The 72,089-nt window shown below is 31.9% G+C and overlaps 2 protein-coding genes and 1 long non-coding RNA gene across 3 annotated transcripts; all 3 read right to left on the bottom strand.

Annotated features, from left to right (window-relative positions):
- Positions 1 to 27,736: 27,736 nt before the first annotated feature.
- On the bottom strand, positions 27,737 to 33,519 carry LOC114170328 (the record flags this gene model as incomplete). The annotated part of the gene is given in 8 exon segments (XM_028055807.1): positions 27,737 to 28,314; positions 28,402 to 29,124; positions 29,127 to 29,261; positions 30,503 to 30,721; positions 30,813 to 31,773; positions 31,839 to 32,032; positions 32,116 to 33,016; positions 33,076 to 33,519. Coding segments are annotated over 8 exon segments (4,155 nt in total), but the record flags the coding sequence as incomplete, so codon positions are not given.
- Positions 33,520 to 58,839: 25,320 nt separating this feature from the next.
- On the bottom strand, positions 58,840 to 59,592 carry LOC114169947. Its single transcript, XR_003601025.1, has 3 exons — positions 59,280 to 59,592; positions 59,072 to 59,187; positions 58,840 to 58,892 (listed from the first exon to the last, which is right to left on the bottom strand). It is a non-coding gene; the product is annotated as an uncharacterized LOC114169947 (long non-coding RNA).
- Positions 59,593 to 62,600: 3,008 nt separating this feature from the next.
- LOC114169946 (probable O-methyltransferase 3) lies at positions 62,601 to 63,964 on the bottom strand. Its single transcript, XM_028055355.1, has 2 exons — positions 63,096 to 63,964; positions 62,601 to 63,026 (listed from the first exon to the last, which is right to left on the bottom strand). Exons 1-2 carry the CDS (start codon positions 63,864 to 63,866, stop codon positions 62,739 to 62,741), a joined length of 1,059 nt encoding a protein of 352 aa, XP_027911156.1. The 5' UTR covers positions 63,867 to 63,964; the 3' UTR covers positions 62,601 to 62,738.
- Between the last annotated feature and the right edge of the window lie 8,125 nt (positions 63,965 to 72,089).

Here is a 72,089-nt window from a genome sequence, read left to right as displayed (position 1 = left end):
AAATAAATATTACAAGTAATTGAGATATGATCTCGTAGAAAATAAATGTAAGATGTGTGTCTAACTATTATAATAATAATAATAATAATAATAATAATAATATTAATATTAATATTAATAATAACAATAATAATAATAATAATAATTAATAATAATAATAATAATAAAATAATATCGCGTAATGATAAAAATAAAAATAATAATAATAACACTAAAAGAATATCGCATAGTGATAAAAATAAATAATAATAATAATAATAATTACAACTACATATATAAAGAGATAAATATCTCTGGTGTCCTTTTTTGTATTTTTTTTAATTTTATCCTCTTAGTTATTATATTTTATATTTAAATAATTATTTATAAACAAATTATTTTTCAGTTTTATTATTTTACTAATTTTAGTAACTGTTATTTTGAATTGAAATAATTGTTCAAATTTAAAATAAATGAACAACGAAACAAATAAAAAAGGCAAGAAATTGAAATATGATAAGTAAAAGTAAAATTTGTATCTAACCATAATAATAAAAACAACAACAACAACAATAATAATAATAATAATAATAGTTAATAATAATGAAAATAATACTTATAGTTGTTAGTAATAATGATCATAATAATTATAGTTGATAATAATAATGATAATAATAATTATAGTTAATAATAATTATTATTATTATAATTATAGGTAGAGATGATGATGATGATAATGATAATATTAATAAATATCATAAAAATTAGGTTATATTGTTGTAAATGTTATTATTAAAGGAAAAAAGTTGTAAATGCAATTTCAAATATAATAAATAAAATTGATATCACAATATGGTGCAGTTAATTAATTTTATGAAATAATTATAATAATTTATGACCCTTGTGTGTACGCATGGTTTTTTTACTTTTATTTTTATTCCAAATCTTTTTAGAATAATAATATTGTAACATCCCATTTAATAGTTTTTCACACTATCAAACAAAACATTATATCATGATCAAACATCGCAGATAGTCGGGATAACAGTCATATACACATAGTATATGAACCTAGTACAGTCCTCCGAACTATTACTTCTACATATATATATATATATATATATATAGATATAGATATAGATATATACAAAGTAAGAGAAGGTGAAAAGGATGCTAAACTACACCACTCCAAAACATACAGCCAAAATTAATTACCACGGACACTCCCTGCCATGCTCCAACTCCTACTCAGGAGGGGTATCTCCACCTGGTTTCTGCTCTGCTCCCACCAAACACAGGTGATCATAGCAAAAGGATAATATGCAAAAGCAGACACAAACAAGAAGGGTAAGCTAACTGAAAGAAACAACATAAATACACTTCGCAATTAGAGATATCATTCATAGCATATAATTCAATCATAATTTTATCAACTCGATATTCGGATTGTGTAAGGGACGTTGGAGCTCTTGGTGGCTTGCACCTGTAACGGTTCCCAGACTTTGCAGAGTCTGGACACATGGAGTATTCACCCGACCGTTCCTAGGGTAAGTCCCTTCCACGTCTAAGACTTGATCAAGTCCGACGACGAGGACCTCTTGCTACTCCTCACGACATAATCCATTCTACTCTATCTGAGCTTGAATGATTATTGGAGTTTCAGGATACCAACCATTATAGATTCCTCACATCCTTACACACACTACAATTCCACTTGGATTTCCCTTGAAATTCCATTTTAACCTCATCTTCTCATAACTTATATTCATCCAATTAAATCATACAATACATCAATGGTAGCATTCCAATCATACAGGGCCTAAGTTGCACAAAGATGCATTAAAACATATATTTTTACCAAAGAAAATATATTTGAAGCACTACCACTGCAGTAGCTCTCGCTCAGGCTAAAAAGTCTAGCCTAGGTGAGAGGTTATCTCGCTCAGGTGAGCTAGTCTCGCCTAGGCGAGACACTAACAGTGGCAAAAGAGAAAACCTGGGCGAACTCTCGCTCAGGCTAGGTTGGTTCGCCCAGACGAGATTGTTATCTCGCTCAGGCGACTTCAGCTCGCCTAGGCGAGACTTTGCGCAGGAACAGAAGTGCGTTTCCTGATGCTTTCGCTCAGGCGAGAGTAACTCGCCTAGGCGAAAATACCAGGTCACAAACCTATTCCCACATGCAGCAGACCAGTTTCTATCAATCACCAAGTAATTTTCACCAATTCACGCAATACAAACACGAATTCATCACTCAATTACATAATTCAAGCTCATCCATGGATTTCCTATTCAAATTTGAGAAGAGGAGTTAGCTTCCCTTACCTCTATATATCTTTCTAATTAACTAGGATCCTCCCACTCAAGAGTTTCAGCTGTACCACTTAGTGAACTGGAATTACAGGTTCAAATATGAGAAGGGTTCCCAACAGCAGAAAGAGGTTCTACAAATTTTCGAATTAAAGAGGAATGTAAGGGTTGGGAGTGACTTACATGGAGGAAAAGGAGGAGTTGAAGCTAAAAGGAGAGATTCTGAATTGGTCCCGGGTTTGGATTCTGCAACAGAGGAAGAGTGATTCAGAATTCTCTTTTGGTAGAGAGAAGGCAGAGGAAAAGAAGAGGGAGAAGGGGTGCTGTGAAGTGCAAAGTGTTTCAGTGGTGTGGGTGGCAGAGAGAAGAGAGATCAGGGGCTGAAATTTGGGTCTTCACAAATATAATTGTTACTATATTTATTTTAACCATTAAAAATAGTTGAATTTTTTAGAATAATTATAGTTGATAATAATAATTATACTTAATAATAATAATAATAATTATAATTATAGTTAGAGATGATGATGGTGATAATATTAATAAATATTATGAAAATTAGGTTATATTGTTGTAAATGTTCTTATTAAAGTAACGAAGTTGTAAATTCAGTTTCAAATATAATAAAAAAAATTGATATCACAAAATGATGTAATTAATTGATTTTATGAAATAATTATAATAGTTTATGACCCGCGTGTGTATGGACGATTTCTTTACTTTTATTTTTATTTCAAATCTTTTTAGAATAATAATATAATTGTTATTATATATTTAACCATTACAAATAATAATAATATTAATATAAATTATCAATCGTAAAATTTTTAAAAAATTAAAAATCTATTTAGCAAAAAGTATTTAGTATAATAACGTTTTTTATAACTTAAAAAAAACAATTATAATAATAAAACCACTATGAATCATAATCATAATAATAAAAATAATAATAATACCAATAATAAAAAGCTAATGATAATAATAATAGTGTTTATACTATAAATATCAATGCCATTATTAATATTAAGACTAATGTTAACGATAATAATAATCTAAAATTATATCTAAAGATATACAGTAACTAAAACAAAACAAATTAGAATATTTCTAAATTTATGTCAATATAATCAATAATTTCAGATATTTAAATATTATTTATTTTTTTAACGTAAATGCTGCGAAAGTTCTCTTAAAAGTTAAAAAAAGAAAACTCAATGAATATGTAAATTCATATTTTAATTGCTTTTCTATTTTTGGTAAAACTTTTATATGTTTAACATTTTATTAGTGAATATATTAGGTTGCTTACATTTTTTTTTCGTGTATTGTTTCTTTTGTTAATTTAATATTTTTTTCTTTAATTATACTTTGACTTTTAGCAACAAAATAAAATCAAAGAGAAATGGTTAAGAAAAATTTAACAATACAACGTTAAAAATATTTTATTATTTTTGTAAAACAAATATGTTATCAATTAGAATTGTATAACACTTCCAATTTCAATTATCTAAATAAAGTAAAATTATATTATAGGTCAAAATTTATTTATGGTAACATTTAATTATAAACTTTTGTAAACTTCGATGCATATTAATTATTCTTAATAAACGTTTTAGAGTACCGATTATTTGGACCTTAAAAAAAATAACTGTAAAAAAAATTCAAATTAAAATAAAACCGTGAAATGCTAATAATTTAATTAAAAAATTACATAATTTAAGATTAAATTATTTATTATATATATATATATATTCAATAACATATTTTAACCATAAATTTAAATAAAATACAATAAAACATTCATAAATTTCAAGTAAAGTCCAAATAATCTATTTAAATAATGTTTAATGATAGTTTACAATGAAAATTTTTTAAAACCAATTGATAAAATATAATTCATTCAAAATCAATGTCTAAATGTTTTTATCATATTTTATTAATTTTTTTTTAATTCAGATTAGAGTATTGTGGATACGGGTATCCACGAGTACGAATACTATGATATTCGTACCCACTCTGTTAATATACGGATATAAAAAATATTTGTACTCGTTATTTGTGAATATCCATTTACCGTATTTATTTTCTATCCGTTACGAGTTTTATACGCAGATTTTTTAAGATTAATAGATGATATCATAATTAACCTATAACATATACTCAACTAACATATGAACGCATACTTTTTAAAATTAAGAAACCAAAATATTATAATTTAAAGAAAACTCAGAACACATTAGGGATTGAAAGAAAGGAAAAGTGTGCAACTAGTTCTAGAAGTTAACAATTAAAAAGCACGAATCGTATCTCTCTATTTTATTGATAATAATGACGATAGGAAAGGCACAAACACTGAGTTCTAAATATCATTATGCATACATAAACTAGTGTTTAGCTCATTCTTAGTGATTAGGGTTCCAATGGTAGCAATTAGTTTTCCTAGATAAAGTTAAGCATGGTCCATCTTTTTTTACTATCCAACGACACGTTGTACAGTAGTCCGCATCCCTCTTTGCATCGAATATAACAAACTTGTGTGAGACATCTTCCCATTGAAAGGAACAATGGAACAACGTTGTTCCAAAGAAGTTAATTGCAAAACTCCACGAATAAGAAGCATTTGAACGAAGATCTTGCACGCCAAGATCATTGTCTGCAGATTTACAGTGAAGGAAGAGGTCAGGTCCTCCTTCTAAATTATTTATGACAATTACAGTTGTTTCTGGTCCCAAAGCATTGCAGGTTGATAAAAGCATAAACCAGAAAAGTAAGAACACACTTCTAGTACCTACAAACATTGCACCTTTTCCAATTATCATATCCTAGTAGAAGCATGTACCACATTTAAAGGGAGGTTTTAGGTAAAAATGAATACTCAAAACCTATTAGACCAAGATAACAGTACAAAAAAAATTCTTCCTTTATTGACGACAAAAAATTATTATTTATTACAGTGACAAATGTACATATCAATGAATAAAATAAAATTATTAGATACTAAAATAGTCACTATTATGAATAAAACATTATAATTGATTTATAAATTGTCTTTAAAATTTAGTTTTTAAGATTTTGGTTATCAAAGAAATTAGTTTATAAATTAGTCATTAAACATTAACTAATGAAGTTTTGATTATCAAAAAAAGTAGTTTTTAAATTAACCTTAATTAAATAGTGACCAATTATAATTTTTTATTTATAATAATGACTATTTTAATAATATTTTTTTATTTTGTAAATTGATATATAAATTGGTTTCTATAATTACTAACAACTTTTCATAGTTAAGATGGGTTATTATTTTTCTTTTCGTAGTGTAAAGTGTAAGATAAAAGCATCTTTTGGAAGAAATAATGGAATTGATTACTAGTTAAAAATAATTAATAAATATTAAATTTTAAAAAAGTTTATAATTCATTAATTTTGACCTAAATAATTAATAATAACCATTAATACAGTTTTACTTTATTTAAAGGATAAATATGCATGTTTTATTGATGTAAATATAATTGTTTTATCTAACATCTGGTGAACTTTTTTAGAAGAATAATGATATTTTAACTACTAAATTTTAACAACTTTCTCTTACAATATGAGATGTCATTTTTTAAATGGTTTTGGAATATTGAGTATAAAAAATGGAAAACTAGTGAACCACTTAAAAAATGTCATCTAAGGTTATAAGAGTAAGTTGTCAAAATTTAATAGTCAAAAAATCATTTTTCTTTTTAAAATTCATGTTAACTTAATAAACTCCTTCGATGAAGAAATAAATAATATTTTAATACTTGAAATTATTAATTATAAAATTATAAAGTTAACCATATAAAAAATTTAATTTAATAGATAAATGATTAATTTATAACAATGGTTATATAAATTTATATTATTTTAATTAATAAAATTAATTATTCTAAATTAATAAAATTAAAGATCATTAATTATATCCTAATTAGTTATTTTAGGACATTAGTTAGCTTTTTTATTAATTATAAAATTACTTACAAATTATAAAATTACTTACAAAATAAATACAAATTATTTATAATAAATTTATGAAAATAATTTATATTTAATTTTATAATTATAATAATAATAATACTAATTTTACTATATTTATTATCAATAAAGAAGGGAACTGTAACGCATGTATGATAAAATCCATTAATTAAATAAATTTAACAATGATCTAATATTTTCATACATCTAATCTAATATACAAATGAGAACCTAACCATCGGAAGATTTTGAATATTTTATTATTTTGTCAACCAAAGTATTCAAAAAATTTTAACCACAAATAGAAAAACGCGTATGCAACATTTGTTTTCAGCTAAAACAAAGCTAGTCTCACCTCTCTCTCTCTTTCTCTCAGCCTTCTCTCTTCATCTCATTCTCTTATTCTTCTCTCTTACTCCATAAATCTCTCTCTTCTTCTCTCTTCTTCTCCATTGCATGGATTTTTCACTAACACAAAAAGGTCTTCTACGTTTGGTGTTTTTTGCTTTTCTCGTCTGCTTTAGGTCAGACGTAGTAACGATAGTCGTAAATTTACGTCTAACTATGCATTAACAAACGTAAATTTACGTCTGGTACATAGTTTCAGACATAAATATTTATGTATGATTTTTTGACAAATTATCATGAATTTGCATCGTTAGCCCACCACGTGAAACGTAAAAACAACTACAGCCCATTCACATGCCAGATCTCCACAAAGTCATCACGCAACCACGACGCAGTCATCGGAGCACCACCACCTCCATAGGAGCAGATGGCGCTTCACCACGCAAATCAACCACCAACCACAACGAGCACTTGTTGAAGTCGATCCACTTCCTACAACACTTCATCTTATCGAAAATGAAGATGCCAACCACACCGTAGATCCATCTCCAAATAGCTGTTGAAAAAGCACATGAGAGCCACTGCACCATAAGCAAACACCCTCTGCGACGTTGCCAACCACAGTCCTCTGCCCTTGCACTTCGACCAAATTGCCACTAATGTGTCTGCAAAAAATTGGGGGTTTCAACGTAAATGGAGGTGCACCAAAACGAAATCAAAAGAGAAACAAACCCCTCAACAATCTATCACACGATGAAACACTAGTGCAGTCGCAAAACCACAAATTCGCTTTCTCGCGCAGTCGCGGCGCTGTGGGGAAGAAGATTAGGGATTTATGTGTTTTAACATTTACGTCTGATGCATTATAGTCAAACATAAATTTACATTTGGCTAGGACAAATCAGACGTAAATTTACGTCTGATGGGACAAATCAAACGTAAATTAACGTTTGACTCTAACGCGTCAGACGTAAATTTACATGCGGCGTGTGCAATCAAACGTAAAAAATGAGATTTACATTTGACCCTAGGGTGCCAAATGTAAGCAATTGATAACTTATTTACAAGTTTGCCATCAATCATTTTTTATGTATGATTCTAGTGGGTCAAATGTAAAATTGCAGACATAAAATGTCTATTTTGTGTTAGTGTTTTACTCTCAAATTCATGACCACCGTGACCAACAACAAAAAGGTAACAACTTTTCTGCGTTTTTCTTTCTTCTACCATATCTAACTACTTTTTTTGTGTGTTCTCTATTGGATGAGTGTTTTGCTCTCAGATTTACTTTTCATTGTATACTGTTCGATGAATATTTTCTTCTCAGATCAAATTATTTTTGTATATTTTTTCTGTGTTGCTATGATATTTTGCTCTCAGATATACTTTTCTTTGGGTTGATGTTTTTTTCCTAAGATTCATGAGCACCTTGACGAATACAAAAAAGGTAACAACTGCTTTTCTATTTTTTTTCGTTCTTCTACCATATCTAACTACCTTTTTTGTTGTATTTCTTTGTTGGATGAATATTTTGCTCTCATATATACTTTTCTTTGTATATTTTTTCTGTGTTTGTATGATGTTTTGCTTTTAGATGTACTTTTCTTTGTGTTGATGTTTTGCTTTGAGATTCATGAGCACTGTGAAGAACACCAAAAAGGTAACAACAAAACATTCTTGAGCACTCTATTTGATGAATTTTTTCTTCTGAAATCTACTTTTTTTTTTGTATTATTTTTGTGTTTGATGGATGTTTTTCTCTCAGATCTACTTTTTTTGTTCTATTTTTTTGTTGGATGGATGTTTTGCTTTCAGATCTACTTTTCTTTGTTGACAAGATGTGTTGGATCAATTTTTTTGTGTTTGATCTACTTTTCTTTGTTGTATTTCTCTATTTGATGGGTGTTTTGTTCTCAGATTTACTTTGTTGTGCGTTTTTTCGTTCTTCTACCATATGCAACTACTTTTTTTGGTTTGGGTGTTTTGGTCTCATATCTATTTTTCTTTATTGAAATTCTCTGTTGGGTCGATGTCAAAAAGGTAATAGCTTCTTTTGTTATGTTTCATTTTTGTTCTTATTTTCCTTTATTTTGTTTACTTCTACCATATTTAGCTACTCTTCTTTGTTGTATTTATCCGTTGGATGGTATTTTGCTCTCAGATTAATCAATATGGTTTAGAACACTAGAGAGGTAAGAACTTCTCTTATTCTACCATATTTGACGTGATATGTAATTATTTTTGTTTGTATTATTCTTCTGTTGGATCGATAGTTTTCGTTGAGATTCATTATTTGATTTAAGAATGCCAAAAGAGTTCAATGCTTTTCTTCTCCTGTCTGATTTTGTCTTCTTCATGTGATTTCTTTGTATGATTTAGTTGTTGGATAAACTTTCTTTTAGATTCATTATCTGATTGAGGCAGGGACATCCATGAAGATTTTATGCAAAATGGTTCAATGAACTCATTGAAAAACAACAAAAAGGTGAAATTTGTTCAGTCAATAGTTATCTGCGAAATGGTTTACATTTTTTAAATGATTTAGTTGTTGGAGCAATTTTGTATTGAGATTCATTATCTGATTGAGGTAGGGACATCCATGAAGATTTTATACAAAATGGTTCAATGAACTCATTGAAGAACAATAAAAAGGTGAGATCTCTTCATGCAATAGTTATCTGCAAAATGGTTTACATTTTTTAAAACTTTATTCATTTTTGTTAATTAACAAAGTTCATTAACATGATTCACTCTTCAAAGTTTTATTTTTCAATATTATCAATACTTTATTTTTTTAATGACTTTTCAATATTTTTCAACATTATTTTATATATAATACTGAATTTAATTATTTACTTGGCAAGTACATGCAATTAATTTGAACCATCATGATCTACAGGTCTGACTTTTGGCATAGCTATACCTATCGTTATATATATTGTTTTTATATTTATCAATATATATAATTGTAATATTTAATTATTTTCTTATATCATTTTTTATATAATATTAAATGAAATTATTTAGTTCCCAATGACATGCATTAAATTTGAACCATCATGAGAAGCATTTCTAACAGTTGGAATACCTATCTTTATCGTTCTGTCTTTGTATTATATATACTACTAATGTTTATCAATTTTGTACTTCTTCATATCAATTTTGTACTTCTTCATTATCGATCTTCTTTTGTTTGCCTATAATCTCCTTCTATCTTACCAATCTTATTCTATTACAAATCTTCTTCTCTAACCAATATTCTTCTGTTACCAAACATTTGTAACACTCTATTCCACATGGAACCAATCCAATCTCCACAATCCATACGTTATGCTGAAGTTATTGCAAGATTCATTACGATGTTTATCCAAGGCCAGATGCTTATCTTTTTTAATTACATTATTATATTTTACCATCGATATGCTTTTGAATAGTTTTGAATATTTTTCTTTTACAAGGCATTTGAACACATTGATTGAATGTTCCTAATATGTATTTGGAATGAGATCGGTTCATAGTAGACCATTGTTGATGACGACCTTAATGTTCACCAAGTTCCATACAACATGGATATTCATAATCCAATGATTACCCAAGGTTGGGAATCTTTAAGATCTTGCTATGGTAGTAAGTCGGACAAAATATTTGTGTTATTCTATGTTGGAAATTGTTTTTTTTAGAATCTACTTCTCTAGACGTTCTGTAGACTCCCAAATCCAATCCAACTCCCTGAATGATATTGTCATCTGTTGTCTGTTGACTATGTCAAGTTTAATTCACTTCAAAGTTAAACTCACCCAATATTATTGTGAAGCCAACCACCTGGTAAGATCTTTATTTTTTTTTATCTTTGTATCCATTCTTTCAAAGTTTACTTTCATTATTAATAAGTATTATGTTTTGTTGTCTTTATGCAGTATTTGAAAAAAAAAACTTTGTGAATTATTATCGCAATAGTGGACTTTCAAGTATTGTGCTCCATGGACCGTTAGGAGAAATCCAATGTAAGTTGCTCATAACACCAACATCTGTCAAGATAGGAGCTGGGTGGAAGAATTTTTGTGCACTTCATCATCTATCAGTGGAGTTCAGCTTTGATTTGTTCTTCGAAGTTAAAATTGAAAGACCTAGCACTCATGTCAAAGTCCTATATAATTTAGATATATTTTAATATATATACTTTTTAAATCGAACTTCTAATGTATGGACTTTATTCTCATGTATATTTTAATATATTTTGTTTTTTTTATGTCATATAAATCTCGTACAATACATGATTTAAATTGTCAAGTTATTTAATTTAATCAAATTAATTAAAATGTAAAGTATTTGATAGTTATAAAAAAAGTTAAAAAAACATTTAAATATCTTATAATCATTATACAGTCTGGGTTAAGATTTTGTTGTATTCCTATAAAAATTTGATGGTTTTCGATTCCCAAGAGTGACTACATAATTGATCGTGCAACGGAGCATATTATATTTATTTGAATAAATAAATTTTATAAAATATTCTTTACTAATTGCTAATATATTAATAAACAGACTCTGAACAAAGAGTCATGATTTTAATGCTTCACCATTCCAACATGAAATCATCATTGACTGTTCTCGCATTCGAAAACCATTTTATTTGAAATTGACACTGAAACGTCATATTCCTGAAATTCCTACATTATGTACGAAAATAAAATTATTTAAACATATTATTACATGTTTTATTTTAATATTTTCTTTTAATATTTTATATTTTATTTCTATTTAATTAAGCTGTTAACAAAATTATTAATTTTTTTTACCAAAAATGTAATATCACGTACGTGGCATTTGTTCTCAGCCTTTTCAAAACCAAACCAAGTCTCACCTCTTTATCTTCCTCTCAACCTCATTTCTTCCTCTCAAACTTTTATTCTTCTCCCTTCCGCCATCAATGTCCGTCCTCCATCTCTCATACCGATTTTTTTCTTCTCAAAGTGGTAACAACTTTTCTTCATTTTTTTGTTATTCTACCATATTTCTCTGTTGGATGTATGTTTGACTCTCATATTCATGGGCACCGTGAATAACACCCAAAAGTTACCAATTTTCTGCGATTTTTTGTTCTTCTTTCTATCCTATTTAACTACTTTTCTTTATTGTATTTCTCTTTTTGATTGATTTTCTTTTATCTCTGATTTACTTTCCTTTGTTTTATTTTTGTGTTTGATTGATTTTTTGCTCTTAGTTTCATGAGCATAGTGAAGAACATGAAAAATGTAATAATTTTTTTTTTGTTTTTTCATTCTATTACCATATTTAACTACTTCTCTTTGTTGTATTTATTTGTTTAATTGATTGATTTTTTGCTCTCAGATATACTTATTTTCTTTTGTGTTGGATTGATGTTTTACTCTTAGATTCATGAGCACAGTGAAGATCACAAAAAATGTAATAAATTTTCTGTGTTTTGTCATTATTCTACCATATTTATGTACTTTTATTTGTTTTATTTCTGTGTTGGATGTATGTTTTGCTCTAACATTCATGATGACCGTGAAGAAGACCAAAAAGGTAACAAAATTTTTTGTTGTCTTTCATTTTTGTTCTTCTTCTCTTCGATTTTGTTTACTTCTACAATATCTAACTAATTTACTTTGTTGTATTTCTCTATTGGATTGTACTTTGCTCTCAAATTAATGAATACTTTATCGAATACTACAAAGGTAAGAAATTCTCTTCTTTAACGATATTTAATTACTTTTGTGGGTTGTATTTCTATGTTTTATTGATGTTTTGCTCTCGTATTGATGAATATTGTGTAAAACACCAGAAATGTATGAGCTTTCCTTTTTCTCTTTGATTTTTTGTTCTTCTATTATATGCAAATGCAAGATTCATCAAAAGGGTCAGAGTTTTATGCAAAATGTTCCAATGAACTTACACTAGTGCAAAATGTCCATTTTACCTCGCCTTATATGCTTCGGTTGGCCAGGAACCGAAGCATATAATGGCGCGGTGACATTTTTGCAATTAGAGCCAAGTTTTAGGCCTCGGTTCTCCAAATACCCGAAGCCAAAGAGGGTATAGGCCCCGGTTCGCTCAAAACCGGTGCCAAAGAGGGGTATAGGCCTCGGTCCAGTAGGACCCGAAGCCAAAAAGTGGCTGGAAGTCAGGGTATAGGCCTCGGTCCAAGAAGACCCGATGCCAAAAGGGGGTCAATGGCTTCGGTTCCTCTAACAACCGAAGCCATAGGGTTTATTTAGGGTTCGAAATTCGCGAACCCTTCTTCCTCCCTGCGCCAGCGCCTCTGTTCAAGTCCCCGCGCCAGCAGCGCCTCTGTTCGAAATTCCGCCCCTTCGTCCTCCTCAGCAAGTCAGGCGCCACCGAGGAGCTCCTCCACCTGGTGCCTTGCGCGAGCGATGTTGCGGACACGGGGTCGACGACGACACTAACTCGAGGGGAGCATCACTTTCTTACATCAAAAGCGCAACCCACAGCGTCCGTGCCAAACCCTCGTCAGTCTAGGTTACCTCCCGCCGCCGCGGCCACCACCATGCACTCCAGCGTCCACGCCAAACCTCGTCGAATAGGGGTTTTGATTTGCCCCTGAGCTGCCGCACTTTTCTATCACCGGCAAGCTGCGCTCGTTGCCATTCACAGCCTCTGGCATCCACCACCACTCCTCACCGAACTGGTTCGGCAGCGTGAGCACTGGACATCCTGCCTCTGCCATTTTTGGTGAACCTCCACCTGAACCCTAGCTTCTGATAGGTACTGTTGGTATTGTTTGGGCAGGTTCATCTGCATTTTTTTGAATAATGAGATGGGAAGTGAATGCCCTGTTGTATGATTTTGAATGTGTTTTTTATTGGTTTTTGGTTTCTGGGAGGTATCTTCGTTTAAGCATTTAATTTTTTGTGTTTGCTTTGAATTCATAGATGTGTATTTTTGTTTTTTCTGGTGTGCGAGAAGACCTCAGTGTTGAAATTGAATGAGAACAATGGCAGATGAACTCCTTCAGAACTTCCAATTTGTAGAGAATCAGATTTGATTATGGACCAGCTTGTGGAACTGACGAGTAAAGGAATATGCCTCGGTTCTTACCAAAACCGAGGCAAAAAACTGGGTCTATGGCTTCGGGTGATAACCGAGGCCAAAAGATGTACCTTTTGGCCTCGCCCCAATATGCCTCGGTTCCAGACCCGAGGCAAAATGTGGAAAATAACCGGGGCGGAAAGCCCTTTCTGCACTGGTGTTATAAAGAACAAATAAAAAGGTCAAACCTATTGAATCAATCCTTATCTGTGAAATGGTTTACATTTTTTAAACTTGTATCCAATAGTTATGTTTCAAAAATCTTTTATTTTTTTATTACCAAAGTTGATAACAATCTTTCATTTTTACTACTTTTTTCATTTAAATTATTTATCAGCGTTCATAAGCATTCTCCACTCTTTAAAGGATCTCAACGAAAGATTGTTGAAAGGATCTCTTTTTTTTTTTATTTGTTAGTTCCCAATGAAATTCAATAAATTTGAACCATCATGAGAAACTATTGTGATTGTTGGAATACATATCATTATCATATTGTCTTTCTATTATATATATATATATATATATATATATATATATATATATATATATATATATATATATACTCCTAATAGAAACTAAATTTTCTACTTCATTATCAATCTTCTTTTGTGTGCTTAATCTTTTTCTCTCTTACCAATCTTCTTCTATTCTAAATCTTCTTCTCTTACCAATATTTTATTCACCATGGAATCCATGCGAACTCCACAATCCATACGTTATGGTGAAGTTATTGCAGGATTCATTATGATGTTTTTCAAAGACCAAGTGCTTGCTTATCTTTAATTACATTATCATATTTGACCATCAATTTGCCTATTATTTGTTTCTGAATTCTTTTCTTTGGAAGGCCTTTGGACATGTCGATCAAATGTTCCTATTACGAATTGGGAACGAAATTGGTTCACAGTGGACCATTGTTGATGACGACCTTAATGTTCATCAGGTTACATACAATATGAATATTCATAATCCAATGATTACCCAAGGCTGAGAACATTTAAGATCTTTCTATAGTAGTAAGTCAGACAAAATATTTTTGTTATACTATGTTGGAAATTGTTGTTTCAAAATCCACTCTCTAGACGTGATGTAGACTCCCAGATCCAATCCAACTTCCTCAGGAATATTGGCATCCGTCGTCCGCTAACTATGTCAAGTTTAATTCATTTCAAAGTAAAATTGACCACATATTACTATCAAGCCAGCCACTTGGTTAACTATTTTATTCTATTATCTTTGTATCCATTATTTCTAAATCAACTTTCATTATTAATAAGTAATATTTATTTTTCATCTTTATGCAGTATTTGAGAAAAGACTTTGCCAGTTATTATCGCAATAGTGGACTTTCAAGAATTGTGCTCCATGGACCGGTAGGAGAAGTTAAATGTAAGTTGCTAATAACACCAACATTTGTTAAGATAGGAGGTGGCTGGAAGAAGTTTTTTTCCCTTCATCATCTATGTACAAATAACCTCGGTGAAATATTTTTCAAAGTTCAAACTAAAAGAGCTAATCGTGATGTCAAAGTGCTATATAATTTTTTTTAATATATGTAATTTGTAAGTTTGAAGTCTTAATATATGTACTTGATTATTACATATATTTTTAGTGTTTTTTTTATATTTAATTTCATCTAATTTTTGTTCAGTCCATTATTTAAATTGTTAACTTATTTCATGAAATAAATGAAAAACATAAGTATTGAATGAAATGAACAAAACCTTTTAATCTCTTTTAATAATTATAAGATTTGGGTTAAGATTTGTTCATATTCCTATAAAAATAAGTCAGTTTTTGCTTCCCGTGAGTGACTGCAAAATTTATAATGCAATGCAATTGATATTATATTTATTTCGATAAATAAATTTAATGACTTATTTATTACTATTTGGTAATTGCATTCCTCCCCCATTCTAACACAAAATCATTATTTTAGGTTCTCTAGTTCCCAAAGCATTTTATTTCAACTTCCTAAACCAAAATCAATTTATGTTTATACTCCAACACCTTTTTTGTTTCTATTAGACTTTCAACTAAATAATCATCATTGAACTGCTGCACATTTTCAACACAAAATCATCATTACATTTCTTGCATTCCCAAACTTTTTTAATTCAACTTCAGACTGAAACGTCTGATTCATTAAATACTTATATTATGAAGGAAAATCACATTATCTCGCCTTCGCTAGTCCCATTACATTCTTGGGAAGCATACTTTGTTTGAATATTGCATTATCAGACACTTTCTTCTTCTTTTTCTTCAATCATCACCAAGACAACATATATGGAATAACAAAGGTAAAATTTTATTTTCCTTATCGATTTTTTTTGCGCTTCTACCACATTTAACTTCTCATGTTGTTATTTTTTCTGTGATGAATTGATGCATGAGATGGATGATCTTATTCAACGAACGTAAGACCTTTTCTTCAACTGTACAATCTTTTCTCCTATTCGATCTTGCTTTGACCATATTTTTCATAATTTGATTAAAAGAAGAAAGTTGAAGGCTTTTCTTCTTCTTTTTGATGTTGCTTCTTAACTCTATATTTGTTTTTTAAAAAATATTTTTATATATAATATTATTATTAAAATTAATATTTATGAATCATTGTAATTTTTTTATTTTGACTCTTCGAATAACTATCATCGTCTGTATATAAACTCCAACTACACATTGTTCTTCTTCATTAGCAATCTTTAAGTACATTTGTCAAAATTAGTCTCTATTTGAATTTCATTTAATGAAAAAATTAAAGTATTCTTCAAATATTCTTCAATTTCAATTTGTTTATCTTTTAAAAATGTTTAATATTTTTTTAAAAATAATTTCGACCTTATTATACTTTTCCAAATATTATTAAAAAGGTATTTCACTTAATACCACCATTTTTATCTTTTTCATTAATGATTTTTAAATTGTTATCAGATTCAAAGTTTGTATTTGATTGCAATTGTTGATATGACCGCTGTGCTTCTCCATAGTCACTATTCATATTGTTTCTTTCCGACTCATTATAACAAATTTATTGTGTATTAAAAGAGTCTTTAAAACTCATATACACGATTGCAGTTTATTTGAAACATATTTTTGTACGTATTTTTCATTCCCAACGCTATTTCATGATTGTCCTTGATGTTCTCCAATAGGTACAGATGTATACATCACATGAATAGTTTATACTCTCTCACCAAATTCAATTTAACTTTTTTGTTGAACTCTTTCTTTGCTGAAATTTGCATACTGCATTTTCATATTATATTTCATTGGCATTAAATGTCTGACTTCTTCTTCTTCAACTATCATCTGCAGAAAGTTATGAGCACAAGTTATATACCATAAAGATCTATTCTCTTCTCATCTCTTTTCTTCTTAAATCATTATGGTTTTCATTTTTCATTTTAGTTTGAACTACCATTTTTTTTCATGAATCAAATGATGGATGAAATTTTCTTTGTAGAGTTTCAGAGGAGAGAGAAAAGAAAAGCATTTATTATGATTATGAAAGATTAAATTCAAGGGGAATGCATGCAAGATTATATAGAGACCTCTAGAGGCACAAAAGAAGGAAAACAAATTAACTAAAACATAGTAGTTAGAATAACCACTAACTATGCTAACTAACAGAACCTAACTATGCTAACACGCCCATCTTAAACTGAGGGTGGAGAGCGTAACGAGAGAACCCGAAGTTTACTACGAAACAGGGAGAAAGAAGACCCGGGGGAGAAAGAAGACCCGGAAACAGGTTTGGTGAAAACATCAGCTATTTGAAATCTTGCTGGTATGTGATTGACTATCAGTTGGCGTTTTTGAACCAGATCTTGGACAAAGTGAACATCCATGGCAAAGTGCTTAGTTTTGGAATGCATAATTGGATTAGCAGTAAGAAGAACAGATCCAAGATTATCGGAAATAGACTACTGGAGTTGAATGTGAGAGTTTTAGCTCACGAAGAAGGGTATTCAGCCAAAAGATTTTTGTGGTGATAGAGGCAATACTACGTGATTCAGCTTCAATGTTGCTCCTAGAGACTGTTTTCTACTTTTTGGAGGACCACGAAACTATGTTGTCCCCAAGATAGACACAACCTGTTGTGGATTTCCTATCATCTATGTCAGCCCCCCAATCAGCATCGGCGAAACCATGAATGGATTGGTTGGTGGAGGAAGTAAAGCGAATACCAAAAGCACGTGTGCCTGCAACGTACCAAAGAAGCCTTTTTACTACTTTCCAGTGGTGGATTTGAGGATTATGCATGTATTGAGAAACTTTGTTGACAGCGTACGTAATGTCTGGACGGGTGAAAGTTAAATATTGGAGAGCACCAATAGTTTGACGATACAAGGTTGGGTCGTGAAAGACTGTAGAACCATCTACGGTGAGTTTAAGAGACGTCACTATGGGAGTGGGTTGTGGTTTGGCTTCTGTCATGTTGGCTTTGTGTAACAATTGTTGAGCATATTTGTCTTGATGGAGAATAAGCGACCCATCTGAGTTCCACTGCGTTTCAATACCAAGAAAGTAGTGTAGTTTCCCAAGATCTTTCAAGGCGAAGGTATGACTAAGAGTGGAGATCAAAGACCTAATAGCAGTAGAAGAAGACCCTGTAATTAAGATATCATTAACATATATAAGAATAATGATAGAGGTAGTATGAGTGGCATGAACGAAGAGAGAGGGATCAGAAATAGTAGCTTTAAAACCAAGGTTAACAAGTGTGCTACTTAGCTTATGGTGCCAAGCACGTGGTGCTTGTTTTAAGCCATAAATGGCTTTGTTGAGACGACAAACTTTCGTAGATGAGGTAGTGAAACCGTACGGCAGCTGCATATAGACCAGCTCTTGAAGATCACCGTTTAAAAAGGCATTATTTACATCAAGTTGGTGCACTGGCCACTTATGAGAAATAGCAAGGGCTAAGACGGTTCGAATAGTAACTGGACGAACCACGGGGCTAAACGTATCAAAGTAGTCTACGCCTTCTATTTGATCAAATCCACGAGCTACAAGACAAGCTTTTCGTCGTTGCAGGGAGCCATCGAGATTGTACTTGTTTTTGAATATCCACTTGCAAGTGATGATGTGAGCATCAGTAAGGTGGATCTACGAGAGTCCAGGTGTTGTTTTTAATGAGTGCATCATATTCAACATCCATAACTTTCTTCCATTCAGGATCGTCAATGACGATTTTGGGATTGACAGGAACGAAATCACTAACAGTGGTTGTCCAAACTTTGGGTTTGAAGACACCAGACTTGGCTCTTGTTTGCATGGGGTGCATGTTGATGGTTGACGCTGAAGCTGCATTAGAAATATTAAGAGAGGAAATGGTAGGGGAAGATGACATCATAGATTTAGAGGAAGATGCAGTATTGTGTGTAGCAGGGGGTGTGACAGTAGGTGATTGAGGTGCATGTGTGATCGTGGGTGAATGAGGTTCAGAAAGTAAAAATAAAGGTTGTGATGATATAGAAGCAGGTATGGAGGAACCATTAGGTTCAAACAAGTTGGATTTTGTTTTATAAGGAAACTCATCTTCTTTAAACAAGACATTACGTGAGACATATATTTTTCCATTAGGATGAAGACAAAGGTAACTTTTTTATTTACAGCATAACCAAGAAAAAGACATATGTGAGATTTAAAGTCAAACTTGTATTCATTATAAGGTCTAAGCTAAGGAAAACATGCGCAACCAAAAACACGAAGTAAATTGTATGTTGAAGGATTGTTATAAACTCACGAGCATTATCACTTTGTATGTTTTTGATTTTATGTCCTAATTGGTTTTCAACAAGAAGTTTAAATTTGAGAAAGATATCTAACGCTTGAGACTTAGCATGCATAAGATAGAGCCACATAAATTTTGAACATGCATCAACAAATGAAATATAATATCAATGACCATCTATAGAGTATTTATGGGCAGGGCCCCAGATATCAATAAAAATCATTTCAAGAGGTTTCATATATTGAGTATTAGACACATGATATGGTAGTTGATGTATCTTGGCAATAACACATGAGTCACAAAAAAAGGAATTCATTTTTACACCAATATTAGAAGCATAAAGGGCACGTTTTACAGTGTTGAGAGCTGCATGTCCCATTCTGAGAAACACTAATAAGATTCTTGGTTATGTGAGGAACATGTAGAAGTTTATTCAAAACAAAAGAAGACGAATTTGAAAGAGACGAAAGAGATGTAGAACCAATGTGGGTTATGGATAAACCTGTTCCATTTCCTAATTTGACTTGTTCAACACCATTATAGTTTGATTTAGAGGTATAATTTGTAGAATCATTCGTAACATGGTGAGAAGCACCACTGTCTGGGTACCATAATGAATCAGGCATGGATGAAATGGTGGAAAATTGATCAGAGATATCAGTATTGGAAGATAAAACCTGGGTGTTGTTGGTTTGTACGGATGATTGTATTTCTTGATTGAATATATGCCAACAATCCATAGCAGTATGTCCACCCTTGAAACATATTTGGCATTGAGGCCGATTGTTGGACAACTGTTGATACTGAGAGGGAATCGAGTTCGATCTAGACGATTGTCGACCAAAGGGAGGACGTCCACCGCGATTTGAATTTGATCTTGAACGCTCACGACCACGATCATAGGACCTGCCACGATTTGAAGAATTCCATGAAATGGTGGTGGAATGCAACTGCGGTGATGAGTCGACTTGTCAATGCCTTTCCAACCTTTCTTCTTGATCAAGAAGTAAAGCCTCGATCTCTTCGACGGTATAAGGTTCATGGCGCGAGAGAATAGTGGTGACAAAGGGATCATATTCTTCAGACAATCCATCAAGGATATGTTCAATGTGTTCTTCCTCTGCAACAGAGACACCTGTAGCACAGAGAGAGTCAACAATTTTCTTTATCTCGAGAATGTAGACGGAGATGGAGCATTCTTTCTTGGCGCTCTTGAGTTGAGTTCTGAGCTTTTTAATTTTTGCTCGTGATTGGCTAGCATAGTAGATCTTGAGTTTCTGCCATACTTCCTAGGATGTGTTTAATCCAACCATTTTCGTGAGTAATGGGGAAGACATTGACGAGAGTAGCCATGCAACAATTAGGCGATCTTGCTGGTGATAATGCACGTATTGAGGATTTATGATATCACTGGCTCGTGACTCTTCGTTGAGATACTTGGGTGGGGCTTCTTTGCCTTCGAGATATTTGAGGAATCTAAGACCATTAATGGTGGCCATAACCTGATGCTGCCAAACCATGAAATTGTGTTCATCGAGTTTGACGCTGACGAGAGTGGTGAACAAATGCGGAGTAGGCGTATGAATTGTGGAGGAAGAGGACTGGGAATTCCTTTTTCTAATTCCAGTAGGCGAAGAAGACATTGCGGAAGCGAAAAAAAAATTATGCTCTAGATACCATGTAGAGTTTCAGAGGAGAGAGAAAAGAAAAACATTTATTATGATTATAGAAGATTACATTCAAGGGGAATGCATGCAAGGTTATATAGAGACCTACAGAGGCACAACAGAAGGGAAACAGATTAACTAAAACATAGTAGTTAGAATAACCACTAACTATGCTAACTAACAGAACCTAACTATGCTAACATTCTCTAATTGTTTTATAGCATTAGGGTTTCTGTAAACCCCTTTTTTTCGTTTATAATTCATTGGGCCTGGCCTTTTCGTAGGCCCAAGGCCAGCCCTACAGTAGGACCCCAATACTCCACTCAGCTTTCTCATTGTCTCTTGTCCCCTTTTCAGAAACAGCTCTCTCTTCTCTCCTTCTCATATCTTCAGCAAGGTGCTCTGCTAGGGCACACCATTCTTACGTCTCCAAGCTAGCGAAACCCTGTTCGTCTCCAAGTAAGTTGAGCCTTAGGGTTTTGGATCTGCTTTTCCCCCCTTTATACACTGTTTGAGCATGTTGGTCAGTTAGGGTTCCATTTATTTACCTCGTTTTGTCCTGGTTTTCACGTTTCAGCTCACTACTCGAGTTCCTGGAGCTGTGGTATCCCCTTAGTTAGGGTCTGTTTGCTTTTGGTACTCAAAACAGAGGTAAGGGAAACTAGTATTTTAACTGTTTCGAATATTTCTCCTGGTTTTTGGTTTGTTGAATGCTTTTGGAATGCTGAATGAGGTTTTTGGTGGTATGAGAATTGTCTTGTTTGTATCTGGTATGTTCCCTTGTGTGTGTGTTCCTACTGCATGTGTGAACAGTGGTGAGTACTGTCATTCTCGCCTAAGCGAGCTCGTCTCGCCTAGGCGAGACTGTCTGAGACTCGCCCAGGTTCTGCTCGAGTGTCTCGCTCAGGCGGAGGGCTCCTGCTTTTAGCGACGCATGGTCTTGCTCAGGCGAGAGTGACTCGCCCAAGCGAGTTCTCGAGAAAAACCTGATGTACTATGCTCGCGTTCTCGTCCAGGTGAGAGATCTGTGTTTTGGGCGAAGGACAGTCTCGCCCAGGCGAGATGGGTCCGCTTAGGCGAGGATTCGCAGAGGGCTCACAGTGCTTCTGTTTCAAGTCTCGCCCAGGCGAGAATGCCTAGCTTAGGCAAGATCATTGAGGTCGCCTAGGCGAAGGTGCTTAGCCTAAGCGAGAACAGTGCGAAATTTCACTCTTGTTCCCTGCTACTGTTGTGATTGAATGTTGTTATGATTATGTATGTGTTATTAAAGTTGTGAGAAAGGAAAATGGCATGAATGGATTAAGGTGTAGCTTGAAATTGTTGGCTGGTGGAAATATGGCATGAGAATTTGATGTATGAAATAAGAGTGGTGGTTATGGTATAAGAGACATGAAATTTGTATGTGATAGGCGTAATTTCATGAGTCTCGTGGGGAGATTTCATGGTGGCATGTAGTGTATATATTAAGATATGGATTCAAGTAAGGATCACATTCCGAAACTCTAAAGGGTCAGTGAGTCTCAGGTAGAGCAAACTGACCCAAGTGGTGAGAGTGGCGGGAGGCCTTAGTCTTTGGCAGGATAATGGCCTTAGATGCTTGAAGGCTAACCTTGTGTGTGGTAGGGTGAAACCCATTAGCAATGGCTCTGCAGAGTAGTAGAGGCCACCACGAGTGCAAGCGTCCAGTGAATCCGATCTTAGTATATGTATCCAGATAATTGAGTCATAGTGTCCTGTGTGTTTGCTATAATTTAATTCTCTGTGCCTACTGTGCTGCATGATTGAACTGTTTAAATACTTGTCTGCTATACCCTGATAAAATTTATATTGCACTAGCTTACCCTTGCATTTTTGTTTATGTTCCTGTTATGTTTTCTCTTTTGCGATGATCACCCTTGGTGGGACCAGATGGAGGAAATTCTGGGAGTAGGCCTGGTGGTAGCAGTGGTGCAGCTTAGGGAATCTATTTGTGTGACTCTCAGGAGCAACCTATGGCCCTAAGTGTTTTTCATTTTAGTAATTTCATGCTCTAGAGGAGCATCGTCTTTTGTAAAACTGTTAATTTTCCCTTGCGTTGTTTATGGCATGGTGGTATGCCCAAGTTTGTTTTCATAGTACACTCTTGGATGACTGTAATGGTTACCTTTCTTATATCCTATGTTCATCTGATTGCTTCTCATTATTATGATCATGTGATATATTATTAAGTAGATTATTCTATTTAAATGGGATATCACAGTTTCTGCATGTTTTTAATAAATATAAAATTATTATTGTTTTATAGTTTTGATTCAATATAATATTTTTTCAATGATTTTCACTTATCATTTATTAACGATTTATGTTATTGTTATTTCCTTAATGGCTGGAAAATTTGTTTCATATTTATTAAGAAGTTTTTTTCTTTTTTTATATAGTAATCATAGACATGACGATTGATATTTATTAATGGCTGGAAAATTTGTTTCTATTTATTCTTGAATGGTTTGAATTTGCTAGCTGAGCAAATAATTGTTGATGATTGATAAGTTTGTTAACAACAATGGCTTCCAGCTACAATTAAGGTACCTTAAGGATTAATTTTTTTAAAACACTGTTGGTTGATATCTTTGTTTATGTTAGGGTTTAGTACTTTAATTGTACTTTATATACATTTGAACATGTTTCCATACTCTATATATTTTAAGCTCAACAATAATGTTTTATTTTTATTTTAACTACATATGGATTGAATTCATTTCTGACCATAAGCTGTTAAAATTGAATCTGTATTTAGTTCTTACGTCATATATTTCAATGAATCTGTATTTTTAATATAATTTTGAAATAATAACTTATTATTAATTATTAATTACGAAAACCAAAAGTGTATTAATATGAAAGAAATTTTTGTAACTTTCCGACAGGTACCAAAAGCTTTTTTACCAAAATTCCACCATTTTTGTTTGGCTTCATTAACAAGCTTTCATGACTTTTAGCCATTTTTTTACCAATACTTTTGAGTAGATGTACTTTTCTGAAGATATGCACTACATGTATTGTTGTTTTAGAACTAGGGTTTCTGACTTTCTTTCATCTGTTCACAAATGGCTTTCATTTGTTCAGAATTATTTTTTACTAGAAAGTATTGCTTTTTCCATGTTAGAGTGCTCTTTCTTGACAATGATATCTCTTTCAATTTTTTTCAATATAGTGTTTCGAGATGCTCAGTTTTTCCAGAATAGTATTTCAATGACCACTTTAATGAGTTTTATGAAATGTCTTTCTGCATATTTATAAAGATTTTTGTTTTCGTCTATTTGTATAAAACATGAGATACATTTTGACATCTATAGTTTTCATAGAACCATGATACTATCTATTTTACGGCTTTAGGTCAAAACTAATAATTTTTATAAGGTTTAATTATGCCTTTGGTCCCCATTTTGGAGTCAAAATCTCAAAATGGTACCTAAATTTTTAAAAGTCTCAAAATGGTCCCCTTTTTTGTTGAAACGTCTCACGTTTGCCCTTCCCGTTAAGTCAAGGTTGACGCTGTTAGAGGGAGTGTCACGTGTCAGTTCCTCAATTTTTTGAATTTTTTTATTAATTTTTTTTGAATTTTTTTTTATTTTTATTTTTTTGAAATTTTTTAAAAAAATCAAAAAATTGCCATGTGTCAAGCTGTCATCGTGCCATGTGGCAATGACAGTGACACGTGTCAATATTACGCCACGTGTCATTTTGTTAGTCTCAATTTGGTCCCTTTATTTTAATTTGTCTCAATTTAGTCTCAATTTTTTGTAAAAAGGAACAATTTTGTCCCCCTTCAAATTGAAACAAAATTTAATTTTATATAAATATTATACCAATATTTTTATTAAATTTGATATTTTTATTCAAATGTGTTAGAATATTAACATTAAATGATAATATTTAGACATAAAGAATAATAATTCTGTTATAAAACGAATAAGTAGTAATATTTAATTAATAAAAATAAATAATAATAATTAGTAAAGTATAATGAAAGTAAATATTACTAATGTGTGTATTTCAACTTATCATATATTTTGCATTTTGCCTATTTTTTAAAATTATATTAAGGAACCTAATATAATTATGGATGATAAATTTCAACTTCATATCATAATTTTGCATTAATCAGTATTAAAAATAAATAAAAGTTTTTTGTTTTTGTTTTAAATAATATAATGCTAATTTAAGGAGGTGATTAATTATATCAGATGTTTCCGGAACCGTATATTTTATTCAGTTTTTTGAAGGAACAACATTGGACTTTTCGTTTGCTTTCATTCTCAGTTCAGTGACAGTTCTTGGCTTCTCTGGTCTGCTGTGTGGGTGTGGGAGAAGATGTCTTTTTCGGGTAAATACAACTTCAAAAATCTATTCCAAAACTCCATCTGCTTGTTGTATCCAGGTGATGTAAGTAGTATTTTACTTTTGTAGTTGATTTTGCGTTATTATAGTTATATAGCTTTTTTGCGAGCTTTTATTTTGTGATCGCTACTTGTATTTTGTTTGTATTGATGTTTGAAATATTATTGATACATTATTTGTTAATTTGTCTTACATGCATGTCTTATATTGTCATTTCCTCGCATATATTATGTTGCAGGGGTTTGGGGATTTTGAAGATGGTTTTATGCTGGAATGGGGAAACAAACTAACTCTTGGGACCAATTATTTTACTGACCCAATGGGCAATGCTATGAACTTAGAGTTTGAGGAAGATCTGATAAGAAAGGGAATTTTTCGAATACCACCTTATTTCGGGGAATTTTATGAATTGAGAGACTTGCATTATGTATGTACTGTATTTTGTGGTGATAGATATTTTCGTCTGAGGATTTTCGACCTACAATGGACTGAAATAGAATATCGAGGTCTAGCTGATAGTTACATTGCAGAAGAAGATTTGATGTGGTCTAGGTTCTTGTCTTCTTTCAGGATTCTCTTAACTCCCAAAGAGGTAAATCTGTAGCATTTATCATTCTTGTTTTGTGTAAAAATAAGTATTTCATATTTTAGTCTAATATTGTTTGATTTTTGGAATGCAGTCTACAATTAGCTTGGATCCTTACTTCCACCTATTCTGGGAGAAGAAAACAGTTTTTGACCAGGAGATGGAGTTTGTTGATCCAAATTCTAAAACTTTCAAGTTTAAGTTTCATGTGACCCCAAATGCAACAACTATTTTTCGTGGTCCGATTCGAAAAATGTTCAAATACTATAATCTGAAGGATGAAGTGTACTTGCATATGAGTTATGTATCACTCAATGTTTTCTTGTATAAGTTATTTTCAGTGGAAGGAATCGAGATTGCCTATACTACAAATGCTGCATCTTGTTCTGGTACTGCAAATAATGTTGAAGATGTTGCAGAAGAAGAAAGTGACAATTGCTTAATAAAATGTTTGACTGCTTATGATGTTGGTGCATCGTGCTGGTATGACTTAGTTTTATTTATTACAGTAAAGTTATTTCATCTTCTATTATACTTTGTAGTTACTTATAATCTTTTTAATTCCTATTTCAGTATCTGAATGCTTCTTTCGTTGCCAATGCATTTTCGACATTTAAAAAGGAATGCCTATTATCAAATGGTAATGGAATGTACTGGCAGTGTTCAATTAGATGGGCTCAAAGGGCGCGCATTGAATGCTATCTGTGGTGTGGATGGAGGAAATTTGTCACGGAAAATAAGTTATGCGCTGGTGATAGGATAAAATTGGAAGTTATGAAAAACGAAGACAATTTAATCGTAGTTCAGAAAATTTAGTGTGTTGCTGGAATATTTAACTGGAATGTTTAACTTATGTATGTTGTGGTAATATTTTGGTGCTCTTTACGCACAAGGACATATTTTTTTGGTTGGCACTTGTATTTTGGTATGTATGCCAACGTTTTATTTAAATGGATGAAGTATGAGTTTCTATATTAAACAATTTTGTTAATTCAGCTAACGACTAATGGAATCAATTTACATAATGGTAAACCTTCATTTTCGATCACGGCTTGTTAAAACAAAAAATGTTTTGTATTGAAAAGTAAATTAATTTCCAATAAATAGGATGAATTCGAGTGATTAAATCGATTTAGAAAACAAAATGGAACATTACTTAATAACCTATATTTTAATAGTTGATAAAATCTGAAAAAAGAAATACTGGGTTTCTACAACGTAAATACGTTTCACGCTCATTAATTCGTGTTTATGGTTATGTTTAATTGAATTTATTACTGTGTTGGTGAAAGAAATCATTAAATAGAGGTGGCGGTGGTGTAAAAAGAAAAAGAGTTCAGGACATAAATGCATTCTTTATTGAATATGACTACGTGTCTACGATGGTTGGTCTTGTAATAAATGAGGACACAGTTTTTAGTTGGAATAACTATGTCATCCATTTCTGAGACAATTAACTCATGCAACAATTCATACAATGCTGAAGTTGTTCCTTTTATCAGGTATCATCCTTTTTTTTTGTATCTGAAACTGTATAACTTCAAAGTCATTAGATAATGGACATGGAATTTCACATTAGTTCTGATATATGGTCTGTCTACACAAAATACATAACCCACACAGTTATCAAAATGAAGTTAATATGGTCTGAATTTTCTATACATTTTGAAAGACTTCTTTAAATACAACATTTGTCGTTGAAGACAATGGTTTTTTGTCAGAATCATGGATTAAAATTTTTAATCCCGATTTGCTCTGAACCCTAGAAACTGCGACATATAATTGACCATGGCTAAAGACTGGTTTTGGCAAATATAATCCAACCGAACACAAAGATTGCCCCTGTGATTTGTTAATTGTCATTGCATAAGATAACATTATAGGAAATTGCCTTCTGATTAGTTTAAATGGCCAAGGAGATTGAGATGGAGACATAGACATACGTGGAATGTAAACTTCGTTACCCTTTCTGTTTCCACTTAGAATCCTTGCTGCTATTACATGTTTTTGCAACCTTGTAATAATTAATCTGCTTTCGTTGCACAGTCCCTCTGATTGATCCAAGTTTCTTAGCAACATTATAGGAGCTCCGATTTTGAGGGTTATTTGATGACTTGGTAAGCCTGATGTAGTTAATGAATTGAGGAATTCTGGAGTAATAACATCATATTCATCGTTTATTGGATTATATGTCTTATCAATTGTATCTGCACTTAGGTATTCTTGTTCTTGTCCTGCAAAATAGTCATTGTATTAGTTACTACATATATAATTCATATTCAATATGTAACATATGTGACTAACAATATCCTAATAATTACCTGGAATTAAAGATAATATGTATTTGTTGATTTCTTCTACTGTTTCTATTCTACTAGCCAGTATAGCTATGCTCTGCAGGAAATTATCATTTGTATAGTTGTCCAATAGATTAGGATATGTGCTTAACACAATAGCTTCAATTGGATCGTTAAAATCAGAGATCAAAAATTCTGGTGGTATTTCGATATCCACAACACCATCATTGGGTTCACACAACATACCATCACCTAGTTTTACAATCCAATCAGAGAATTGCTGAATTTCGGATGTTGAAGTGCTTTGTAAACCTGGTTGTAGAAGTCTCATGTTCTTTGTCAATGTCAAAACTTGACAATGCTGCCATAGGTATGAAGCATTGATTGTTGCATGTACAATGTCTGATCTAGTACCTCTAGGAATGACAAGTAATATCTGTCTGAAATCACCTCCAAAAACTATCACCTTTCCTCCAAATACTAAATTTGGTTTCATTTTGTCTTTCATTATGTCAATTAAGGTTCTGTCTAGAGTTTCGAAACAGAATTTGTGTGCCATTGGTGCTTCATCCCAAATAATAAGGTTAGCTAATTTTAGTAGCTCTGCAGCTTCAGAACCCTGCTCTATGTTACAAATTGAGTTTTCCATGGTTGCAATTGGAATTCTGAACTTTGAATGTGCTGTCCTTCCTCCTGGTAACAATAAAGATGCTATACCACTTGATGCAACAGTTAATACAATTTTCTCTTAGATCTCAATGCTGAAGAAAGAGTTCTCCACATGAAAGTCTTTCCTGTACCCCCATAGCCATATAGAAAGAACATTCCTCCCACATTTTTAATAACAACTTCAGTAACTTTTTGAAATATGTCATTTTGTTCCCCTACAATTGTAATTCAGATATTAATTATTGGTTTAATTATGCCTTTGGTCCCCATTTTGGAGTCAAAATCTCAAAATGGTATCCAAATTCTTAAAAGTCTCAAAATGGTCCCCTTTTTTGTTGAAACGTCTCACGTTTGCCCTTGCCATTAAGTCAACGTTGACGCCGTTAGAGGGAGTGCCACGTGTCAGTTCCTCGATTTTTTGAATTTTTTATTAATTTTTTATTAATTTTTTTAAAAAAATTAAAAAAATTGCCACGTGTCAAGTTGTCATCGTGCCACGTAGCAGTGACAGTGACACGTGTCAGTATTACACCACATGTCATTTTCTTAATCTCAATTTGGTCCCTTTATTTTAATTTGTCTCAATTTAGTCCCAATTTTTGTAAAAATTAGCAATTTTGTCCCTCTCCAAATTGAAATCAAATTTAATTTCTATATAAATGTACACAAATATTTCCATCAAAATTGATATTTCAAGTAAATATTTTTAAACAAATTAAGTTCATTTAATTAATATTTTACATTGAACTTTATTTAAAATGGTTTAAAAGTTGTTAATAGAAAATAATGTTAATAGAAAAAAATTCATAAATTACCTAGTTCATGTTACAATAAAACACATATAAATTTAAAATTTTAAAACAATTTTAAGTAAAGTTGAATGTGAAATATAATTTTAACTAAACTTAGCTATGTTAAAAATATATAATAAAAATATCAATTTGAATACAAATATCAAATTTAATAAAAATATTTGTATAACATTTATATAAAATTAAATTTTGTTTCAATTTGAAGGGGGACAAAATTGCTACTTTTTACAAAAACTGTGACTAAATTGAGACAAATTAAAATAAAGGGACCAAATTGAGACTAACAAAATGACACGTGGCGTAATACTGACACGTGTCACTGTCACTGCCACGTGGCACGATGACAACTTGACACGTGGCAATTTTTTTTATTTTTTTAAAAAAATTCAAAAAAAAATTCAAAATAAAAAAAAATTCAAAAAATCGAGGAACTGACACGTGGCACTCCCTCTAACGGCGTCAACCTTGACTTAACGGGAAGGGCAAACGTGAGACGTTTCAACAAAAAATGGGACCATTTTGAGACTTTTAAAAATTTGGGTACCATTTTGAGATTTTGACTCCAAAACGGGGACCAAAGACATAATTAAACCTTAATTATTCAAAACAAAAAATGTACTCAGGAATTTTTAATTAGGTTATACCTGTCATGCGATCATAATTTTGCTGAAATACATTTGCTTCAGTGAGAAGATTGTAGTCAAGTTCTGAGTACACCAATCTGTTCCCACATTGAGCTATAATAAAACCATCTGGATATGGCATTGTTGGGAATTGTTTTAGGCTTCTTCTATTAGTTTGTAGGATCTCTTCAATATGGAATAATGTCAAGTTTCGCAATATATCAACTGATAATTGTAGTTCTGCATTTACATACAGTGACTTAAGTATACATTTTTGTTTAATTCAGTAACTTATTTCTCTTATAAGTTTAGAAATTTAAGTGAAACATACCTGGATTGCCAGCTTTTATTCTTTCCCTATATAATATGTCATCAGATAGCCATTTCCAAGTTTTTTCCCATAGATCTAGTGGTTTGTTGACACTATTGGACAATAGCATCGTCACGAAAAGTTTCCTTAAATAATTTTCACTGCCCCAATCTTTGGCTTCTTTGATTGCTTCTACATATTCCTTATCATTTGCCAAAAATCCCAAAGATTCACATGCTTCTCTAAAGGTTGAATACAATATATTGTCCACCATCCTGATATCTTCATAAGATAAAGGACCTTTGACAACAGTGAGCATCCTCCTAAGATAGTATAATTCACCTGTTGATGGTGGAACCCAAATAAGTCTTCCAATTGTGTTCCCTATTTTCCTGGGTTTCCAACATCTGTCTTTCTTGACATAGACAAATTTGGACACAATCTCTGGGTATGTCAAAGTTCTTGCCAATTCATACTTTTTATTACATTTCATCCAACTTGTGAACATTGATTCTGCTACAGTTGCTTTTCCTATGACTTCATCAATAAACTCATCGTCTTTAAAGTACACTGATTGTTCTCCGGGAAGATGGAAAAATAAACGTTCAACAGCTGGATTCCTGCCATGAATAGGAAATGAAAATATTCTCCAACATGCCTCAGATGATGATATATGTCTACAATCAAGATATTGTTTAATTTCATCTCCTGACTGGTCATGAAGAGAAGTTTCATTGGTATTATTAACTATAGCCGTTGTAATTCTGTCATAACCCTTGTTGATGTATTTGAATAAGTACTTAATTGAAGTACTTCTGTTGCACCATTCAACATTGATATGACCTTCATATTTAAGTAACAATTTAGGATTATATGGAACCACAGATCGATTGTCTAAAGAAACATGATTCTTGACCACACAGACTCCATTGTCTCTTCTTCGATATTGTGGAAATCCATCTTCTGAAATAGTTGTACTACTCTTAAATTTTTAGGATAAAACCGTGAGCATTTACCATTCTTCATGCAAGGAAGGGATTTATTTACTACTCCACAAGGACCATGAATCATATGATCCTTCAAACATTGATATAGTTTTGGATTTTCAATTGGGCACGGAATTTCAGCTGATATTACTTTATCAATATCATCAGCGCTTGGATATTTGTCATTTTGGTGCAAAAAAAGAAGCAGATGAGCATGAGGTAGACCACGCTTTTGGAATTCAATAATATACATGTCTGCATTATAAATTCATTCCATTAGTATATGATCAAACAAAAAAAATTTTAGGTTATCAAATAATAGGAAAAAGAGAATATACATCCAATGACCCTGCCCAACAAATGATTCTTCGTAAGATCTGCTAGAAGATGATCAAATTTGATTCGGAAAACCCTTGCAACCAAGTCTGGTCTATCAGATGCACATAAATTTTTATGTGATAAAATTCTGTGTATTTCAGGCCACTTCGGATTGCATGTAAAAGTAACAAACAAATCTGGAAAACCAACATGACTACAAATTGCCATTCCATCAAAATAAAGTTGTTCCATAAATTGTGTCCCACCAACAAAAGTAGAAGGTAGTACAACTCTTTTGCCTTTTGTAGATTCTTCTTCTTGGGTACTTGATTTTGATTGGAAGAGGTTATCGTACTTGTCCACTCTAAGCTTGGACTGGTTGTTTCTTATGAATGATAACCTTTCAGACTCTAGCATAGTATATCCATCAACAAAAAATTGTTGGAACAATCGCCTAGATCTTAGTAGTGTCTGTGCTTCTAATTCTCTACTCTGAATTCGGAAGCAAAACCATTCCCTTATTGTCAAGCAATTTCTCTTCATGTTTTTTGAAGTACTTGTGACTCGATGATTAACATCATGCCTATAACCATCTTCCGCATATGGGAATAATAAAGGATATTGGAAGCCTAGGTAGCTCGTGTGAAGTTCGTTAATTCTCTGCAATTTTCCACTTCTATTTTCCATTATGATATCTCTTGGGGAAGCACTGTCAATGTCACAAACTATTAGTGCTGCTACTTCTGAAACGGTAAGAATATTATATAACCTTCCATCCTTATTCCTATCAGCAATTAGCCTTAATTTAAGGTCATGGAAAGGTTGATCTCTGTAACGGTCTCTAGCAACTCGGAATGATTTGGCATGAACATTGTATTCATATAACATTTTTGTTGATTTGTTTACAATATCTACATCAATCTTAATTAATACAGCATCCAAAATATCAAATTGGTGTTTTAAACAAACTTTAGCTTCACGTACCTTAAGGATTGGATTCTGTTGTGTGTTTCATTTTCAGTATCATAAATATATAGTTGCGCAAACTTAGGAATTTGTCCTGCAGGCGGGAGCAAACTACCTATTCTATGACAAGCTTGGCCTTGGATCCTCAGATTGGGTGGACCATGACCATTCTTATAGCTATTATCAACTTTGGCACCTGGTGATGTAAAAGCAAACATCATATTATATGTACGAATATGTTGTTGGAAATTTTTTCCTTCTCTATTGTTGGAATCAAACAATAATTGCTTCAAAACAGTAGGAGCATCCTTCAATAGAGGTAACTGCACTTTTCCATTTCCACAATACAAATTAAACTTTAGAATTGCAGAATGTTTATGCTTGTCTATCCTTTCTTCATACCACATGTATGCTTTGCAATAGGGGCACGTGTAAATTGGGTCACCTATATCTGCATAGGAAGTGAATGTGTATTGTTATTTTAGTAAATATTTATAAAAAAAAAAATATAGTCAAGTCAAGATGTAATTAATAGTATCTTATCTTTCGTCAAATTGTATGGAATAATCAGAGTCCGAAGTTGTATATGTTTTTTGCTTTAGATGTTGATTTTTTCGCATTTTAACCATCTGTTCAACTACGATAATTGAAAGCAGTCAGAATTAATGAATATAACCATTTGCTAGTAGATAAATTAATTAATACCTTAGCCATTGTCTGGAATATCTGCATTAGTACTGACTTGACTTATTTCTTCAGCCATGTGAAAATGAGGTGCAGTTAAGGAAGACTGTTCACAACTACTACTCTTATTCAATGAGCATTGATTATCTTTTTCCTGCTCTGAAAAAACAATCTCAAACCTAGGCAATAGATTTTATCGATGAGAAGCATTACTATCTGGAACTACATGTGTATTTTTATGACATTGTACTCTTCTAGGAGTGTTAAGTCTTCCTCCAGGCAAAAATTGAGATGTAACATCAGACAGTGGAGTACACAATGTTCTACCATGTTGGCTTTTAGAAAATATACCACACTCTTTAACACATTTCTTATTCATCATGTTTTCTTTCAAAATCATTTTTCGCTTCAATCTTGCTTGGGCGCAAGCAATCTTCAATATTTTTTATCAGCCTCCATTCATGTGTTTTTTAACATCCAGCACAATCACTGCAGAAAAATTTTTACAAAATTGGATTCAAATCAAATAAACAATAAATGCATCTTCTAAAATGTATAATTATATTTTGGAAGAACAAAAAAACAAACCTCAAGGCTGTGTAGTTTTACTTTTTTATTTTCGTAGACATTGGAGTAGTTTCATTCTTTTTGTTGCTTCTGTAAATTATAATCCCTTCATTGCAGACCACATAACTTAGATGTTTATGTTGTAGTTATTGCAATTAGTCAATTAAAATGGCGCCAAATAAAAAAAGATTGGATTTTTTTGCACATAAATCTATTTCATATATTGTCGTGTCACTTTAATGAAATTAGTATATGAAATGAGTGCTTCGTATTTTTTTGGTATTTAAAACTTAAACTAAATAATTAAAAGGTCAGAGTATTAATTACACTGACATTTCATTACCAACAGTCATTTGAAACGGTAATTTTTTTTAAGGTATAAATATACATTTGGTACCCAAACTTTTTCGGAAAGTTCAATGTGGTACCCGAACTTTAGGAATGTTCAATTTGGTACCCCAATTTTCTAAAGAGGTTCAATTTGGTCATCTCCGTTAAGTTGGAGTTAACACCGTGTCCGTATAGGACACGTGTCAAACCATGAAATTTTTATTTTTTTTAAATTTTTTTTTCAAAAAATTAATTTTTTTTTTCAAAAAATTTAAAAAACTGCCACGTGTCAGTTTATCATCGTGCCACGTGACAACTTACAAGCATGACACGTGGCAGTGTAATAGTTGTTTTCAATTTAGTACCCCAATTTAAATTTTTGGTTCAATTTAGTACCCCAATTTTTTAAAATCATTCAATTTCGTCATCTTCCATTTGAGACCAAATTAGTAAATAAGCTTAATTACAACCTATATATACATGTTACAATAACTTTTTATAATATATATACATCAAATCATTTCACCTAAATACTTAAATTATTTTATTTTTTTCATTTTAACCTTTGTAATTTTTTATACATGAAATTTTTTACACTTGTAAAAAATAAAATAATTTGAATATTTAGGTGTAGTGATTTGATGTATAAATTCAAAACAATTATTTTAACATGTTTATATAAATTATAGTTAAGCTTATTTACTAATTTGGTCTCAAATAGGAAAGGACGAAATTGGATCATTTTAAAAAATTTGGGTACTAAATTGAACCAAAAATTTAATTGGGGTACTAAATTGAAAACAACTATTACACTGCCACGTGTCATGCTTGTAAGCTGCCACGTGGCACGATGATAAACTGACATGTCGTAGTTTTTTAAATTTTTTGAAAAAAAAAATTAATTTTTTGAAAAAAAAAATTAATTTTTTGAAAAAAAAATTAATTTTTTGAAAAAAATTAAAAAAAAATAAAAATTTCATGGCTTGACACGTGTCCTGTACGGATACGGTGTTAACTCCAACTTAACGGAGAGGACCAAATTGAACCTCTTTAGAAAATTGGGGTACCAAATTGAACATTCCTAAAGTTCGGGTACCACATTGAACTTTCCGAAAAAATTTGGGTACCAGATGTGTATTTATACCTTTTTTTAAAGTTTAATATTTATGTCATGTCCTTCAAGTTCTTTGGTTTCCATTGTCCAATCATTCTGCACTACATTTCTCAAATCCGTTCAAATGGCTTCATCTTCCCGGAAGGCCATGATGTACTACCATCCATTCTGGGTTTCAGTCTTTAATCCAACTAAGGTAAGTTTTTTATTTCTTTGCTTTAAAGTATGTACCATTTGTTTTCAAGCACTGATATGAGAAAGCAAATGCAAAAGGTCAGTATATGTTGGATTTATGCAGAGCAACCATTATAATATGCATTTTGTAGACATAATATTAATATTGGAACCCATTTGGGAAGATTGTTTTTTTCCTGTTTTATTATCTGCACAAATAAAATCGGACACTTGTACTACATCCATAATGATTCAATTTGACCCTGCTTTCGTTGTTTACTGGTCCAAGGAAGTTAGACACAATCTAAACTACTTAGTGGACCCAAGAGGAAATAAGATAGTTATCCGCATAGGTCAAACTTCAGTGCCTGAAAACTTCTTTTGTGGAGGTTATGAAATAGCAAGTTTTTACAAGTTCAAAGACAACTATTTTGTTGCAGTAAAATACTTAGGAAACAGGGTGTTTGACTTAAGGATTTTTGACATAGACATCATTGAAATACAATACCCTGCCCCAAAAAATCCCACTAATGTCTCCCCAGAAATCCCATTGTCCGGATTCTTCAACTGTTTCAATGTCAAATTATCCATACAACAGGTAACATTATCGCATACATATAATTCATATGTAACTGGTTTACAATTATTTAAGTATAAACATAAAGAGGATTTACTTATGCTACAGGAATCTATAACACTTGCTGATGCATTTTCACGGATTTAGGGTCCAACATTTGCGTCTGATAACTTTGAGATGATTGACCCAGTAGGAAACATCCACGAAATTATCATTGCAAGAGGATTCTTGCATATGCGTTTTATTACAAAGGGAATTCCACAGTTTATTAAATACTATGATATAAAAAATGATCATGTAATGAGGCTAACTTACATGGGAGATAACAAATTCATAGTAAGGATATTTGATTTGGCTGGTGATGAAATCACTTACATCAACAAATCAACTGATAATTGAAGTACTACAATGGAAAGCAATGATGAAAATCCTTTTTACTTTTCAACAGAAAAAAATTAACTGAAAACGATATCCGCTCATCATCACTAGTAAGTTTCATTCCTTCTGAAATGTTTATGTTACATGAATTTATAAAATTACTTCACATATTGTGAATTTCATTTACAGTACTTGGATGCACAATTTGCTGATGTGGCCTTGATAAAGAATCAAAAAATGTATAACCTCAGCAATGAAAATGGTGATTTATGGGAATGTAATATCAGATAGAGTAACAGATCGCGTATGGAATGCTACATTACTCGAGGATGGAAGCAGTTCTGCATTGATAATGCATTGGAAGCTGGAAACAAACTGATGTTTGGAGTTGACAAAAACCGTTCAAGCACAATTCATGTTTTAATCACTTAATGTAACTACGAATATTTATCAGTTAAGTTTGATAATAGTTTACGGGCTTTTTTTTATTTGCTTTTTGAAAGACTATATGTTTCTGTATGTATACAGATCTATTTAATCTAATTTCCTTTATTATCAATCATGTATATCCTTTGTTTGAATGTTAGTAGCTATAATTTTATCAATCGCCTTCTAGATAATAATGCAAGATGGTTCATTCATATATTCGAGAATGAGTCCAACATCAAACAAAACACAAGAAAATGAAGGACAATGTACTTTAACCTAATTTACAGAATATATATCGCTAAAAAAGTGCTTAACCATAACTGTTCCAAAGCACCCAAAATTATATACATCAAACATATACAAATCAGAAAAACTTAATTTAAGTTTTCTCCTTCTTAATAAGCTTCTTCATCTTAGTGCTGGATAGTTGAGCAGAATCGATGTCCTGAGAAGATTCATTGCAATTTTCACTACATGGCAATAACCTCTTTCTTGGAGTTCCAATTACAACATAATCCGACTCATTATCACCAGTTGCGCTTAAACTCATCTACAAAATTAAGAATAGAAAATTGATCATATAAAAATACTCTATAGTTTTAATTATGAATAAAGAAAATTGAATAAGAATATACTATATCAGTATCAGTGTCTGCAGCCAAATTATAAATAACTTTCTCACGTAATTCTGAAATCTACAAAACCAATAAAACCACATATCAATTTCTGTAATATGTACTTCAAAATTGTGACTCGGATTAACAAAAAATCAAAACTGCATCTTAATATACTTACCATAACACTAGAACTCTCAGAAACCAAATCCATACTGCATTTATCAGTACCATCACCAATCTACATATACAAATACAATAAAAATATTTAACATTTATATGTAATTCATATGGAAAGAAATATATAAATCATTTCAAAAATAATATTTACTTGAAGTGGAGGAATAAGACTTTTAACATGTGCCACTATTTCTGAAACATTTGAAACTTTAATGACAGATGCACACTTAGTTCTTGGTTGGGTTCAAACTTTAAAAGCAAAGGTACAACCTAGCATTACATCCTATGCATCAGGAAAGCAAAGGGGATCATCTTCACCAGCCTATTGTAATTAACAACAATGCAAAATATAAACAACACTAATAGCAGAAAATATAAACGATGCAAACTATAAAATTGTTGACCTCAATCATTTGTTTCTGCAAATCAGCAGCAGACAACCCAATAATGTTGCTACATTCTTGGTCCCATACAACAAAGTTAGCATAATTGTTTGAATCATCACAGACCTGTACTTGGAGCCTATACCTGCAAAGTACAGATAAATTACAATTAACAACTAACATACATCACAAAATGTAAAATACAATAAAACAATATACCAACTTGAAAACAGGTAGTGCATTATCTTTATCACAATAAGTGCACTTGAAAGAAACTGCTTCATAAGTCCTTTTGTTGCAATTGTTGCAAACCAAATAATACCAGCCCTCATTATCTAAGTTAAACTTAACAATCGTTGCAACAGTCACACATACAACTTCCTATATCAAAAGAAAAAATTTAAGTTAAAATACAATAAACAAAACAAATGAAATAAAGTAATTCCTCAACACTTGCTTTCATACCTTCTTCATTAATGGGATTTTAGACAAACTTTTTACTCAACATTTATATACAAAATGTTCAGCATCAGTATATTGGGAAGACTGAGTCAATTGACTTGCACACTGACTCAATATCATTTCATCTGGATCAATTCTGCAAGTCAAATAAAACATACAAAATCAACTATAGTTTTTTTACTATATGTAAAATAATTCCAATACAAGACAAATAATTAACATGGCTTAATATTCGGATAACTTACTCCTTCATTCGTTTCTTAAAATCAACTATTTGAGGAAAATCACTTTCCATTATCAACTTTGTACCATTCCACGTATTCGAAACAGAAACTGGCCATTCACCTACATATGAAAACCAAATAAACATCACACTCAACGAAGAAGATGTTTCATAAAGAAACAAATATGAAAATACAAAAAAGCAAAACGGAAAATTTAAACACTAAATAAAATGGATATGCAAGAACAGAAATATAAACTAGAGTAAGAAAAACTAACATCAGTAAAAATAAAACAAAATCAAAAACCACAAAGAACTATAACAACCATTAACTACAGAATAAAAGTATGAAACTAATTAAAAGCAAAACGGAAATAATGACCACAAAATAAAATGGATATGCAAGAACAAAAATATAAACTGGAGTAAAGTTAAACAAAAATTCATAATCTTAACACAGAACACATAAAAGTTCTTCGATATTTAAAACACAATCTTAACACAGAACATAGAAAAGTTCTTCGATATTTATCACGTAAAGTTGCTTACAAATATCATTCTATCATTACCCATAAACATTGAACAAACAAAAAACACAGAAATACACAGAAACAACAAAGCATCTTCATATTTATCACGTAAACTTCTTTCCAAATATCATTCCATGATGAACATAAACACTGCAACACAGAAAAAATACAGAAATACCTGGAGTAAGGAAAAAAGAGGAAAGGAAGAAAGAAATGGAAAACAACAAACAAAATGTAAATACATAACTTCTTCCACATTTATCTGTGAAACTTCCTTCCACAGCAACTTCTGCATTCAAACCAAGCATCTGCGTCCAGTGGAAATGAAAGCTCGTCAAATCAGTTTCAGATGCATTTAAAACTATGCAAAATTACGAAATAACCAGACCCAAATAAACTACGGAGCAGAAAACAGGGACAAATATGTCATTATGTCTTCAGCTACTCCAACCATTCCTAAAGGGCACCAAAATGACGAAAAAACCTATTTATTGGACACGTGTCAACTTTTCAAATAGGGGTTTTAGGGCAATATCCCTAGTAGTTTGTTTTCTTAGTTTTTAAGTAGATTTAGTTGCCAAATTTATGTTAGTAGTATTTCTGAAGTTCTACACTTTCTACCCTAATCAAAGCTTTTTTGTCTTTTTTTTACCCAGTTTCCAAATCCATGTTTATAGTACGGATTAAGTTCAACATCAAAATTATTTATTTTTAAATTACTATACTAATATGTTTTTTAAATTACTATAATTCTATGTCTTGTATATATTCTATATATTTTTATTCTATATTAAATATTTTATATTTTATATTTATATTGTATATAGTTTGTGTTCTATTTATATACAACACTTGTGAGTTCAATATGTCTCTATGTGAAATTTAAAAACAATGCTAGAACATAAGTGAAGTTACTCCAACCAAAGAGAATTGCAACATCATTGCTAAGGTTATACGATCATGGTTTGTTCCAGATTTTAGTAAACAAAAGTGTTCTTTCTCTATGGAGTTAGTTATTCAAAATAAACAGCTAATATTAACTTACTATTTTGTAACATGTTCAATGAATACTTCATTATTTTTAATATTTGACTTTTATGCATTTTTTGCAGGGAGGCAAAATACATGCTTCCATTCAACGTACTCTTATTTACAAATTTCAGAATGAGATATCTAAAGGCGAGGTTTATGGAATCCAAAATTTCAGCATTGCTCCAAATCGTGAAATATATCAAACATCACACCATCCTTAAAAGATAAATTTTCAGTTCGGGACAAAAGTTACTTTGCTTATAGGAAGTTGGTTCTAGATATCAAACTTATTTACATACCTTTGTCTGTATTATCTTCCACTAAATTTGACCAAGATTATTTAGTAGGTAAGTTCATACGTAATAGCTATTTTTGGTCATTTTTTTATTCTTTTTCTTATTATTATTTGTTTTAAACCATTGAATCCTGTTATTATGTAGATATCTTAAGAGTATTAGTAGGGGTTGAAATTGAAAGAGAGCTGCAAGTAGATGGAAATAAAACAAAATTCACTAGTACAGTTTTGACTTTCTAACTCAGCCTTTATGCCTCGGTTACAGAGCAAATGAAACATATAAATACGCGGTGGCAATTTTAAAATTTTTACGTCTTTTATGCCTCAGTTATTATAATACCCGAGGCAGAAATCCACATTCTGCCTCGGTTCACACAGACCCGAGGCCTAATGCCTGCCAGAATGTTCAAATCTCCCGCAATTTTTAAATTTTCATTTGAACGAAAAAGTTCTGCCTCGGTTGTCCAATACCCGAGGCGTATACTTCTTATTTGCTTCGTTTGATTTGCACCCGAGGCATAAGAGTTAGGTCAAATAAATAAAAACCCCCTCTCCAAAATCAGACCCAACACACACCAAAGCGGGATAAGATTGTTCTCGCATTCATGGTTCCTGGTGACGAGGTGCCCGCGACGCCGATGATGGTTTTTGGTGGGGTTCGCAAGCGTCTCCGGTGAGCATCATGACCATCGTGACGGCCTGGTTTCGCGACGCCGTCAAACCACTTTTCCTCTGCTGGTTCTGGGTTTTCCTGCAGGTTCTGGTTTTGGCTGCGGTGGTCTGCGTCAATGGTGGTTCCTCCAACGGTGTGCGATTCGCGATGACTTCGTCAAAGGTTTTCGTCTCCATCGTCACAGCGGCGCCGATCTATTACGCATAGGGGTTTTGAGTCAGCGACGATCTGGTTCTGGGTTTTCCTGCAGGTTTTGGTTTTGGCTGCGGTGGCCTGCGTCAATGGTGGTTCCTCCAGCGGTGCACGATTCGCGATGGCTTCGTCAAAGGTTTTCGTCTCCATCGTCACAGCGACGCCGATCTGTTACGCGTAGGGTTTTCGAGTCAGCGACGATCTGGTTCTGCGACTTAGGGCTCGCGTTTTGGGTCCTCAGGCTCAATCAGGTCCGGTGATGGTGCGTCGTGACGGTGGCAGGACTGGTTTTTCTTGCTGTTGGCAGTTACAGCCTTGGGTCGTTGCTGCCATTTCTAGTGAGTGGGTGCGTGGGAAATGGTAATGGGAAAAACGATTTTGAAATGGCCACTGCGTTGCTTTGGGTACGTGGGTGTTTTAATTTTTATTTTATTTTTAATGCCTACATTAGGCCTCGATTATTCTAGAACCGAGGCAGTAATGATTAAATATGTCTCAGGTGTGAACCGAGGCAGAAAAGTAACATTTTTTGCCTCGGCAATATATGCCTCGGGTCTTAAACCGAGATCAAAGATTCAAAATAACCGTGGCAAAAATACTCTCCTGCACTAGTGATTGAATGTCATTGCCAATAGAAGCATGTGGGTAATATATTTTTCAAAACTTGAAGATATGTTTTTTTATTGTTGTATCTGACATGAAACATTTAATTTTTGTAAACGTTGATGTCAAATGTAGGTTTCGCATTGAGTGTACTTTGTTTGACACTTATGTTGATGGACTGAATGGATTTCTTTCCATTGGAGAAATACAGAATGTTGTAATAAGTATAGAGTTTGCTAAAGTTAAAAGCTTTCAAGGTATATTTTTATTATTCATGATATCCTTATTGTTTTTTTTTATTATGACTTTTTTTTAGTTTCGTTATAATTGTAATATAGATAAGGTTCAAGTCCAGAATTGTAAGTACTGCACTATAATATAGTACAATGTTGATTCTAAAGAGATGTCAGAACTAAAATCAAGGTATATTATTTGTATATTTAACGAATGTTTAAATGTTGACATTTACATATTTACATATTTCCATTATTACATATTACATTTTATAGATAATATATTGTTATATGTCATGTTTTGACCATGTTTTATTACTTTACAGAATGTCTGAAAACATTGAATCTCCATCACAAGGCTTAACTCAACTTTCACAGAGCTCTAAACATAATGTTGAAGATGAGTTCTTAAGCCTTACACCTAGAAATGACATACAAGGTCTCAAAGATTGTAAACAGGTAATAATATGTCATTAGTTCTATATTTTCTTTTAACATAATGAATTATCTGACATTTTTTATGTTGTTGAAAGGTAACCACTAATGTTGTGTTTGGAACCATTAGACATATTGTCACCGAGGAAGATTGGTGGTATACTGCTTGTGTTTGTAACAAGGTTGTTTATCCAGATTCTAAGATGTTTTTTTGTGAGAAGTGTAATAAACATGTCATCAAAGTTTTTTCAAGTTAATATTAAATTGATGTCTTAATATTCATTTTATTTTACTTTTAATTTATGTCAGTAGTAACTATTAACTTAATTTATGTGTAATAATTTGTCAGATATAGGGTTAAAATTCGAGTCATTGACTCATCAGATTCAACAACATTTGTGTTGTTTGATAGAGATGCAACTGCCATTCTGAACAAAGGTTGCATAGATATGTTAGAAGGTCTTGATAAGGTAGAATGTTATTTCTGAACAAAAACATTTATTTCTATTGTTGGTTGCAGATTTCTTTTCAAAATGATATAAACTTTTCTTCTATATGTAGAATGTTGGTTTTGGACATTTGTTAAAGGAATTTGTTGAATTGGTGGATAAAAGTCTGTTATTTAAATTCGAGAGTAGGATTGATCAGACCTTTAAACTTGAATAATCTTTCAAAGTTAAGAAAGTATGTTTTGATGATGGTATAATTGATAAGTTTAATGATTCTTCCATAAAGACAGTGGTGAAAACTATGTTTTACTAATTTCTGTTTATAATTTATATTTTTTATTATTTATTTATTTCTTTACAAACACAATTTATGTCATTCATTGTTAAAAATGTTAATGTTTTTGAAGGATGTATATGCTAGTAATGGAGAATTTAGTAGGGAAAAGGAGCATATAATTAAGGATTCGTGTGTGGATGTTGTAGAGGTATAATTAATATTGTAATACATTTTTTTTTGAATTCAATTTAATATTTTGTAAAATTTAAATTGGTCTAATATTTTTTTCTGTTTCATAGGATTTATTGAAGAAATTTACAAATGAATCAACTGATTGTGGTCCCCTAGCAGTTGAGGTACCCAAATATAATCCAAGTACTGATGATTCGAACAATCCACTAAAGAGGGAATCAACAAAGAAGGTGTTATCACTAGACTCTATTGAAGAAGACAATATTCTGTTGAAGGTTTTGAAGCACAATATTAAAAAGAAAAAGTGAAAAAATGATAGTATCAAGACATATGTTTGTCTTTATTAAATTTATTTACTCTTTCCCGCTAGAGACATATTTTGGTATTGTAATGTTTTAAGACTTCCTTTGCTATAAATTCTATATAGTATGCAACTTCTATTTAATTATTTTATGCGTTTTTCATTTTAGATAACCTAATTTTTTTAATGAATTATTTATGACGTCTTACTTATTATACATTATTCTATTCAAATGACTGTTGAAATTTCTTCGTTTGTTGGGTAACCAAAATATTGTTGACAATAAAATTGATTATTGTTTAAACAGAAATGGTTCCAGCTACAATAAAACTATTTTGAAGTTATTTTTGTGTAACCTTTATATTTGGTTACCATTTACAATGTACTTTTAAATTTAATATTTTTTCCATCACTTTTTTTATCAAAATAATTGGTACAATTTTAAATTTATACTTATATTTAAAGAATTTTTATATGTAATTTCACTGCTTTATTTTTTGGTTTTTTTATATTATATTTCGAATAATTCAATTATTTATAATTATTAGTATATTGTTTTATTTCAGTGTATGCAATATCAGATATTTTGGACTAAATTATGTTTGACGTATCAGTTATTATTTTTCATATTCTTCTCTCATTAAATTTAAGACACTGTTAATATAACTATATTAAAGATTGATGTTTAATTGTAAAAAATCTATTTATTAACATAAGTAACTTAATTTTTGTTACTATGTTTTTAAACTTGGAATTTGCAAAATCGTTTTAAATTATTCAATTCGATTTCTCAGTTTGAACTTCGATAAATAGTTTTATTCACTTATATAGGTTATTTAGATTATTTTAATTATATATTATACGTAGTTAATAATACATCATCTTAATTGATATAATTGATTTACGTAGTTTATTTATTATATTATACATCATATTATATTATATATATATATATATATATATATATATATATTATATGACATATATTGTATATTATATATTATATTTTGGCTATATATTACATATATAATTGGACATCTATTTTTATTTTGATTTTTTTAAGACTTTCTCTTTTTCCAAGAAAGTAATAATGTCACCAGTCTAAGCATTCTGAACGGATATCTTGGACAATGTTTTCACGTGATATATCTTTTGCTATAAAATTGTGATACGAACAGATCAAATGACATAAGTTCATTTTGCACCCAAACCTTGACCTTTCCAACCCACTTTCTTCCTGTTTGTGTTTCTTTGTTGTTGATCTTCACCAAAAATGGAGAGCAAGTTCAGTGATGTTGATGAACATTGTTACATCTGTAACACAATGACAAGGTACCAGTTTTCCATTATTCATTTGAAAGATGAGGTTCGTTATTTCAAGTCCTTTTTTTTTTGTTTTATGCAAGTACATCTTTGTTAAAAAAAATTATTTTGAACTAACTGTTGGTTCTTGAAGGCTGTTGGTTTTGTTGATCGTGCTTTCGCAATTTTTTATGATGAAAATCTTGAAAACCAGTGGAGTCAAACTGATGTTGACAGCAACAAAAATTTAGAGAAACCATTACTAATTGAAGGATGGTATGATTTAAGGAGTTTTTAGAAACTACAACATGATCATTGTATCTACTTTGGATTTGTGGGAAATTCTTGCTTCCAAATCACTGTTTTTCCAAGGAAGTCTGAACCTTTGTCTATTGGTAGGTTTTATAGTAGAATTATGACAGATGAACTTCTTTTTGGAGGTCCGAAGAGGCATTTTACCATAGGTCTAACCCCATTGTAAGTTCGCGCTAGCCATCTGGTGATTGTTATTAGTTTTTTTTACATATTTATATTTATATTTAATCAAGTATTTCAATTTGTAATGAGAGTTTTTATTTTTTATTTTTATTTTTAATATTTAATCTTAAATTTTTCATATAGTCATCTAACATTTTTTTTAGGATTTGCCCGCTGATTTTGGCGATTATCTACAACAAGGAAAATTCAAGAATATTGTGCTTCATGGACCCCAAAAGATTGTCAAATGCAAACTCCTTTTAAGGAATACTCCAAAGAAGTCCAACAAAATTGGAAGTGGTTGGAAGCAATTTTGTACTATTCATGGACTTGATGAAACTCTAGACTTGGTCTTTGAAGTTGACGAGATGAAGTGCAATCAGCATGTCAAAGTGTTGACTTATTCTAATTATTAATCAGATGCTAGTTCATGTTTTTTGTTTTTGAACTTCAAAATGTAACAATAATCGTTTTTGAATTATATGCTACTATATATGTACTTTTGGAACTTCTACTTTTAATATTGGCATCAATCCATATGTATATATATGTTGAATAATAATTGTTGGTGTCCATTCTGTTTTACTATTTTTAACATACTTTGACTGTGCACTACTTCAAATTGAAATGAATACATTACATTTTTTATAACTATTACACCTTTGAGTACAACCATTGTTGTTGTTATCTAATTTTTTAGTGAAAATGTTATTGGTTTTAATTTTCTATAATATGTACATGTAAATTTCAATTTTAATGCTTGAATCGGGTTTGATTGAGGTAATTTTAGAAAATAACATTTGATTTAAATATTGTTAAAAAGATTATTCCACCTACTAAAGTTGCAATGTCGAGTGGAGAAGATATTAGAATTTTTTTCTTTTAATAGATCACTATGTTGTAAAATAAAGAAACAAGTCATATTTGCATGTTTCAACAACAATATATTACAATTCATAAACAAATAGGTAATATTTGCATATCCTATATAGTATATGTACTACTTGCATGAAAAAGAGTTATGTTATTCTCTTGGTGCAAAAAGGAAATAAGTATAAAACATTTTATATTTATGTTATATTTTCTGACATATTATCTGTGTACAATTTTTGTGCTTTCTATTTGTAGGATATATTTCTGAAAAGAAACATTGTGCATAAAATATCAACTATGAAATATATCTATTTCCACAATAGGTCCACCATGTACAACAAAGCATGTCAATACAAAAGATAAACAAATATATTCATGGATATAACAACAATCAGTAAACACTTCACAGTAGTCAACGACTAATATTTTGTAGCACTAGGTTAAACATAATAGTAAGAAAATGTAGGAATGGAGGAAACCAAAAGGAAAAGTCCAACGAAGATGCTTCTAGATGTAAGTTTGAATGCAATGAACAAGAAACATTCAAATAAGATTACTTCAGATTTGCATTCTTCATTAAGATACATAGTTTTGTATAATAGTTCAACTATGAAGTTTTTTTTTTTTTCACTTCCTCAAATGTGAGTTTGCTTTCAAACAAACTGAATTATGGTATGAAGAAAGAATAGAAAAAACTAAAACATCAAACAAAGATTATTTTCATTGTGTTGCCAAAAGGGAAAAGTTCAAGTCACTATTCAAAATGAAGAACTACATGTTATGGACTACCTGTCAAAATTTCACCTATATCGGACGGTTAACGAATCAGGAAATGTAGTTTTACGAAAACTGCGCAAACTAGAAAAATGGTGGCGCCTAGTGCCCAGAAGTCAAGAACCTGGCACCTGGCGATACAAAACCAACACCGGCTACCTGTTTCGCAAAAACATGAAAAATAACATTTTTTGTGAACAAAACACCACGCGCATTGCCTGGCGGCAGCTCTTCACTGCCAAGCGGTTCTTAGCAAAAACCTAGAAACTGGGTTGTTTTAATTCTGGAAAAATTCCAGATTGTTCTGCACCTATGTAAACCCTAAAACCCTAAATCAACAATTTCAGCATTCGTCCATTGCATAAAGTCATAGCCATTCAATTTTCCTGCATGCATATTCATCATGTAAAATCATAAGCTCTCAATTTTCCCATGATTAAACTCCCCAAATCATATTAACAATTTACCCCCAACCCAACATGGACCTTTCATGTTATGCACACCCATTTAATCATCATGAAACATCAATAAAGTAATTATTACGAAATAATCAACATCACCCATATAGATGTACTTAAAATTTCCAAGAACTCACAATTAGCACATAATACAAAGAACATCCCAAAAGCATCCACCACAGTTAGCGTCGCCTGGCGGTGAGAATGAAGCCGCCAGGCGGTTCAATTAAAAACCCAGAAAATAGGTTCAATGCACATACATCGCCTGGCGGGCCTTCAAAGCCGCTAGGCGGTTTCTGGAAATTTTTCATAAACGCGAAAATAGATTACTTTTGATCACGTAGAGGCACCACAATCACACCTCATGTTACGAAAACATCATCAAATAAATGTACACACAAAAAGAGTTCCCCTAACCTAGTAATCCTTGCCAAAATTTGAAATTGCTTGAGTTCTCCTTGCTCACGATCGTTCCAACCCCTGTCTCCTCTCCAAGTTCTCTCTAAGTTCTTGATACTGTCTCTACTTAGCCCAAAACGCAAACTTTCTACGTTGCTAAAACCAATCCCTCACTTGCTTTCTCCCTTCCTCTCCTTTTTCCACCTTAATCTCACTTAACTATTCTTAATTGTTCATAAAAACGAAAATGGCATTAAGAAACTCGTTAATGGCCATCAAATTCCATTAACAGTTGATTAACTCAGAGCTTTCTCATCCATGCCAAAAATGATTTTAGCAAAAAGGAAGCTTAATGTCTACCAAGGTTCGAAAACACAACCAATCCATCCCTAAGCAATTGTACAACCAATTCAACCAATCCATGTTTCATGATAATTCCTATAAGTATAGGATTATATTATCACTCATCATGATCAAGCATATTATTAATAAAAAAAACAACAATCAATTAAATTACACACATGGCATACATATGACTCAAACTCAAGTCCTTTCATAATAACCAAGTACTTTCAACCATTTAAGCTAGTACTTTTCCACATCATAAAAGTTAGCATAAATTGCCATAAAGGCTCCCACTACCCTCATTTATTAATTAATTAAATTTCTCGAGTCATACAAACACTGCAAAATTTTAGCCAAGGCTGACTCGATTGAATGCAATTGAATTTCGGTTAAAGCCTACTCGGTTGAATACTTCTAAATTTCAGTTTTGGTTGGCTCCGCCGAAATGAAAAAAATTTGTTCGAGGCTGACTTAGTCGAATACGGCCGAATTTCGTCGAGGGTCGACTTAGTCCACTACGGTCAAATTTAGGTTGGTGCGAACTAGGCCGAATACTTCCAAATTTGGTCAAGGGCTAGTAGGGCCAAATTTGGAACGAGGCTAACTTGATTGAATTTGGCCTAATACAAATAAATTTCGTATAGGACCATGCTGACTTAGTCGTATATGGTCAAATTTGGACTAGTTCATCTCGACCTTTAGTCTAATTCAACTAAAATTTTAAATTGAAAATTTGGATTAGATCTTTTGAATTATCCATATTTGAAAATCCATAGTTAGAGAATGGATATCCAATCCATAAAATATATAAAATGTACATCAAATTGAAATTTAGATTCAATAAAATAGATTTTAATTAGATTGAATTTGTAAAAAAATAGATCTTAAATGGATTGGATCGAAGTGAGAGTAGATCGGATCATAAAAATTGAATATTTTTCCTATCCCTAATGCCATCCCTTTTAAACGACATGGAAAGCCAACGTTCTCGTGATGACATAACACTACAAAAATAATTATTTTTACTGGAGGTTATATTTGGCATTTTTGGGGGTTTTAACCCTCACTAATGGGTTTACCCGGGGTTTGCAATACCCCTGAAAGAGCTAGTGTGGCTAACAGATTACTGGAGGTTTTTAGCAACCCCTGAAAAAACACAACTTACCTAGGGTTTTTGAAACCCCCACTACTGCTTAGGGTTTTTGAAATCCCCACTATTACTTGAAGTTTTTGAAACCTCCACTATTGCTTGGGGTTTTCTAAATCCCCACTATTGCCTAAGGTTTTTTTAAACCCCAATCATGATTGGGGTTTTTAAACCCCAATAACGTCTGAGGTTTAAAACCCATGTATTGCCTAGGGTTTATAAATATATAAAATTATATTTTAAAACTGTTTAGTTCGATTTTATCAATTGGTTGTATTTTAATCAGACTTATTTAAACATTATAATGAGACGTAAACATGTTTTACATTAAGTTTGATGCCCCGGAAGCAAAGTGATTGAACTATTTACAATTACAATACAAAGAAAAAAAAGGAACAAATCTGAAAAAGGTAATGAAATATTCATATAATATTCAACTTTAGGTACTTTTGCCACATAAACTAAATAGCTAAGACACGTTAAAATAAAAGGAAATGAAATATTCATATAATATTCAACTTTAGGTATTTTTGCTACATAAACTAAATAGCTAAGACACGTTAAAATAAAAAGGCAAAGATTATAAACTAGACATAGTTATTGCAGGTAACATAAAGTAATAATATAACTAGTATGGTAATGAAATCCAACAACAATTATCTCTCCCAAGTCTTCCACAAAATTCTGCACTATGATCTCAGAAACACTTTGTTGAAAAGAAAACCAGAAGTAAATGAACAAGAAATTCAAAATGAGAAAATAAATAAACTATAAATAGAAACATGTATATAAACTAATGACAAGCTTACCTTAAGTGCAGGTAGATGTAAATGCAAAACTAAAAAAGTCATCAACCTCTTTAGTTAATTTTGTTGTCTAGTATCAAAACAACGTGTGATACGTGGCAATTAGTAATGATCTTTCTAATGTTATTGAGCAAGCTACAAAGAGCTTTGCCACCACTCTGTAGGTGTGGAATTTGTGGGAAACTGATGGAAGAAACTAATAAAAGAGACAATTGGCTTGATGGCTGAATGATTAAAAGACCCTTTTGAAATATTTCTTCATTTTGATAAAGAAAAAAGAATTTATCAATGTACGTGTGATTGTCATGTCTTGATCACCCATTAAAATCCACTCTTGTAGTCAATTAGAATTTTAGTCTTATAGTGATGCTTTTCCAAACCTATTTTCATTCGAAAAAAGGATTTTAGTCAAGTAGAACTTATCTTAATAGGTTGTACAAACACAAGTAGAGTCTAAAATAAACTTTAACGCAAGTATTAAAGTATAATGCAAATTCTAGAAGAATCTAAAAAAATATAAGATAGAGTTATTGAAATGTAAAGAAATTTCTAGAGTATTGGAGAAAAGCCTAGGATAGAAAGAAAAATCAAGAACATTCAACTATGTAGAAAAATCTAGAAGTATTTGCATTAGTTCTAGCTAGGAGTTTCTAGAATAATCTATGGGTCTATAAATACCCATGTATCCTACCATTTTGTAACATCAAGAACAACTAACACAACATCCAATACAACTACTCTCAACTACAAATACACTTCTCCAACTACTACTTTCACACTCTACTATCTACACATTTTGTCTATTCCTTCAACTATCCCTTTCACAACCTTGAATTACTATCAGTGGTACCAGAGCTACGTTCAGTCATCTACTGTTATTGAGCAAGCTACAAAGAGCTTTGCCACCACTCTATAGGTGTGGAATTTGTGGGAAACTGATGGAAGAAACTAATAAAAGAGACAATTGGCTTGATGGCTGAATGATTAAAAGACCCTTTTGAAATATTTCTTCATTTTGATAAAGAAAAAAAGAATTTATCAATGTACGTGTGATTGTCATGTCTTGATCACCCATTAAAATCCACTCTTGTAGTCAATTAGAATTTTAGTCTTATAGTGATGCTTTTCCAAACCTATTTTCATTCGAAAAAAGGATTTTAGTCAAGTAGAACTTATCTTAATAGGTTGTACAAACACAAGTAGAGTCTAAAATAAACTTTAACGCAAGTATTAAAGTATAATGCAAATTCTAGAAGAATCTAAAAAAATATAAGATAGAGTTATTGAAATGTAAAGAAATTTCTAGAGTATTGGAGAAAAGCCTAGGATAGAAAGAAAAATCAAGAACATTCAACTATGTAGAAAAATCTAGAAGTATTTGCATTAGTTCTAGCTAGGAGTTTCTAGAATAATCTATGGGTCTATAAATACCCATGTATCCTACCATTTTGTAACATCAAGAACAACTAACACAACATCCAATACAACTACTCTCAACTACAAATACACTTCTCCAACTACTACTTTCACACTCTATTATCTACACATTTTCTCTATCCCTTCAACTATCCCTTTCACAACCTTGAATTACTATCAGTGGTACCAGAGCTACGTTCAGTCATCTACTCGGCGTGGATAAACTTTTCAACTACTTCAAAAAAATTAGAACTTCATTCTATACTACTTCCAAAATATTTTCTCAACCTATGGCCACTACCAATCAAACATCATCAATTCCAGTACCTATTTTCACAGGAGAAAATTATGATTTTTGGAGTGTCAAAATGAAGACATTCTTTCGCTCCCAAGATTTATGGGACATTATAGAAGAGGGATTCACTATTCCAGAAGACACTTCCGCTCTTACTGCAGCTCAGAAGAAGGAGTTGAAGGAAAACAAACAGAAGGATTCAAGGGCTTTATTTGCTCTTCAACAAGCAGTTGATGACACAATCTTTCCGAGAATAATAGGTGCCACAAACACAAAGCAAGCTTGGAACACAATACAAGAAGAGTTTCAAGGAAGTGATGAGGTACGCAATGTTAAACTTCATTCTCTAAGACGAGAGTTTGAATTAATAAGAATGAAAGAATCTGAGACCATTAAAGACTACTATTGTAGAATAAAGGAAATAGTTAGTCAGATGAGAGCCTATGGGGAAACTATTCTTGACAAAAAAATCGTTGAGAAAATTTTAATTTCTATTCCCCAAAAATATGATGCAATCGCAACTGCGATTGAACAAACAAAAGATTTGGCCACATTGTCAGTAACACATTTAATGGGCTCTCTTGAAGCTTATGAACAAAGATTGAAAAGGCATGAAGAAGACTCAGTCGAAAATGTCTTTCAATCAAAACTAAAATTAGGGTCTCAGAATAAAGAATATGAAGGAAATAAAAGTAGAGGAGAAATTTCTAGAAATAAAGAAAATTCTAGAAGCTTCCCTATGACTCGTCAAGGAAAATATCCCCCATGTGGCATATGTAAAAAGACAAGTCACATGGAAAAAGATTGTTGGCATCATGGAAAACCTCAATGTCAATACTGCAAGAAATTTGGCCACGTAGAGAAGTATTGTCGTAATAAAAATAAGCATCAAGCAAACTTTGCTGAAGAACATAATCAGGAACAACGTTTATTATATGCCAATCAAGAATCTCCTAACGGAGGAGAAAGTTGGTACTTGGATAGTGGATGCAGCAATCACATGGCCAAAGATCAAAGCATCTTCAAAGACATTGATAAACCTGTCAATGTCAAAGTTCGACTAGGAAACGGTACCATAGTGGAGTCTCAAGGCAAAGAAACTGTCATGGTGGAGACAAAGAAAGGTACGAAATTCATCAAGGATGTTTTATTGGTTCCCAATCTTAAAGAGAATCTTTTAAGTATTGGTCAAATGATGGAGAATGGATATTCTCTCCACTTTGAGAAAGATACATGCAAAATTTATGACAGTAGAAAGACAGAAATTGGCCAAGTAAAAATGGAGAAGAGAAATAGAAGCTTTCCCATAAGCTTCAAACCTGGAACTAATATTGCCATGAAGGCAGAAATTGATGACTCATGGCTTTGGCATAGGAGATTTGGCCACTTCAACACATATGCCTTAAAGCTTCTATATAAGAAAAACATGATGAGAGATCTTCCATGCTTAAAAGAGAATAATGAATCATGCGAAGGATGTCTCCTTGGTAAACAACATCGATTACCATTCTCGACCGACAAAGCATGGAGAGCAAAAGACTTACTAGAGTTGATCCATACTGATGTTTGTGGACCAATGAGGACGGCTTCACATCACAACAACAGGTACTTCATCCTCTTCATTGATGACTTCTCTAGAATGACATGGGTTTATTTCTTAAAGGCAAAGTCAGAAGTCTTTGGAATATTCAAGAAATTCAAGGCCCTTGTTGAGAAGCAAAGTGGAAAACAAATAAAAGTACTTAGAAGTGATCGTGGAAAGGAGTATACATCTCACGAGTTTGACAAATTCTGCGAAGATGAAGGCATAGAGAGACAACTCACAGTCGCATATACTCCACAACAAAACGGTGTATCAGAAAGAAAAAATCGCACAGTCATGGAGATGGCAAGATCGATGCTAAAAGAGAAAGGTATGCCTAACACTTTTTGGGCTGAAGCAGTCTACACTGCAGTTTACATTTTAAACAGATGTCCAACTAAGGCAGTCAAAGACAAGACTCCTATTGAAGCTTGGAGTGGAAGAAAGCCATCAGCTAAACACCTACGAGTATTTGGATCTATCTGCTACATACATGTTCCTGATCAAAGGAGGCACAAGCTTGAAGACAAGACTATACGAGGAATATTCTTGGGATATAGCACACAATCAAAAGGCTATCGAGTTTACAACCTACAAACAAAAAAGCTCGTCATTAGTCGAGATGTTGAAATTGATGAAAATGCTTCTTGGAATTGGGAAGAAGAAAAAGTTGTTAAAAGCACCACTTTAGTTCCAGTGCAACAATATCAAGAAGAAATTCAAGAAGAGGCAGAAGCTTCAGGTACGCCTTCTCCACCTCCATTAGAAGATTCTTCACTAGAGTCCACTCCAAGACGAGTAAGATCTTTGGTAGACATATACGAAACCTGCAATATGGCCATGATTGAGCCTAACTGCTATGAGGAAGCATCAAAGCAAGAAATATGGGTCAAGGTTATGGAAGAAGAGGTTAAAATGATTGAGAAGAATAACACTTGGGAGCTCGTAAACTGTCCTCAAGGAAAAGACATCATTGGAGTGAAATGGGTATATAAAACAAAGCTCAATCCTGATGGAACTATACAAAAGCATAAGGCCAGATTGGTCGCAAAAGGATACTCACAACAACCAGGAATCGACTACAATGAGACATTTGCTCCAGTCGCACGACTAGATACAATAAGAGCTCTAATAGCCCTAGCAGCACAAAAAGGATGGAACATCTATCAACTAGATGTCAAATCAGCCTTCCTAAATGGAGTGAACGAAGAAGAGATTTATGTTGAACAACCTCAAGGCTTCATCAATAAAGGCAATGAAGGAAAAGTACTAAGACTAAAAAAAACCTTATACGGCTTGAAGCAAGCTCCTCGAGCATGGTATAGCAAGATTGATCAATACTTCATCAATCAAGGATTCAGGAGGAGCAAAAGTGAGCCAACACTATATATTAAAGCACAAGGTCAGTATCACCTCATTGTCTCCTTATATGTCGATGATCTTATCTATACAGGAAACAATTTGGAGATGATGAAAGAATTTAAAGAAGACATGATGAAGACATTTGAGATGACCGACCTTGGGTTGATGAACTATTTCCTCGGTATAGAGGTGAAACAACAAGAAGACGGCATATTTATCTCTCAAAAGAAATATATTGAAGCCCTATTGAAGAAGTTCAAGATGTATGATTGTAAACCTGTCGCTACTCCATTGGTGGTAAATGAGAAACTACAAAAAGATGATGGAGCACAAGAAACAGATGCATCACGCTACAGAAGTTTGATTGGAAGTCTCTTATATCTCACAGCCACAAGACCAGACATTATGTATGCCACAAGTCTTCTATCAAGATTCATGCAAAAGCCAAGTCAGATTCATTATGGAGTAGGGAAAAGAATTTTAAGATATCTACAAGGCACAAAGGAGTTTGGAATATGGTACAAAACCATGACTGACTCAAGGATCATTGGCTACACCGATAGTGATTGGACAGGATCAATAGATGACATGAAGAGCACCTCAGGCTATGCTTTCTCGCTTGGATCGGGAATATTCTCTTGGGCATCAAAGAAGCAAGCAACTGTTGCACAATCAACAGCTGAAGCAGAATATGTGGCTGCTGCTGAAGCAACAAGTCAATCTATATGGCTTCGAAAGATATTCAAAGATATGGGAGAGAAACAAAGTGGACCTACTACAATCAACTGTGATAATAAATCAGCTATCGCAATGACGAAGAACCCAATACATCATAGTAGAACAAAACACATAGCAATTAAATACCACTTCATCAGAAAAGCGGAAACAAATATGAAGATACGACTTGAGTACTGCCTGACAGAAGATCAAATTGCAGATATCTTCACAAAGGCCTTACCAAGACCAAGATTTGAACTACTACGCGCTATGCTTGGAGTTACCGAATTTGCATCAAGGAGGAGTATTAAAGTATAATGCAAATTCTAGAAGAATCTAAAAAAATATAAGATAGAGTTATTGAAATGTAAAGAAACTTCTAGAGTATTGGAGAAAAGCCTAGGATAGAAAGAAAAATCAAGAACATTCAACTATGTAGAAAAATCTAGAAGTATTTGCATTAGTTCTAGCTAGGAGTTTCTAGAATAATCTATGGGTCTATAAATACCCATGTATCCTACCATTTTGTAACATCAAGAACAACTAACACAACATCCAATACAACTACTCTCAACTACAAATACACTTTTCTAACTACTACTTTCACACTCTACTATCTACACATTTTCTCTATCCCTTCAACTATCCCTTTCACAACCTTGAATTACTATCAGCAAGTAGTCAAGCATGAGATTTGAAAAGTAATTAAGAGAGAGTTTTCTATGGTAATTAAGAGGAACTTTTTAAGGAAACCATTTTTGACTAGGAAATACATGATTTAACAGTCTTCATAAGTAAAAATGGGCAAAGTGTTCATGGTTACATTCATTGGTTTAGTCTATGACAGAATGCAGGACTTACCTATCGCTAACAAATCTCCACTTTTCAATGTCCAATCCGATGCATCCATACCAACATAAAAGAAGATAAAGGTTTCAAGAACAAAAGAGAGACTTGCAAAAGCATGTCTGTAACAGCAAGAAAAAACAAGTTGCAAAAGAAGTAAGAGAAGAACTTGGGGAATGGAACCTTTGTATAGTTGCAAAGATTTTTCTGATTGGGTTCAAGCCAAACACTATTTGCATTCAACTCCAAGCAGTGGAATGTGGGAGTGTCCTGATTTTGATGATGACAAAATAATTGATGATAACACGAGAAAGATAGAGATAGAGAGAGAGAGAGAGAATTACTTGAAGTTCTCTTCTCTTAATAATCTTCTTGACCTCTTTAAGCATGGTTATTCCACTTGTATCAACGTTTCCAACACTTGCCAATAAAATTAAACTACAACTCAGACTGAAAAGTCTAAAACAAAAAGTGTTAACACATTCTTTATCATTCCTATAATTAAATTCACAACATTACAAATGTGACTCATTCAATAGGAAGCAGAGACCTTGAGATTTTGTAATAATTTCTAAAAAGTTTGACCAGTAATAGATAATGCAATCAAAACATCCAGTTAGAGATTATCTGTGATCAATGTTTTTTGTTTTACTAATAATTAATCAGATGTGAGCTACCACATTAACAGGTCCATAACTCACCACTCATATCCATTATAACATACTGCAAACTTCTCTCTCCAATAGCTCTGATTCTGTTTTCTTCTTCATCAATCAGATTATGAAGACACTAAAGCTCCATCATTTCTTGGAGAGAAATTCAAATGAAGAAAATGTGAAACTAAACGAACAAACCTGAATCTGTTTTCATTGCCGCACGTGATGACAGTATAAGCATTTGGATTGCCTATTAATTTTGTACCAACAAGATCCTTAGCAGTGAATAGTTCTACCTTGAAAGGGAATTTTAAAAATGCAACCTCAGTTACCGTCAGTATATTCTCACACACACACACACGAGAAAATCTTCGCATGAAAAAATTATTAGGTAGTCTTAGGATTACACAGTATCCATGGTTCCAATTCCTCTGTGTAGTTTTATTCAAAAATTCAATTCACCTTATTGAAACTATGATGATCTGCGATTATCTAATATTTTTCCAAACGAAAGGAGGTATATTAGACTAAACGTTGCTAGAAAAAACAATACCATTATCTGGTATCCCGAACTAGTCTTTGAACCCCCTTTATGTTGTTCCATCAACAAAGATACGCAGAATTGCATGTGAAAACGATAAAAATTACTCCAAGAAGTAATTAACGTGAAAATTTAGATACACTAAGTTATAAACCCAAAGAGTATTTTGGTTCTTCACAAATGAAACACCATCCATATCAATTGACAAGAATGTGTTTGGAAAGACACAAAAAGCTATAACCTTAACTTGTTAAAACCACGTTTGGAAATAGAAAAACACATTGGAGACGAAAGGAAACACATCAATAGATACATCAAAATCATGTTAGGTAATTGAAACTCTTTGAAAGTGGTGAGCTAATTCATCATGCAGATTCAGTTTTCAATTCAAGCAAGCAAACATTAAGTAAATTCATCATAATCTAAAGCGAAAGTTGAGGTTCACAACAATACTCACTTCCAGGCTAGAGAAATTCCACTTGTATTGAAATACCCTCCGCAAGTCCTCCTATAAATATTTATTACCAAAATGCAAGAATCATTTGACGCACAATTTTACAATATGAAACAAATATCACTGCCACTAAATAGGATCAAGAACCATAAGCTACAGTTCAAACCCTTGGCAAAGACACATAATCAACTTAAAAAAGAAGATGAAATTGAAATATTAGGATGTAGCAGTACTAAATTGCTTTTGTCTTCGAAGTATTCGTCTTGCTTGGGAGGCTTAATTTTAGGGGATTCCTTCTTGCGTTGCTTGGGCTCTTTAGTCCATTTCGCTCTCTCTTAATCACTCAAACCTAATACACCACAATAATTTCAAATTTGTTTACACATTTTCACATACTTGCGAAAGTAATGAGAGAGAAAGAAGAATGAGAAAGAGACTAACTAGAGAGACATCAAATTGCTCTACTGGTGTTGGATCTTGAGCAAAGATTACAAACACCGAACAACTGGCATGAAAATGCAGCAGTAGTTCTAGAAAATGCACCACACACTAGAAGGAGGAAGACGCACTCTCGAAGGCAAGAAGCGTTAGACGCAACCCTAGTTCTGGAAGACGCACAAAACATTAGAAGGAGTAAGGTGGAACCACCAAAAGGAGGGAGATGCACTATCGAAAGCAAGATGCACGCAACCGTGGTCTGGAAATTTTTTTTCTAGGACACCAATTCGAAGAGAAGAAGAGATGACAGAAGGAATAAAAGAGGGAAGCCTAAAAGAACAAGCGAGAAATCAAAATTCTATCTATCTTAACTGGGGTTTAATAGAGAACCTATGTACTTATCATTAGGGTTGGGCAAAATAAACCAAACTGCACTGCATTATTAAAAATTGCACTGAATTAAAAAACTGTTCGCATGAACTGCACTGAATTGAAAAACAATTCAGATGAACTGAACTGTTATTCTTAAAAATAAACTGGACTGAACTGCACTAAACTGCACTGCATTATAATATAAACTGAATTGAACTGTTATAAACTGAACTATTTTATGAACTGCACTACGTCAGAACTGCACTATTTTTGGACTGAATTACACTAATTTTTAACTTAACTACACTATTTTTGAACCGTTTTTGAACCGAATTGCACTGATTTTGAATAAACTTCACTCTTTTTGAACTAAATTGTACTATTTTTGAACCGGATTGCATTGATTTTGAATTGAATTGCACTATTTTTGAACTGAATTACACTATTTTGAATCGAATTGCACTAATTACATATGATTGTACTACGCAATAATAATCTAAAGTTTATAATTTGAAAATGCTTAGAAAATAATACTTGAAATATGCATCATACTTCAATACACCAATTAAAATTTTTATAATTTTTTTATTTATATTAACGTTTTTTGTAAATTAAAATGTAATTAAAATATTAAAATTAATATAATAAATATAAATATCGGTATTAACTTATTTTTATATTTTAAAATCTTATGTAATATTACTTTTTAGTTTTACAATGTTTATTATGTTGCGTAAAATTTTTTAAAAGGATTTATTTTAGAAAATTCTCAAAATTAATATTTTTTTAACATTTGTATTCATTAATATTTGTGTGAAAAATGTTATAGAAATTTTATGAAGTTCTAAAATTAATATTTTAAGAATTTTTTAAAATAAATTCTCTTTAAAAAAGTTGATGCCACATAATAAATATTTTAAAACTAAAAAATAATATTATATAAGATTTTAAAATAAAAAATACGTTAATACCAATATTTATATTTATTATACTAATTTCAATATTTAAGTTACAAAAAACTTTAATATAAATAAAAAATTATAAAAATGTTAGTTGTCACAAAATTTAATTTTTAAAAATAACTTCTGTAAAATCATAACATAAAAATAACATTACATAGTAAAATTCATTCAAAATAAAATAAGATATTGAATTAATTTATAATTTTTTTAATAAATTACTTATAAATATTTTATATTTTTCTCAAAGAAAGAGTAAAGAAAAAAATTAAGACAAAATAAAATAAATATTTCAATATGAAAGAGAAAGAATAGAACGTAAGATATAGAACACATAAGTCCAATTTTTATCCTAATACTAATATTTTATTTGAGGTATTTTGCTCTTTCAATCTACTGTAGTTCAATAGTTAACTTAGTTAACTTAGTTAACTTAACATAAGTTGAGTTTCTTAAAACTGAACTATTTTATAGTACAGTTCAATTATTATTATAAATAGTTTAGTATATTTTAGTTTAATATAGTACAATTAACTATAGTTTAGTATAGTTTAGTAAATTATGCCCAGTCCTACTTATCAGGAGTTTAAAAAACCTCCAGTGTGTATGTTTCTTCCCGAAAGTTATTATAACCTCCACTAAATAACCTAGATAAAATTAAATTTTTTTGTAGTGTAACAACAAAATAAAACCTCTCCCCTCCCATACCGAACTTTTGAAACATGATGTTTATGATTTATAGATGTTTATGTTTTTACAGTAAAATTAATATTAACTTATGAACAAAATATTTAATTTCTATTATTAGAAAATGAATACGAAATAATCGATTCTTGAACATAAAAAATATATATTTATTTTAGTAAAAAAATGATTCTAGTGTATATTGTTTATAATATTCCATGTGATGTTTCATCGGTAGTTTTCACAAAAATTTATGGCAACGACACCGACAGTTGAATCTAACCGAAGACGGCATGAATTGACCTTCACCATAAAAGTGTAGATACCTAACAGGGTAAAGTGACGACAAAATGCACCGTCTCAATTGTTTCATTTTATTTGGGAATAATTTGGAGAAAAGTACCTGATCATGTTACTTTAGTCCGTATGAGAATGATTTTCAGATTTAACTCAAATATCATTTAACTTTATATGTACATTTTATAAGATAATAAAATTACATTTATAAAATTAAATATAAATAATTTTTATAATTTTATTATATATGGTTATTTTTACAATAATTAATATCCGATATTACGGACGCCACATCCAACGTTCTTGTAGTTGCTCACGCTTTAATGACGTTTCGCATTCGTATTTCTACTTTCAATTTGGTGATCCATGTTCCTTCTCGATCCAAAAGGTGAGAAACCTTTATGGATGAAGATGAAAACTCGAGAGAAGAATGAAGAGTTTCCCAGCAGCCCAAAACATCTCCAAGAACCTTTCTGGAGCACCCTATGCGATTTGTAGTCGTAAAAACGTGAAAGATGATGAAATTTTAGTGTCGAAACATGTTCAAATATTCAATTTTCCAATGTGCACTTCCTAGACAAATTGAGCTTAAAAATGTACTTCTACAACGTATAACCAAATGATAATTCTTGATAATTTCTTCACTCTTCTAAAATTTTATATTTTTGATATATTATTCAATATTCTGATATTTACTTATCTACAAGATATTTTACAAACAAAATCTGAAAAATAATCTTTGTCAAAATTGTTTAATAAAATATTTCTTATCTAAAAAAATAATAATAAAAATATTAATAAAAAAAATTATTTATCTTTTTCAAAATTATTTAATAAAATCTATTATTTAAAAACAATAATAAAAAAGTAAAATATTTATATAATGTCAATTATCACACACATCATTCTGCTTTTAATCTCTGATAATTACTGGTACAGTGATGTGAACAAAAACACTAAAGAAAAGGTACAAGACTAATCATATAAAAAGGAAAGCGAGGGACATACACAGTTAAGAAACAATTTGAAAAAACATTTCATTGATTCCATAAGTCCATAACATAATGAAATACAGAAAAACTGAAGGGCCTTTATTGTTGCAGTGCTGCTCCTTCCCACCACTGGAGTACAGTCCATAAGAAGTTAAGTGTTAGGGATAAATCTCAACCAGAGACCTCAAACCCACCACTGGAATTATCTTGTAGTCACTGAAACCAGCAGAGAAAATGATCTTAGCCCACTCTTTCTCGGTTCTCTCTTTTCCAGCATACAACGCCATCACAACCATATCAGCCATCAGCTGTGTTTCAGTTGATTCATGATCAACCTTTTCACTCTCCACCACTATGTCTATCGCTATCACCTTCTTCTTTACTCCCTCCTTGCATTTCTTCAGTATTCTCACACACTGCTCGTCATTCCAGTCATGCAATATCCACTGCATCATCAATCAACTCAATCAGGGACCAATTTCCAAAACAAAAACCTTTTAATAATCAAATTTTACCTTCAACAGAACGGCATCTGCAGGAGGAACCCACTCAAACATGTCACCTCCAACAAATTTTAAGTTGTCAGATCCTTGTAACCCGGCAACAACGTGTGGGAGATCAAATACGGTACAGTCTATGTGAGGGAATGATTTGGCAATCGCCTTTGCCATGGTACCTGTGCCTCCCCCAACATCAACAACTGACTCCAACCCCTTCAACACTCCCCCACACCTCTCAATCACCACATTGGAAACCAATTCAGCGTCACTCGCCATCGCATCATTGAAAAGCTTATTCAGTTTTTGATCACGCCCAGCGTAGTCCCATATTTTCATCCCATGCGCTGTGTGGAATGGCGAGGGATCATCATTCCTGAACCATGTACCCAATTCATGATATGGCTTTGTCAAAATTGGATCAAGCATGGCATGCAATAAAGGTGTCACACTCAAGGGGTTGTCCTTAAGTAGCAAAGTGGATGCATCAGTCAACGCATAACCCACTTCAAGCTCATTCTCATTCACCTTCACTTCAGAGAAGAACCCAGAATGGGTCAAGATTCGCATCAACCGGTAGATGTTGTTGGCTTTGGAAGGATTCATTGATAGTGAAGCAGTGAGTTGTGAGAGTGGCATGGGTTCACCATGCTTGTGTATGATGTCAGGTATTTCCAAATCAATTGCACATTTTAGGGACATGGAACTTATGAAGCTGAAAATGTGATTCCAAACATGGGTTTGAGCAGCAAGTAGTTTTGAGACACGATCTTCACTCTTGCACTCCATAGTTTTTCTGCCTTAACTATACTCTATAAGTAGGTGGGTGGATATGTTGTTTCACTTTGATGAAACCTCATATTAGTTTTGGTCTGTATTTATAAGACAAAGTGTGTTCTACCTACGAACATCCTAAAGCCAATACAAGAACATAGGTTCACTAACAATTGCTTTCGTGACCTTGGTGTTGATATTAATTATTGGATTGAAACTTTACCATTAAGCTAAAACATATAGTTAGGTCAACTCTTTTTACAAGATTCTAACAATTAAAGTGTCATAATTTAATTGTGACTTTATCCACATACATTTAAGGAACAATAGATGTACCTTACAACAATTTAATTATTATTATTGGATCACACGACGATAATTTAATAATATTTAAAGTTAAATTATCACAATTTTAACATGTGGTCAAAACGATCTACAATGTAATAATTATTCTTATATCTATCAACATTTTCTACCATTTTGCTTAAAACAAATAGGCAACACTCATTACATAATCATTATACAAAAATGTGACTTATTCCTATTTTACATAATTATTCTTTTAATTATTGTCATGTTATTGTGTAATCTATAAATATAAAGGAAGAAGATTCATAATATATAGTATAACTAAATAAGAAACATCAGAACTTACAATTTTATTTTGTTGCCTAAATAATCAATGATTTATAAGATTTGACATTTAATAGTTTTAAGTCACAACTTGTATGTTCGTAGAATTTTTTATGTTAAAACGGTCATTTTATACAGATGTAGTCTAAAATAAAAAATAGTGTGGTGTGACTAACATTACAGTTGATTATTCCGAAATTAACAGGCAAAAGCTATGCACGCGTTCTTATTAATCCGTAAATTAAATCACATTATATATTTGATGTTTTCAAGATGTGTGGTTCTTCTCCGGATAAACATATAGAACTTATTGTGCCAACAAATATTAACTAATTCAATCTTACGTAGAAGTCATTATCTCTCTCCTCTCTCTCTATATATATATTTTATGGAGGAATTATTATAAAGATTGGTGTATCTATCATTCAAGCGTGTATCACCTACTCTTGTCAACAAATAGTATCCATTTGTACCTTCTGAATTAAAAACTTCAAACGAATTCTGACCTAATTTTCAACTTCGCTGTGAAGGTTATTTTGTTTATTCTAATCGGTTTATAATTAAGTTTTGCTAAAAACATTATAAACTATTTCAAGTAGACTATCTTTTGGTGGATTTGTGACAAAATTAATAATATGATCTCAGCGTATCTCTGCGATATTTGCCCGTCTTATTTTACAACAATATATTTGCTCTATCGCGTGTTCAATATATCCGCTCAAGTTTTCTTTATTTTTATAATGTTATTTTAAATTTTATTAAGAAATGCAACACATGTTTAGTGATTGCACCATTGTAGCGAGAAAGACGTCCATGGTAACCAAAAGTTTTATTAGCAGACAAAACATCTCTCTCAGTGTTAAAAGTAACTTTTTCATATGATCACATTAAATTCATCACAAAATGCGATGGATTACGTGACGTTATAGTTAATTTTGTGATAATACTTGAATAATACATATTTGTGATACGTTTTCTTATTACAAATTAATTTGTTAAGAAAATTCTCGCCACATAAAATTTTTATAAAACAAATTAATAATTTTTTAGTGACAGATATTTGTTTTCCTTTATCAGAAAAAAAAAAGCAAATATATTGAATAGGGAGAATTGGGTTATCCCAATCCATACATAAAGTAATATATATACAAAAAGAAAGATAAATGGCAGAATATAACTCTTCCTCTCTAAATGATATTGCAAAAAACATTATATGACTACAACCCTATTGAAGACTAAACTTTACATTGTAGTTCTTTTTCTATAACAATTCCAAAAGCATTTATTCAAAAAATCCTCCATGCAAATGTATACTTGAATCAAGCATAGTCTTAATTCTTTTCATCGTAGATTTTACGGTCTTCAGTGGATCATCCAAATAATCCTACAACCATGCAAAAAACACAACTAAGAATCCCTCAACAAAAAAGCCACAACATCATACAAAACAAAACACATAAAGACACATAATGGTGACACTCACTCATTACGCTTTTCAAAGCATGCATAAAAGAGCAATTGAGTTTTAGATATTAAGATTAGAGTCACATTGATTTTAGACATGTGGTTGGCATAAGCACCTGTCTGAATACGAAAAATATACCTATTTGTTATCTAGACCCATGTTTTAATTTGTGTCAAAGAAAACATTTCCTCAACATCTACTTTTGCATTCTTATTGTTCCTCTTGTTCCAAATACCCAAAATCGTTGCCACCCAAATACATCTCCAAACAATATTGCAAATTTTACTCAATCCTAGGTGTTCGAATTGGAGAAAATGAATCTCAGCAAAATTATGATGTATTGAGTAGATTCCTGGCCAAGAATCACACATTTTCCACAAGCGTGCAGCTATCATACAACTAAAAAATAAATGTATGACAATTTGGCAGTGGGAGGCGCGAGCAAACTCGTTTTGGAGAGCTTGGAGGTGTGTTAGGGCTTGTGGGAACGACTCCTTCTTCCTCCTTGTATCTCTTTCTCTTCCATTTCTTCCATTTGCAAGCTTGAGCTCTCCATGAAAATGGAGAGCTAAACCCATTTTTGTTGGGGTTAGATGTAGCCACTACACTCTTATGTAATTGCAATGCTTTGAATATATAAATGCCTATTTCATTGAATGATAGTCTTCTTGTTTCTTCACTTAATGCTTGCATTGATTTAGCCATCCATTGCATGATTTTTAGTTCATTGGGTGTGGAAATATCTTTTGAAACCTTGATTTGGAACAAGAAAACTCAATGGAGCTTGTACCTAGGAATGGGGCTTGACCCATTGTATTAAACCTTAGTGCATAAAGAAAATTTGCTTATTAAGAGTTCAAGGAATTGACTCTTAATAAGGAAATTTAGGCTCAATCCATTAAGAAATTAGGGTTTGAGTAAAATTGTGGGTTGGCATTAGCATATTAATGCAGAGGATGTAAAATTGTAGTTGCATGAGAGCATAGTTGGTGAATTCTAACCCTGACAATATCAATTCATATCATTTCTAACTTTTTCCATTCACTAAGTGCCTCTAACTTCCAAAGTTCAATTTTAATCATTTATGCAAAATTTAATTTCATACATGAAACTCAAAATATGGATTCATTCTTTAGTTTAAATTAATCACTAATTACGCAAATATTTAGTATACATGAGTCTCTTGGGAAACGATATCCCGGTCTTACCGGTTACTACTTGCGCGACCTGGTACACTTGCCAGAGTCTTAACAAGTTTTTGGCGCCGTTGCCGGGGACCTGTGTCTAATACTATACTATTGTGTAATTTTTGACTAATTTATACTTAATTCTTTTGTTCATATTTACTATTTTTTTTTAGCTTTATACACACGTTATTTGGGCTAACTTGTAGTTCGAGCTTGTTTTTGTTGTTGTTCTATAGTGTATGTAGGGTAGGATCCGTACAAGGAAGACTGTGTCTTCAGAACTACTCCTTGCAGATCTTGAGATAGAGAAAACTGCCCACAGAAACAATAGTGCCACAAGAAGACGAGCTCAAGCACAACAAGTTGCCCCTTACTCTTCTGCTTCAGACACTCTTTAATCCACTTCTCAGAATCTTGACTCATCTTTAGAGGAAGAAATGGATGAAAATCCTCATGGTGACGGTAGAGGTCGTGGCACTTTGGAAGATTATTTAGCGCTCACAAGCCCTATCAAATTTAATAGTATTGCTTGGTCGACCGTCAATGCCACGAATATGGAGATGAAGCTAGCTCTCATTCACTTGGTCCAGAGTAATCAATTCAATGGATTAACTCATGAAAATCCATACATTGATCTATCAACTTTCTTGGAGATATGCAACACGGTGAAGATCCATCAAGTACCAGATGAGGCCATCTACCTAAGTTTATTCTCTTTCTCATTGGCGGGAAATGCTAAAGCTTGGCTAAACTCCTTCCCACAGAATAGCTTAAATGATTGGGATGATGTAGTGGCCAAATTCTTGAACAAATACTTCCCCTAGTCCAAAGTTAACAAGGGAAAGCAAGAGATATTTGCATTCCAACAAGATGTTGATTAGTCTTTAGGTCAGGCATGGGATAGATTCAAAAGGCTGCTAAGGAAAACTCTCATTCATGGGTTTGATCAACCTACACAACTCACTCTTTTCTTGGCAGGCCTTAAATCCCAGTCAAAGCTGATGTTGGATGTCTCGGCCGGAGGAAGTATCAAGTGGAAGACGCTAGAGGAAGCTTATGAGTTTATAGAGAATATGACAGCCAATGATAATGAAGCTTACACCGAGAGAGTCCATTCTCAGAATAACAATCCCATCAGTAGCCAAAATTAAATAAATTCAACTCACACCTGTGTTGTGGCAATTGACTTTCTCACTAGTTTGTTCGTTCGGTACCAAATAGGGATGGCAAGAGGGTGGGACAGGTACAGGTATCATGATCACATCCTCATCCCCATAATAAAAATTCATCCTCATTTCCATTCTCAAACTCAGTGGGTATACAACTTTTGACCTATCTCCATCCCTACCGGGTAACAGGTATATTCTTATACACATACCCATACTTATTGTTTTATTGTTCCAAATATCAATTAAATAATTTTTGTAAAAAAATTTAAAAATCGCACCAAAATAATCATGATACTATCAAAATATTCAATATTAAAATAACACACTCTTTTATCTTTTCATGATATCAAATATTAAGAAAAATATTATAGTAGTATAAATCTCAAATTGAAGTATCAAATAACAACTACAAAAAATTCAAATAATTATATAAAGCTAAACAATTACACATTACTAAAATTTTATAATAACCAAAATATTTATTAATTTTACAAATGGTCAGTGATTTCATTTGCATTCAATGCACCTAGACATAGCAAAAAAATGAAAAATTAGATAAGATACAATAATTGAAATTGAAAATTTTAATTACTAAAATAGAATGCACCTAATCAGATTTATTTTCACTCATGAGAACATCTTTTTCTTTTAATTTTTTAACACCTATAAACACCAAATGTAGAATATTAAATGAGAATTCATAAAATAATACTAACAATAATTATTAATAAATTTGAGTAACTTACCTGGATGGTTAATATCTGACCACCAATACTAAAAATAGATTTAGAAGCTACAATTGTTATTGGAATAGCTAAAATATCTCTTGCAATTGGTTGAAGGGTTTGAAACTTTAACCCATTTGTTTTCAACCCTGATAGAATATCAAATTCTTGTGTAACTCGAAAATTATCTTCTTCCAAAGTAATAATCCAACTTTGTTTTCATAACTACAACTCTAGATTTTTACTTTTTTTCTATAAACTATGTAAATTAATTTTTGCATAATTATCAACAACCTTTCCCAACTCCATCGATGTAGCTTTATAAAAAGAAATTTCATTCTTTTTTTATTGATATTGCAAAACCAAATCATAGCATATTTGACGAATCCTACTAAGTTTTAGATCAAAATCAATATCATACAATTTATAAAAATAATATTCTAACATGTCCATCTTGTATCTTGGATCTAAAACTGAAACAATTTCCAATATATCATGAATAACACTCTAGTAAACTAACATAGGTAACACAAAAAAAAAAATCAAACAAAGTAAAAAGGTTAATTTCTTTTTTTAACAAAATATAAAAGGAAAACCAAAAATCAAGTTTAAAAATATTTCAAATATTTTTTATACTATTAAAAAATTATATTATACCACTTAAAAGAAATAACACAAATAACAAAATTAAATTAATAATAATTCAAATTTAAACATAGATTCTTCATCTTTTAATTTTGAATTAAATTAAGGGTTTATGCAATTGAACACTTAAAATTGAAAGTCAAAAATTCTCATGAAACAAAAATAAATAATAAATAAAAATATCATAAAGGAGCAAAGATAATTAAATGTGTTACACAAATTTGATTTAATGAAATTGAGAATATCCATTTGAACATAATACAACGAAAAAAAAAATTATAATTAAGGTTGTGATAAAAGGAAAAGTACCTTAAAGATTTGCTTAAACCTTAAAGAATAAGCCAGACAATTAAGAGAGACCAAGAAAAAGTGTATAAACAAAGTAAAAAAAAGAAGAGCTAAAAATTAAGAGTCAAACATTCTCATGAATATATATATATATATATATATATATATATATTATAAGAAGTAAAGATAATCAAATGTGTGACCTAAAAATTCTTTGATAAAATGAAATTGAGGAACACCTATTTGAACATAACCACGTATGAAAGAAAAAAATTGTGTAATAAGAACAAGAAAAATTACCTTAAAAATTAAATCTTGAAAAAATAAGTCAGACAAAGGAGAGAGTAAGAAAAAGTGTATAACCAAAAATTGAGAGAGTAAGAAATATGTTATGTTTATATATATTATATTACCTAATAAATTATAGATACTTTAGTAATTTAAATGGGGATGAATATTTGGGCGGGGATATGTATATCCCCTTCCCCTTCCCCATCCCCATTTCCAGCTGAAAATTTCAGGTATTACCCATATCCAATTACTACGAGAATTTTCCGTCAAAATAGAAACGGATTTGGATGATACCCATAGACACAGGTATATTTTCCATCTCTAGTACCAAATGAACCTGCCACAAATATTAGCATATAGGTAAGTATTAGGAAATACCAATAGTTAGCTAAGTAGTGAGGATCGAAGTTGGTCCCAAAGAAACCATAAAACAAAGATCAATAATGAAGTAAATTTCTTCTTATCAAAGAATTGAACTAAATAAAACTATCTTAAGTGAAAGAAAGCATTTAGAACATCGACGGAAGCTTAAAAGACATGAAGAATGCATAAATTAAAGAACAACATATTATTTAACACTATCAACAACAAAATCCAAAACCTAAAAAAGTGGGGATAAATGTAACCAGGCAATGACTTTGGTGTAGAATTAATTAGTAACTATCAATTGTTTATCACATCAGAAGCAAGTGAGAAAACTATCTTTAACCAATAAAAGCTACACATATATCATGAAGATGGGATAATATGTTACCTGGTGGGAGAAGAAGGCATAATTACTTAATTAAGAAATTAATTAAGAGCATGAACATAATGTGTGCATATATACCCTTACCCCCAATACGTTATGGCTCCCCTCGTCCTTGGTCGGCGAAAAACGGATTGGGTCGAGTTGGTCTGCTATTCGAAACGGGTCGGAACTCACCCCACCACTTTTTCTTTTTAATTTTTATTTATTATACCTTTTAAAAAAAATTTAACTTATTTTTTAAATTTTCTTTTAACTTTTTTAAAATTTTTGTTTATATATATAAATTTGTTTACATTAATAAGAAAATTTATTTATTTTAATTATTTTTAATTTTAAATGTAAAAACAAAAAACAGGTTGCTGGGCTAGGCGGATCAAGCTACAACAAATTAGCAGATTGGAAATTCTAACCTATCCTGCTCTTTTCTTGGTGGGTTGGCAGGCTGACCCAACACGCTGGTCTGCTTTTACATGCCTAGTTTATGGGGGATAAATAGGAGGATAGGTGGAGGAATTTTAGGGAGACCTCACTTTTGACTCCATTAGAGGTGTTGGCCATTAAGCTCCTATATTTGCATCTCAACTATCACTTTTTCTCTTCTTTCGTTTCCTTTATTCTCAACAACTTCCGTTAAATATTAATAGTATTAGTTAACTACATTTGTAATTCTTATATAGGTCCGTAAATCTCTAGGCCATCTCCTACATTCTAGATTTTAAATCCAAGACTAGTGAAACTAGCTAAAACTCGACTTACCACTTATGCGTAAAGTGGAAATCCTCAAAGAAGCATTACTAGTGATGGGTAAACTTGGGTTTTGTATATTCATTAGGCTTAAGCCCCAAAATCACTTGCATGATAGTATCAAGTTTTAAAAGAGTTATCAGACTGTGTGATCTATTGGCAAATGCATAGTCATTTGTAATATAGTTGAATGGAGGTTATCGTATCTACATATATTTAACAAGTATATTAGTACATTTGGGGATTTTGTATTTTGATAGAAAGTACATGTTGATATATAGATTGAGTGGAGTGAATGCTAGATTCAGTTTATATGTACGACTTAAATGCAATTGTGATA

This window comes from Vigna unguiculata, chromosome 11 (genome assembly GCF_004118075.2).
Source record: "Vigna unguiculata cultivar IT97K-499-35 chromosome 11, ASM411807v1, whole genome shotgun sequence".
In the NCBI taxonomy this organism is placed as follows: domain Eukaryota; kingdom Viridiplantae; phylum Streptophyta; class Magnoliopsida; order Fabales; family Fabaceae; genus Vigna; species Vigna unguiculata.
Note: the sequence above shows the minus strand (reverse complement) of the source record. Positions and strands in the feature narration are given on the sequence as shown.

Bases quoted from the DNA above. Each gene is read 5' to 3' on its own strand.
- LOC114169946 (XM_028055355.1), bottom strand. From the start codon at position 63,866: ATGGAGTGCAAGAGTGAAGATCGTGTCTCAAAACTACTTGCTGCTCAA. The intron at 63,027-63,095 runs GTAAAATTTGAT...TTGATGATGCAG, and splicing joins CAGATGCCGTTCTGTTGAAG to TGGATATTGCATGACTGGAA.